This window comes from Eurosta solidaginis, chromosome 4, assembly GCF_040869045.1.
Source record: "Eurosta solidaginis isolate ZX-2024a chromosome 4, ASM4086904v1, whole genome shotgun sequence".
Lineage (NCBI taxonomy): Eukaryota > Metazoa > Arthropoda > Insecta > Diptera > Tephritidae > Eurosta > Eurosta solidaginis.
The window spans coordinates 94,754,740-94,826,828 of record NC_090322.1 but is presented as its reverse complement, the minus strand read 5'-3'; the positions used below and the strand labels follow the sequence as shown (position 1 = coordinate 94,826,828).

At 35.3% G+C, this 72,089-nt stretch overlaps 2 protein-coding genes and 2 pseudogenes across 2 annotated transcripts; 2 read left to right on the top strand and 2 right to left on the bottom strand.

The window, feature by feature from the left end:
- Nucleotides 1-10,444: 10,444 nt before the first annotated feature.
- On the bottom strand, nt 10,445-14,111 carry LOC137248617 (T-complex protein 1 subunit eta-like; annotated as a pseudogene).
- Nucleotides 14,112-34,184: 20,073 nt separating this feature from the next.
- LOC137250062 (uncharacterized) lies at nt 34,185-37,207 on the top strand. Its single transcript, XM_067782289.1, has 2 exons — nt 34,185-34,407; nt 34,487-37,207. The coding sequence occupies exon 2, from the start codon at nt 35,465-35,467 to the stop codon at nt 36,668-36,670; it is 1,206 nt and encodes a 401-aa protein (XP_067638390.1). The 5' UTR covers nt 34,185-34,407; nt 34,487-35,464; the 3' UTR covers nt 36,671-37,207.
- Nucleotides 37,208-45,600: 8,393 nt separating this feature from the next.
- LOC137250060 (uncharacterized) lies at nt 45,601-48,624 on the top strand. The gene is made up of 2 exons (XM_067782284.1): nt 45,601-45,823; nt 45,903-48,624. Exon 2 carries the CDS (start codon nt 46,881-46,883, stop codon nt 48,084-48,086), a length of 1,206 nt encoding a protein of 401 aa, XP_067638385.1. The 5' UTR covers nt 45,601-45,823; nt 45,903-46,880; the 3' UTR covers nt 48,087-48,624.
- A 2,079-nt stretch (nt 48,625-50,703) lies between these two features.
- LOC137248616 (T-complex protein 1 subunit eta-like) lies at nt 50,704-68,287 on the bottom strand (annotated as a pseudogene).
- Nucleotides 68,288-72,089: the final 3,802 nt, after the last annotated feature.

The window sequence follows — 72,089 nt, the reverse complement described above, 5'->3', positions numbered from 1 at the left end:
AAGGAAGTAGTAGACAAGTACCATAAAGAGTGGGATACCCGCATAAAATTATTATTGATGGCTTACCGATCAGCAGTGCATGAGACAACGGGCCAAACCCCTGCAAAAGTAATTTTTGGCAATGACCTTAGACTGCCAGCTGATTTCAAGTTTGGGATAGATGCCAATGCGGAGAGAAATGTCAAGAAATCCACTAGTGATTTGGAAGAAGAGCTAAGAGAAATACATGATCTGATAAGGCAACGAACAAAGATTATGAGTGACAAGATGAAAGCCAGATACGATAAAGCAATTAATTCAGAAGGTTTTCAGGAAGGAGATTTGGTGCTGTTATACAACCCACAACGTAAAAAAGGTTTGTCCCCGAAATTGCAGTGTAACTGGGAAGGCCCATACAAAGTTGTAAAACGGATCAACGATGTAGTGTACCGCATACAAACCATCGGTATACCACGAACCAAAATGAAAGTGGTCCATTTGGAAAGGCTGGCAACGTTTAGATCGGGAGATTTGTCTAATCGGGACGATCAGACTTAGGTGGAGGGCAGTGTTACGAACATTAGCAAAACTAAGGAGTGCTGCCATCTCTAAGCCGATGCTAAGCAGTGACGTGAATTCACATCCATAGATCAATCATTATGTATCTACATAAACGAAACAATAATTGCGTCTACTCATATGTACCATGTACGTATACGAGCAGCGGAGAGTCAATGCACAAACACATACATATATCTGAGATACTCCTATAAGTATGCAATGAGAAAAACTATAAAATTGTGCAATTGTAGTTACAGCTGAGAAGTTTGAGAGCTGCTGGACTAGTCGATTCTGGAAGCGCCTAGAAGATGCGAAGGTTGAAATCAAAGAGTATAAAACGCGGCAATTGTAGAGGCACTGGAATTCAGTTTGATTTGAGTTTCGATTAAGACGCAATCTGGCGGACAATAGTAGAGTTTCATTTAAACTACCAATCAGTTTGGTTGTTAAGCAAGCTATTCGTTGCAAAGTATAAGTATTATTGTGAAGTGCTTTAATAAAGGCCATTTTTCCATTATTCAATATTGGAGTTATTTATTCAACAATTTAGCGATACGAACGTTGGCAGAAGGTTGCAAATAAGGGGAATTGCAGCAAATTCGTTACAATAGCATATCGGATGCCCTTCTTGTGACAAAACAGCACCGATTGCATAGTTCGACGCATCAGTAGTTAGAGTAAATAGTTTATCAAAATTAGGATATCTCAAAATTAATGAGAACTAATTAGTATTTTCAATTTTTCGAATGCTTCTATATAGGTTGGATCCTTAGCATTGATCTTTACGTTTTTTTTTTAATGGTTTTGTTATAGGATGTGCTACTCATGCGTAGTCTTTTATAAATTTCCAGTAGTAACCTGTCACTCCTAGGAAACTTTTTATTTGTTTCTCCGTTTTAGGTAACTGTAACGCTTCTATTACCTTTATTTTATCCGGATTTGGTTTTAAGCCATTTTCTGTTAAAATGTGCCCCAAAAATTCAGTTTCTTTTTTCATGAAATTGCATTTGTCCATTTGAGACTTTAAATTTGCTCTTTCTAGCACCTTAAAAATTTCTGTTATTGTCCTTACATGCTTCTGAAGGGATGTACTAAATATCAAAATGTCATCTAAGTACACCACACATGTTTTATTGATGAAGTCTCTTAGAGTTTCATTCATTAGACGTTGAAATGTTGCCGGGGCATTTTTCAATCCAAATGGCATTCTAATAAATTCATACAACCCGTGAGGTGTTGTAAACGCCGTTTTCTCTCTATCTTGTTCCCTTATTAAGATTTGGTGATAACCTTTGGCTAGATCTAATGTTGTAAAGTATTGTGCTTTACCCAGTTTGTCCAAAATTGAATTAATATTAGGAAGGGGAAATTTGTCATCTATTGTTACTTCGTTCAGTTTTCTGTAATCTATCACAATTCTATATTTCCTTTCTCCAGAATTATCCTTTTTTTTGGGTACAACAATTAATGGGCTAGAATACCGTGAGCTACTTTTTCTTATAATTCCTTGTTCTTCCATTTCTTTTATTTGTTTCCTCACCTCTGCCTCATGTTGTGGGGGATATCGATATAATTTGCTGTTAATCTGTCCGTCTGTCGTCCTAATTTCATGTACGACCTTCGTCGTGCTTGTTAGTTGGTCACCTTCTTTAAAAAATAAGTTTTTAAACCTTTTTATTATTTTTTCAACCTCCTCTCTTTCTTCCTTGTTTAAGTGGTCAAATCTTATTCTGCTCCAGTCAAACTTGTTTGCTTCTAACGTATGAATTTCAAGATTTTTATACGGGTTACTTTCAAAATAAGTTGTTTTTTCATTAAGTGTTATACATCCATCCACTAAATTGATTGTTGTGTTGAAACAATTGCGTAGATCGATGCCTATTATAAAAATATATTTTCTGCCTTTTAATGGAGTTACTTTCCACTTAATTCTTGCATAATTCGGAAGATTAAATTCCGTTGGGGCTTCCGTCAATACTTCATATTTAATTATATCATTTTTAGTTATTGTACTAAATGCGATTGGATTCTTCAGCAAAATTTTTTTGAAATCGTTTATATGACTATTGATTAAACTTATACTTGCTCCAGTATCAATCAGAGCAAAATATTTCTTGTTCCGCAATGTAAGCGTTATGGTGGGAAGGCAGTCCGAGCTGGTTCCTCGAAAAAATTTTGCTCCTTTTCATCTGGATTTTCATTAAATTGGGTCCTATAATATTCACAATTATATAATTCTTCTTCTCTTTCTTCTTGGTTTGGCGGAATTTCAATCAATCCCATCGGTTCCGCTCAGTTTTGCCTAGTTTGATTACCGCGATTTTGACCGGAATTTGGCCTAGGGTTTCCTACCTTTGGTTACCTCTGAAGTTGATCGGAACTACTTCTGTAGTTATTATTTTGGTAATAATTTTGAGGACTCTGCCTCCTTTGTAATGACACATTTTCCCTATTTTGGTATGACCCTTGCTGATTTTCTCTTACTTGTGCTGAGTTTCCAGGCATGCTTAACCAACGAACCGATATCATTTCGTTGCGATAATTAACGTTAATAAACGAAACAAAGTCAAATTAACGTTAAATTGGCGTTCTTAACGTTAATAAACGAAACGAAATGACTTTTTTTCGTTTATTAACGTTGGTTATCGTAATGATATCGGTTCGTTGGTAAAGCATGCCTGTGAGTTTCCTTGATTATTTCTAAAATTACCAGAGCTTCTCTCGCCTTGGCCTGTGTTTTTAATTGGAACTTGTGGCGCTTGGTTATAGTTTTTCTTCGGCCAATCTCTATACCTTTCTTCCCTTATATATATGTTTCTATATTCGGGTCGGATACACGTATCCTCGTATCTTCTTTGATTCATTATGGATATAATTTGGCCTAATTCCCTACATTCATATATTTTGTTTAGCAACGTGCCCTGTGTCATCTCCTTCGTTGTGTTTACTAAGAGACTATCTATGTTAGTGAGATATATTCCCTGTCCTCCTCTATAGTATACCATAAGCTCATCAGCTTTATACTTGATATTTTGAATTTAAACAGCCAATCCACTTACCGAGTTCACCTTAGGGGCTGTGATCCGTTTGTAGATCTCGTGAGGCTCCGTGTCGGGCTTGTATCTCATCTTTAACACTTCTTTTATCAGTTGCCAGTCGTCTGGGCGAGGGATATTTATTAATACTACGTTTTTCGCTTCGCCCTGTATGGTCCGGTAGAAGATCATCCTCGTCGCCTCCTTCTTCTCGTTTTAGTTGTCTATTGTTGACAGCAGGTATTCTGTGCTCGAGAAGAAAGAGTTTACCGATACATCGCCTCGCCCGGTGAAAATTGGTATCTGGGCGATGTTCTTCGACAGCCGGTCCGTCCTCGTATGGTCCGCTCTGTGTTGTAGCTCCAGGTATGCTGCCCTCAGCGCCTCCAACTGTTGTTCACGTCTTGCCAGTTCCTCGCCAGATCTACTGGTGCCATTTGAGATGGATCCTGAGCCATGGCCCTTCTTAAGTCGTATTCTCTTTGCCTTGCTGTGCCTATTTTTTTTTTTTTTGCACTATCACTTTTTATTTATGTCCGCTATTTGTGGGTGGTGCACTACAATCCTGTTGCGTTCACTTCACTGCCACTTATTTCAATATTTTGTGGGTGGTGTTCTACAAGTTTATTGTGATCACTTCACTGCCACTTATTTCAATATTTTGTGGGTGGTGTTCTACAAGTTTATTGTGATCACTGCACTGCCGCTTTTTCTTGCTGATAACAAGTTTTATTTTGTTTTTATTTATTTTATATGCTAGAGGGTCCGGCCAACTCCTGAGTTGACTACGGAATCGCAGGATTGTATACGGGTGTTAATTAGCATTATATATTTTAAGGGGAATGTTTTCCGTAACCGATCCTTTTTTTTTTTAAAGGACTTTCGACTGCGCCAGATTCGTTGCTTAAGTCGCGGCGGGACTTTTTAAAAAGGAAGATATAAACCAAAGGCAGAATACGCTTAAGTAAATCAGCACGACTGACTAGGGTGTAACTCTGAATCAAACTGAACTTTCACTTTATTACAGTCAATAATGAAACTTACAATTTGCTGATAATAATATTAATACTTATTGCTAAATGAATGATATTATTGCTTACTAAGTAGAATTAACTAGCTGTGTACTTAATGTTTTGTTAAATAGCAGAATTCCCAATAAATTGTTTACGCTACATTTGCTCAACTGGCTTATTAGGGGTTTTGGGCAGTTTTTTGATATTTCGATAACTTCAATTGTCCGTTTTAATATTATATCGAAGCGTATTAAATAATTAAAAAATACTTTTCCTTAAAATTTTAGGTAGCCTAGTGAATTTTAGGTGAAAAAGCCCCAACATCGGAAAATTTTGCATTTACGATATTTTTTTTTCCAAGAGTGGACTGGGCTGACCTTGGGCAAACGAACCACATTGAAAAAAACAATCATTTCTCAACTTTTTTATTTTGGAGAGTTTTCAACTTGAAAATTTTGTTTTCACGATAATTTTTTTAAGGGTGTTCTAACGAAAAGAAAGGTTGGGCTATCCTGGGCTAACCTTGGGCAAACTAACCACATAGTTTTTATTTAAAAATTCGCATTTCGGGGTGCCAACTTCACCCAACTTGAAATTTTTTTTCCGGATAATTTTTTTTCTAGGGGTGGGCTAACGAAAAAAAGGTTGGACTATCCTTGGCTAACCTTGGGCAAACGAACCACATTGAAAACACAATCATTTTTCAACTTTTTTATTTTGGAGAGTTTTCAACTTGAAAATTTTTCTTTTTAAGGGTAGGCTAACGAAATGTATTTTCCAATAATTCCTCCATTACGATATCTGCAATCACTGCTGAAGTCGGCGATCCCATCGGTAATCCTTTTAGTTGTGTGTATATTGTCTCTTTAAACTTAAAATATCTATTTTCTTCTATACAGAATTTTAATCCTTCCATTAATAGTTTCTTTGGCATTTTCGTATGTTTTTCTATTATCGTCCATTTTCTTATTATAATGTCAATTGCTAGCTGTGTGGGTATACTGCAAAATTGACTAGAACACCAAGATGCATTACCAAATATGTGGACGACCTATTCGCTATTATAAATGAAAATGACGTAAAAAGTACCCTTGACGCATTAAATTCATTTGACAAAATATAAAATTCACAACAGGACTCGAAGACGACGGAAAATTACCTTATCTCGACACAATTATTATTCGACGAGGAAACCAATTACAAATCAAGTGGTATAAGAAATCAAAATCTACCGGACGAATCATCAATTTTTATTCAAAACATTCAAAAAAGATGATAATGAATACAGCAATGGGCTGTATACGACGTATGTTACAAATATCAGACGAAACTTACCACAAGGAAATAAAAGAAGAAATTAAATTAATATTAAAAAGTAATCATTCAAGGTTCGAATCGAGCTCAAAGCCAGAACAATAATTTTTGTCTAATGATAATTATTGTTATTTTTTAATTTTTCTAAATTTGAAAAATTGTATTTTGTTTTTGGAATAGTAAGTAGAAAATTTTTCAGACAACCTGCCATAGCTGCGCAGATAGATCTATTTCGAAGGGTGCTAAGCCTTCATCATCAGTACGCTTTAGGCATGCTGCGCTAACCATTTAGCTATACAGCGGTGGTTTGTTTGACTGGCAAATTTGCTACTTCTATTCCTTTTTACCAACTATATTTATTCAGTCTTGCGCCATCTGGTGCAAATCACTGATAATGCTGGATTTTTGTTTATTGTCAATTACTTTGTTTGACATTCCCAAGTGCTCATGGTTTATTAACAATTGTTTTTGTTTTTATCGGCCTATTGATAAATCATTCAAGGTTCGAATCGAGCTCAAGGCCAGAACAATAATTTTTTTCTAATGATAATTATTGTTATTTTTTAATTTTTCTAAATTTGAAAAATTGTATTTTGTTTTTGGAATAGTAAGTAGAAAATTTTTCAGACAACCTGCCATAGCTGCGCAGATAGATTCATTTCGAAGGGTGCTAAGCCTTCATCATCAGTACGCTTTAGGCATGCTGCGCTAACCATTTAGCTATACAGCGGTGGTTTGTTTGACTGGCAAATTTGCTACTTCTATTCCTTTTTACCAACTATATTTATTCAGTCTTGCGCCATCTGGTGCAAATCACTGATAATGCTGGATTTTTGTTTATTGTCAATTACTTTGTTTGACATTCCCAAGTGCTCATGGTTTATTAACAATTGTTTTTGTTTTTATCGGCCTATTGATAAATCATTCAAGGTTCGAATCGAGCTCAAGGCCAGAACAATAATTTTTTTCTAATGATAATTATTGTTATTTTTTAATTTTTCTAAATTTGAAAAATTGTATTTTGTTTTTGGAATAGTAAGTAGAAAATTTTTCAGACAACCTGCCATAGCTGCGCAGATAGATCCATTTCGAAGGGTGCTAAGCCTTCATCATCAGTACGCTTTAGGCATGCTGCGCTAACCATTTAGCTATACAGCGGTGGTTTGTTTGACTGGCAAATTTGCTACTTCTATTCCTTTTTACCAACTATATTTATTCAGTCTTGCGCCATCTGGTGCAAATCACTGATAATGCTGGATTTTTGTTTATTGTCAATTACTTTGTTTGACATTCCCAAGTGCTCATGGTTTATTAACAATTGTTTTTGTTTTTATCGGCCTATTGATAAACCATTCAAGGTTCGAATCGAGCTCAAGGCCAGAACAATAATTTTTTTCTAATGATAATTATTGTTATTTTTTAATTTTTCTAAATTTGAAAAATTGTATTTTGTTTTTGGAATAGTAAGTAGAAAATTTTTCAGACAACCTGCCATAGCTGCGCAGATAGATCCATTTCGAAGGGTGCTAAGCCTTCATCATCAGTACGCTTTAGGCATGCTGCGCTAACCATTTAGCTATACAGCGGTGGTTTGTTTGACTGGCAAATTTGCTACTTCTATTCCTTTTTACCAACTATATTTATTCAGTCTTGCGCCATCTGGTGCAAATCACTGATAATGCTGGATTTTTGTTTATTGTCAATTACTTTGTTTGATATTCCCAAGTGCTCATGGTTTATTAACAATTGTTTTTGTTTTTATCGGCCTATTGATAAACCATTCAAGGTTCGAATCGAGCTCAAGGCCAGAACAATAATTTTTTTCTAATGATAATTATTGTTATTTTTTAATTTTTCTAAATTTGAAAAATTGTATTTTGTTTTTGGAATAGTAAGTAGAAAATTTTTCAGACAACCTGCCATAGCTGCGCAGATAGATCCATTTCGAAGGGTGCTAAGCCTTCATCATCAGTACGCTTTAGGCATGCTGCGCTAACCATTTAGCTATACAGCGGTGGTTTGTTTGACTGGCAAATTTGCTACTTCTATTCCTTCTTACCAACTATATTTATTCAGTCTTGCGCCATCTGGTGCAAATCACTGATAATGCTGGATTTTTGTTTATTGTCAATTACTTTGTTTGACATTCCCAAGTGCTCATGGTTTATTAACAATTGTTTTTGTTTTTATCGGCCTATTGATAAATCATTCAAGGTTCGAATCGAGCTCAAGGCCAGAACAATAATTTTTTTCTAATGATAATTGTTATTTTTTAATTTTTCTAAATTTGAAAAATTGTATTTTGTTTTTGGAATATTAAGTAGAAAATTTTTCAGACAACCTGCCATAGCTGCGCAGATAGATCCATTTCGAAGGGTGCTAAGCCTTCATCATCAGTACGCTTTAGGCATGCTGCGCTAACCATTTAGCTATACAGCGGTGGTTTGTTTGACTGGCAAATTTGCTACTTCTATTCCTTTTTACCAACTATATTTATTCAGTCTTGCGCCATCTGGTGCAAATCACTGATAATGCTGGATTTTTGTTTATTGTCAATTACTTTGATTGACATTCCCAAGTCCTCATGGTTTATTAACAATTGTTTTTGTTTTTATCGGCCTATTGATAAATCATTCAAGGTTCGAATCGAGCTCAAGGCCAGAACAATAATTTTTTTCTAATGATAATTATTGTTATTTTTTAATTTTTCTAAATTTGAAAAATTGTATTTTGTTTTTGGAATAGTAAGTAGAAAATTTTTCAGACAACCTGCCATAGCTGCGCAGATAGATCCATTTCGAAGGGTGCTAAGCCTTCATCATCAAATTTAGAAAAATTAAAAAAATAACAATAAATTAAAAAATAACAATAATTATCATTAGAAAAAAATTATTGTTCTGGCCTTGAGCTCGATTCGAACCTTGAATGATTTATCAATAGGCCGATAAAAACAAAAACAATTGTTAATAAACCATGAGCACTTGGGAATGTCAAACAAAGTAATTGACAATAAACAAAAATCCAGCATTATCAGTGATTTGCACCAGATGGCGCAAGACTGAATAAATATAGTTGGTAAAAAGGAATAGAAGTAGCAAATTTGCCAGTCAAACAAACCACCGCTGTATAGCTAAATGGTTAGCGCAGCATGTCTAAAGCGTACTGATGATGAAGGCTTAGCACCCTTCGAAATGGATCTATCTGCGCAGCTATGGCAGGTTGTCTGAAAAATTTTCTACTTACTATTCCAAAAACAAAATACAATTTTTCAAATTTAGAAAAATTAAAAAATAACAATAATTATCATTAGAAAAAAATTATTGTTCTGGTCTTGAGCTCGATTCGAACCTTGAATGATTTATCAATAGGCCGATAAAAACAAAAACAATTGTTAATAAACCATGAGCACTTGGGAATGTCAAACAAAGTAATTGACAATAAACAAAAATCCAGCATTATCAGTGATTTGCACCAGATGGCGCAAGAATGAATAAATATAGTTGGTAAAAAGGAATAGAAGTAGCAAATTTGCCAGTCAAACAAACCACCGCTGTATAGCTAAATGGTTAGCGCAGCATGCCTAAAGCGTACTGATGATGAAGGCTTAGCACCCTTCGAAATGGATCTATCTGCGCAGCTATGGCAGGTTGTCTGAAAAATTTTCTACTTACTATTCCAAAAACAAAATACAATTTTTCAAATTTAGAAAAATTAAAAAATAACAATAATTATCATTAGAAAAAAATTATTGTTCTGGCCTTGAGCTCGATTCGAACCTTGAATGATTTATCAATAGGCCGATAAAAACAAAAACAATTATTAAAAAATAATGATTTTCCTGACAATGTTATCAAAACCTTAATAAAAAGAAGTTTATCACAGACGAGTCAACGTGAATCCGAAAAAACTAAAATATTAAAATCGCTAGCATAGGTACCAAAATTGTCAGAGCGTCTAGCAAAATCAGATTGCTATAATAGAGAAAAGGTGAAGATAGCTCACAAACCAATAAAAACATTGAAAAATCTTTTTAACAAAACGTAATCCGAAATTCCTAAAACAGAAAAAAGTAATATTGTCTATAAAATCCCTTGTAATGTAAACAAAACCGAATCATGCAATAACATATATGTGGGAACAACGAAAGCAAAATTAAAATCTCAAAAACAGCATTAATGACACACTGTGCAACGAAGAACCATTTTCCAGGATTTAAGAAACCAATTATAACAAAAAATTTACACTGGAAATGCTGCATATAATTAACACACCGATCAGCATAAGAATGAACTACAAGGCGGACATCGATAATTGCGCGAGCTCCTACAGACATTTGATAACAAACAGACGGACTGTACAAAACTCCGCGTTGAGCAGTGAAGACGCGTAAAATAATGTATGTAAATAATGTTTTTTATGAATGTTTGTTTTGATGTCAATTGTTATTTTTTATTTTGTTTATGTTTCATTATATTGTTATAGTTAGTCCTGAAGACGGTTACAGTAGGTAACCGAAATATATTGAAAAAACTCAACAATTTTTGAAAATTTTATTTACAAAATTGGACCTCAAGCCGGCAAGAAAATTATTATTTAAAAAGGAAAGGTCGCTTAAAACTTAATTTTTATAATATATTAGATTATTTATAATAGTTGTAAATTATTAACTATAAGTCATAAGGAAGGAATAGTTTTTCAGTCTTGTTGGTAAGCCATAAATACAAATTTTATTGTGTGCATACAAAGTTAAGGGAAACTTAAATAAATAAATTAATGATATAGAAAACAAAAGAGAAGAACTGACAGAACTTTGCAGTAAACCATCAAATCGCGAGTAGGCAATTCACAATTTGAGTAAGTTGACTTGTAATTCGCCAATTTTAATACTATACCTTTTTTATTTTAGTTCAGAAAGCTGCAGTTGAGGTTCGAAAGTTACAATTGAAGTTCAAAAATTTCAATCCAAATTCCGAAAATTTAAAAAAAGCTGCAATTGAGGTTCGAAAGTTACAACTGAAGTTCAAAAATTTCAATTCAAGTTCGGAAAATTTAAATTCAAGCTCAGAATTTCTATTTGTAGTTCAGAAAATCAAAATTGAAGTTCAGAATTTCTGTTTGTAGTTCAGAAAATTATAATTAAACTTAAATTGTTATTTTCTGAACTTCTATTGAAAATTGCGAACTTCAATTGTAATTTTTTGAACTTCAATTGAAATTCCCGAGCTTTCAGAACTTCAATTGCAACTTTCAAAATTTTGTTACATAAAATGAACAATTTAACATTTTTTCTGACAGCTAAAGTGGTGAATTGCCTACCAGAGGTTTGAAACCACTTGCATTCATGTTGGCGCTTCTCTATATCACTAATATAACAATATCTTTTCAATAATTTCATTAATAGACAAATATAAATTTTTTTCTTTACATTTTAGAACTGTGTACAAAAATATGCAATTTTACATATCGCAACCTCAACCAAAAAGTATTGCAACTCATAATCAGAGAAGCTTTGTGTTGAATGTTGATTTATACCACAAAAATAACAAAATTCTTAACGAAACCAGGCTAAACGATAACGTTAACTACCAAAAAAACATAAGTTATTTTACGATGCTTTCATGGATCGATTTACACTTAAATACCGATTTACATTTTTTTTTAAGTTTTGACATTTTTTAGTTTAGAATGCCATATATACATTCAGTGGAATAATTTTACATTGAGCGTACTTTATGCTATTTTCTTTTTTTCGTAATTTTGCAATAATAAACGTAGGTGCTCTTAGTAATATTTTGTTTAAATTATGTGATTACAATATTTATAAGGACCATTGAGAAATATGCCAACTGTGCAATGCAGAAAGCACAAGAAGATCTCGACTCTCTATACCACTGGTTGTGCCTTAAAAAATTGAAGTTAAATATAGATAAGACTAAGTTCATGGTATTTTGCAAAAACCAGAACATCATACGTAATAACGATTTAAACAATATAACCCTGAAGATAAAAAACAACTTAATTCAAAGAGTAAATGAAATGAAGTACTTAGGAGTTTTAATTGATGAAAACCTGAACTTTGGAGAACATATAAATTATCTTGAAAGAAAAATTGCGCAGAAAATAGGATTCATGTACAGAACAAGTAAATATATTAGTCAGCGTCATAAAATAATGGTGTATCGTTCAATTATTGAGCCGCACTTTATATACTGTCCTACAATTCTGCTGATAGCGAGTGATATGCAAATTAAAAGACTACAAATACAACAAAGCAAGGCAATGCGATTTATATTAAAATGTCCCCCAAGAACATCAAAAACTATAACTGAATCGGTTAAACTGGCTTAGTATAAAATAGTCAATAAGTTACTTCACTTTGAAATTTATACATCATGTAAGATTAGGAATGCTACCGAGTTGCCTGAGCAATAAAATATTATATAATCACGAGATCCATAGTTATGGAACTAGATACTGCAATAACATAAGACTGCCTAGAGTAAGAACAGAGTTCGCAAAGAAGACTTTAGAATACACAGGGTACAAAATGTACAATGAACTACCTACTGAGATAAAAGATTGTGAAAATGTTAATAAGTTTAAAGTAAAATTATTATTTTTATATTGTAAAACACTTGATGTTTAATGAAGCAAATGTTTACTTAACATCAACTAGGTCTTGAAGACCGTAATAAATAAATATAATAATAATAAAAAAATAATAATTTAGTTGATGGTATTGGTACTGTCAGTTAAATTCATCAGGAAATATTTATATTCAAAATATTGTTTTGTTATACATCTAGTTTATAAAGTTTGGTTAAAAATTATTGACAAATTCGTTGCAATTGAATTGCTTTAAAAATCTTTGCAAACTTTATGCGATTGTTGAATATTGTAACGAAGCTCAGTTTCTTCCAAAAATTGTTCGGCACTGCCACGTAAAATCACTGTACATGTTCTAGCATTAACGCAACCTTTAAATAATTATAAACTATAAAAATAAAATTAATGTCAAACCCACTATCAAACCTTGGAAAATTTTGAAACGTTCACCACCAACTTGACGTTCTTCAAAGTAATCACATTGACCCAAACACTTGAATTAATATCATTAGCTGTAGTCATAACAGCACCACCACAAGCTTTCATTGTACGTTTCAAATCTTCTTCAGAACATATCACAATCTGCAAAATACTGTGTACCAACATCACCAATTGGTAGTTTAGATAACACAACATTGGTGCCTTACTTAGCTAGTTTATTGTACAGAATACGCCATTCAGCATCAACAATTTTCTGATACTCTTGAACATTATCAATACGTACTTCAGCATTATCACGCTCAGCCTTGAATTCCAATTCTATATTTAACAATGCGATTTTATATTTTTTGTATGACGTTGGGTCCATCAAAGAAAAGTACAGCGTCCACAACCATTTTAGAAAAGAAATCTTTTTGTTGATGAATAAGTTTGGAGGACATTTATGTGGCAGCGCATTTTTCCAATAAAGCACGTTGTTGTTCCTTTGATTGGCGCCTCGACATGTACAGCCATGTCATATTTTGGTCATGCATAATTGTAATGCTTTACGTATAGCTTTAATGATGATACGTGCATGCACGCCTTCCTCAACATATGGCTTAACTTGTTTTAAGATTGCCCTCCTTAAAATACTACTGAAGTGGTGCCATCGCCGACCTGATAAGAGACAAATTTTTATTCTACACATTCTAATATAACAAAAAACTTACCTCAGCATCTTGAGATTTGGCGATGTCGACTAGAGCTTTACGGCTGGATGCATAATATCCAATAGTTTGATAATGGTTGCACCATCATTTGAAATTGTGGCCCTACCACTGGAATCAACAGTATGCTTGTCCATGCTGCGTGAACCCAATGTAGTGCGTACAGCGTCCAAAATGGAATGCGAGGCCTTGATGTTGGCTGTGAGTTGTGGTTTACCTTGAGAGCTATCGGTACCCAAACATTTTTTACACAAAAAACATGTACCTAATACAAGTTCAGGACGTTCATATTTATCGACACGCTGTCCGGTGTGGCCCAAATATTAGAAATATTCAGTTGGCACTGTTGAGAAAAAATATGGATCAATGAACACAAGTAAAAGATTTTTTTTACCATCTGTTGTTACTTTATACATTGGACATTGGAAACGACGACCAGCATCTACAAATTGCATTTTAGCCTTGCAAACGATTACATCTAATTGAATTTACCAAAATTTACAATGGGTGGCTCATATTCACCCTCAACCGTGCGTGCCATTTGTGAGATGGTAAGTGTAAAGGACAAAGCTGTTGTTTTTAATAAATCAGCTGTTGCAGGTATGCAATACAAAAAGGCCTGCAAACGAGAAAGATCAATGTAATTGCCAAACAAAAAATTTATTTCGAATATCAATACCTAACGTAACGGGGAGAGGAGTTACCCTGATCTTGTACCACATATTTTGTGGTCACCAATGGTGGCAATAAACCTTGTTGATTAGTAATAAAAGCACTACCAGCGCTGATTTTCAATGATAACGCTTATCGGATTTGGCATCTGATCGGGATCTAAACGGCGTTGGGCTTGATCATACTGTTGCGCGTGTTGATATATACCAGTACCAGGTGCAGGTGGTTGCTAAAGAAAATAATACAAAAATAATCATCAGCAATATTTGAAATATATTAGTTGTATTAGCATACATTATAACCAGGACATGCGGGTATTGGGGGTTGACCCGGCATGGGTGGCAGACTGGGCATTGGCGCCTGTCCAGGCTGTGTTGGTGGCATCATTTGACCCATGTTACCACCTGGTGCACCTGGTTGTTGTAGAGGAAAACCTGGCTATTGAGGTTATGGAGGACAACCAGGTGGACCAGGTTGTGGTGGATAGCCCGACTGGTTTGGCATTGGCAGATAGTTGAGAGGTCTACGGCTAATACCCGTCCAAACGACGCGTCTTGATATAACTATTAATAATCCGAAGGCGGAAAATAAAAATTTTAACTCGTTCAAAAGATATTAACGAAAAACCGAAAAATGTCCCGCGGATACCTCCGTAACGGGGGGGGTGGAATCCATAGTATTTTTGCGCGAAATACCTTTCTGCGCTTATAAAAAATTACTCTTGGTGGGTCCAACACCGGTTTGGAGACCAAAACTATATCCGCGCAAAACACTTATGCTTTTTGTGGGTACAACAACATTAAAACAACCACATTAAAATCGCCAACTTCAACTGCAAATATCTCCGGACAGAGATAAAATTTTTCTTTTCCGCCTTCGGATTATCGAGGTCAATACGCCTTTTCACACCTCTCTCTATATTTTTTGACGCGTATTAGCAGTCAACCCCTCAAATAGACTTTTACCATTGACGTTGATGGTCCTTTTTACAAGCTCGACCATGCCGGGAACGATTTAATATGACCACATTGAACCTTCTATGCCATACTGCCCCCGCATCTAGTTCCTTGAAATTTGGAGTCGCCAGAGCCTCGGCTGCCAAATAAACATTTACATCATAAATAGTTTCGATAAAATTGGCAAAGTTTATTTTACCATGGATACCTAACGAAAGTTGTTGTTTTAGTAAGTTGGAGTAAGTTCTTCTTAATAAGCACAAAACGAAGGAGCTACTTGTATTTTAAATTAATATGCCACTTTAGCCATTATAAGCTATTGAAAAATGATGTGGTTACAATAACAACAACAACATTGAAAAATGTAAATTTTACGTTTTGGTGCGACGAGTTTGTAAATGTGTTGTTTTGATATGAATCTCCATACATTGAGGAAGACTGTTGCAAATACTAGTCAGAAATAATCTTATATGATGGTTTTAAGTCAACGTAATGAAGACTTGGTTGCGTTCTTAAATTCGCTATTCGAAATTTCGATAGAAATCAACAAGTGGAAGGGAGCTGCATTAAAAGAAACATTTTTTGCTTATTGGTATGGACCTCCACAATTGCGCAGGAGCAAGCTTACGCTACACAATCCATTGAATCATTTAGGTATTTTAGTCGCCTCAGACGGGCATACATGCCGCGGGTATATTCTAAGCCCTCTAAATGTGCGGATACTAGTGGCTTTACCCTACCCAGCTCTACTCACACTTAACTCTAATATGCAATTGCACTGTGTATCAACAAAAATACCTTGCATTAACATCATGATCGTTGAGTAACTTTAGAACGCTTCGCGCATTTAAAACAGTATCCAACGTTATTGACTTGTAGGTTTCTGCAAATCGTTTTAGAAAATCTAAAATTATTGCAATACGTTGAAAGTCTGCATAGAAAAATTTATGAATTTCAAGCAATTGCTGAGGACTTTCATCCACAATATTGTTACGAATTTACTGGCAAATCCTCTTATTTGCAATTTTCTGCTAAGTTCGGATCAATAAACTATTGAATAAATAACTCCAATATTGAGTAATGGAAAAATGGCCTTTATTAAAGTACTTCCCAATAACACTTATACTTTGCAACTTACTTACTTAATTGGCGCTTAACCGTCTAAACGGTTATGACCGTCCAACAAGGCGCGCTAGTCGCTCCTTCGCTCCGCCAACCGGCGCCAATTGGTCACACCAAGGGAGTTTAAATCGTGTTCCACCTGGTCCTTCCAACGGAGTGGGGGCCGCCCTCTACCCCTGATTCCATAGGCGGGTTCCGATAGAATCACTTTCTTGGCCGGAGCATCATCTTTCATTCGCATAACATGGCCTAGCCAGCGCAGCCGCTGCGTTTTAATTCGCTGGACTATGTTGATGTTGATGTTGATGTCTGCGTACAGCTCATCATTAAATCTTCTTCGGTACTCGCCATCGCCAACGCGTAGAGGTCCATAAATCTTTCGAAGAACTTTTCTCTCGAACACTCCCAAAGCCGCTTCATCTGCTGTTGTCATGGTCCATGCTTCTGCCCCATATAGCAGGACGGGTACGATAAGTGACTTGTAGAGTATGATTTTCGTTCGCCGAGAGAGGACTTTACTTTTCAATTGCCTACCTAGTCCAAAGTAGCATTTATTGGCAAGATTGATTCTTCGCTGGATTTCTGCTGGACTTTGCAACTAGCTTGCTTAATAACCAAACTGACTGATAGCTTAAATGAAACTCTTATATTGCCCGCAAGATAGCGTGCTTAACTGGAACTGCCCATAGCGCCTCTACCGCTGATGCTTTTATACTCTGTGATTTCCTCGTGGCATCTTCTAGGCGCTTCCAGAATTTTACTTAGTTATAAGTTTCTCAGCTACAACTACAGATGTATAATTTTTATAGCTTCTCTCATACCCAATGCGCTTGTATGTGTGAGCGACACTTCCACAATCACAATTGCATACCTTTAGGAGCATTTCAGATAAGATATCTGCATGTGCTTGTGCGTTGCCCTCAGCTGCGTGTACCTACTACATATGTGTAGACATAATGATTGATTCGTTTATGTAGATACATAATGATTGATCTATGGATGTGCATGCAAGGCGCTGCTTAGCATCGGCTTAGAGATGGCAGCACCCCTTAGTTTTGCTAATATTCGTAACACTGCCCTCCACCTAAGTCTGATCGTCCCGATCAGACAAATCTCTCGATCTAAACGCTGCTAGCATCGCCAAATGTACCACTCTTCTATTTCGTGATTGCTTGTATGCGGTAGATGACATCACTGATCGTCTTCACAACTCTGTACGGGCCTTCCCAACTGCACCGATATTTGGATGGAACACCTTTCCGCCGGTGAGGGTTGTATAGCAGTACCAAATCTCCCTCCCGGAAACTTTCCGAATTATTTTCCTTGTCGTACCTATGTTTCATCTTACTACTCATTATCCTGGATCGTTCCCTCGCACTCTGTTGCTTGGCCAATGAAGGACTACTTCGCAGAGCTTGATCTTGACGGATTGACTTTGCAACATCACTATCGTCTTGACGTTTCACAACAGTAGTGCGCGCTGGCTTGAAACCACCCTTGCATTCTTTCTGGAAAATTCGTTCAGTCTGTTTGTCAATGCCAGTGTTTTTCTCGCAGGTACCTTTGATTTCGCTTTATTTGGCCCATTCGATCCATCAACCTTTGCTCGATCTACTTTCCTTGACTTTGGTGGTCTCTGTCGAATCTCCTCCACCAGCACTCGCTTACTGCTGAACTCTTTTTCCAAACTGAAGTTAGGTTGTGAGGACCCAAATCCACCGGCTTTGGGGCCCACATATTCGAACCTAGATAATCTAAAATTACAAATTATATATCATTTTTCGAAACACCCTAATGTATATGACAATAAGTTTTTATCAGTGCATATAGCATGTAAAACATATAAACCTGATTTATATAAATTCAATTTACACACATAAAATAATCTTTTTTCTGAAACACCCTAATATACACTTATATATTTATTATTTCGCAAAAATAAAATTTTCCCGCATATGGCAAATATTTTGGTTAGATATTATATTTTGCATAGAGATCAAACGGGAAAAACTTTGGCTTTTCATTGAGATCAACGAACCGGCTGGAATTCTAAATAACGATGGGAATACAGCAATGCAATAAGCAACACACATAAGCTCCCATTGCAAGAGCACCAAAAACGTACAAACATACGTATACCAAGAAATTACGACCAAGCACAGCAAGCATTGAAGCGAACCGCCAAGGCGGACATCGCACAAAGAGGAAACAAAAAATGCAATGTACTAGAAAGACGTCACCTCAGCATACCAACAACACAGCGTGGGTACTAGGCAGCCATAAACATTACACTTGCAAGTTACTTACGAAGGGCAACCAACTCGTTGACAACAACAAGACACAATTAGCAGGCAACAGAGGGAAATTGAAAATAACTATGCCAACTAACTGGAGATGCGTACCAATGAACTCGCATGCTAGGGGGGCAGTCCATTCCCCATAAGTAATTTAGAAATAAATACCTATATGCAAGTAGATAATTGGATATATGGGTAGAATAATACCGTTAAACGTAGGATACCTTATGTAAATACATATAATAAGTAAAATTTATTGTTGCAGGATAACTGTCCACCTACGCGTGGACAAGTATAAAAGGGCGAAAAATTTTGCGAATTTGAGTAGTAGCCAGCTAGGTATAGTAGCCTGCTAACGCCTTGTGAATGGAACTCCTGGGATTTTTCCATCTCTCGAATTCTTTATTTTAGTAACTTTGGGGGTTTTTCCAACCCCAACGTTAGAGGGATTGTGGTGGTTTTTCCACCTGCGCAACCTTCAGGAAGAGCAGGGTATCTTTAAGTTATATACTCGGTGGGGGTTTTACCAACTCCACCGACTGGGAGGAAGTGGTGGTTCTCCACCTCCGCTTTCTTTACGAGTAGTCTGAGATGTTAGCTTAAGCGAAGTCGCGGTGGGGGTTTTCCCAACCCCATCGGCGTAGAACCGACATTGGGTTCCCACCTCCGTCGCCGTAGCTTTAAGGGTAGTTTTGGTATTTTGAATAAAGAATTTATAACGTTTTAGCAACAAACAGGGGCTTTCTCTTTAAAAGGAGACGATAGGGATTCTTCTCTATTCCCACAGGGATCTTGGACGGACTGAGCATACCCCGGTGTAAGGAAAAGTCCGTCACAAATGGCGCCCGAGCAGGGACACTGAATATAGAGTCACATGGTAAACAAGTAACAATACGAGGACAATCACGAGAGGAGTACAATCAACAAGAGGATAACAGGTGGTTAAATCTCAGGAAGATCACACAAGGGAATTCAGAGTAGACGCGCACGATGTCGCATGCCAACGTAATGGACCGATTACTTAAGTGGGGTTTGAAGTACGACGGCGGTAAGGAGCCACTTAGTTTCATTGAGCGGGTGGAGGAGCTGGCCGACAGTTACGAAGTTGGTCGCGATTACATCCCACGAGCGTTGCCTGAGTTGCTGAAGGACAAGGCCTTGGTGTGGTACCGGAACAACAACTGGCAGTGGCAAGAGTGGGAAGCATTCAAGAAGGATTTTCTAAAATTTTTCCTGAGCTCGAGGTATTTCGAGCAGCTAGATGATGAGATCCGGCAGCGTACGCAACGAGCAGGTGAGCAGTTTAAAGATTACGTTTTATCGTTACAGGCACTCATGCGTCACGCTGACTACAAGGCGAGCAGAAGCTGTACCGGATTTACAGAAATTGTCGACGAGAGTACCAGCTTTACATCAAACTGAGCGAGTTCACCAGCCTAGAGGAACTGGTAAGCATGGCCGAGGACTACGAGAACATCATACCGGAGAAAGAACCTCTGAGGAAAGCGGCGAAACCTTTTGTGCCGCGACGGCCAGCCGAGCATTATCACTGTATGCACGAAGATTAGAGACAAGGAGATCGGAGACCGGAGGCACAACGACAAGCGAGCACGCCAGAGCATGCGACTATACCGCACCAAATGCCCATCGATCCACGGAACGCATGCAGGCGATGCAGAGAAAGCGGACACTACGCACATGGGTGTTGCAACGAACGAAGAGATTTCTGCTAGCAGTGTGGCCGAGTAGGTATACTAACGCGTGGTTGCTGTCGTGGGCAGCAGGGAAACGGGCAGAGACCCCATTGGTACCGAGGGGTGGTGCTTAAGGAGATTCACGACACACAAGCGCAGGGCACATGGGGATACGGAAATCCATCGCGCGTGCAATGATGCGGTATTACTGGCCTGGGATGTTCAGGGACGTACGGAAGTACGTGCAACAGTGCCACGCATGCCAAGTCTACAAACCCAGCCAGCAACAAGATGCAGGTAAGATGCTCACGCAGATTTCATATAAACCTTTTGCTACCGTTTGTGCAGATTTCGTTGGACCACTCCCTCGTTCGAAGCATGGTAATACGATGGCATTAGTTTTCGTGGATAAATTCTCGAAATGGGTAGAGATCATAGCATTACGGAAGGCGACGACGGAGAATGTGATCAGAGGTATGAGGGAGAGGATTTTGGCCCGATTTGGCGCGCCAAAAACCCTAATCACAGACAATGGAGCACAGTTAACGAGCAGGCATTTTAAGAAATTTTTACAAGAGGCTGGCATAAAGCACCAGCTAGCGGCACCGTATACACCGCAAGAGAACCCGACGGAGAGAACGAATCGTAACATCAAGAGGATGATAGCGCAATTCACTGGAAAGGAGCATAAGACATGGGATGAGTTGTTGCCAGAGATGACACTAGCACTGAATACGAGCGTATGCGAGTCAACAGGCTACAGTCCAGCATTCGTGGTATAGGGCAGGGAACCGAGGATTCCAAACGCCCTCTACGATGAGCAAACATTTGGCACAGGCGAGGAGAAGGTGGCTCTCAGTGAAAAGATGGCGAAAATGAAAGAGGTATATCAGATGGCACGTCGTAGATAACAGCGAGCATCAGCGGAGCAGGCAAAGCATTATAATTTACGTAGGAGACAGTGGCAACCGGCGGTGGGCGACTTGGTACTAGTAAAAAGCATCATCTGTCCAAGGCAGTGGACAATTTCGCAGCAAAGTTAGCACCAAGATACAGTGGGCCTCATCGTGTAACGAACTGCGTATCGCCCGTAATCGTCGAGCTAGATAAGGTGCATAACGGCAAAAGGAGAACGGCACACATAAGCGAGCTAAAAGCGTATCATCAGGTGACAGTCGAAGAAGCAGCAAGCCCGGCAGCAGAAAGAAGCATACGTTCACCCCGTGAGCGTGGTAAGTCGAAGGCGTCTCGCCAAGCTCCGAATGGGGGCTTCATCGAAGTTCCCATCGGGGAACAAACGAGACGACGATAGCAACAACACAACCCGCACCATCATCGGCATCGTGTAGTAGAATCCCGAACCAACATTTCACTGAAATATCCACCGAGGAACACATAAAGCAATTGGCCGTAGTAAGAGCAACGCCACGCGCGTCAACATCGCAAGCAGTCCAGGTCACGGAAGAAGATCAGACGGATGTTAGCACGGTAGCGATATGTGGTTCACTAGTACTCGCCAATTTAAGTGCAAATGGTTCCGGAATCGAACGCGCAGACATAATCAACAACCAACAGGTGGTAGATCGAGACAGGAGTGGGTGGCACACAGCACAAGCGCAAGCCCCAAACCTGGATAACGGGATCCAGACGGCGTTGAACTACGCCAACCACATAGCCAGCCAATGCTGCAACCTGATGACCGAATTCTGTATAACATTTCATTTTAGAACAAGGCCCAGATCGCGATAGTTACCCCATAAAGAACACAAGCATTGACCGCTACGAGAAATTGAATTTTACAATGGTCGCATTTATCGGGTGAGAATCACGACGACAAGCCTAGTCACAGTAACTCTGATTACGGCAGGTGAGGGGAGAGTGTGAGGACCCAAATCCACCGGCTTTGGGGCCCACACATTCGAACCTAGGCGGCCACCGTGGTGTGATGGTAGCGTGCTCCGCCTACCACACTGTATGCCCTGAGTACGCACCCCGGGCAAAGCAGCATCAAAATTTTAGAAATAAGGTTTTTAAATTAGAAGAAAATTTTTCTAAGCGGGGTCGCCCCTCGGCAGTGTTTGGCAAGCGCTCCGGGTGTATTTCTGCCATGAAAAGATCTCAGTGAAAACTCATCTGCCTTGCAGATGCCGTTCGAAGTCGGCATAAAACATGTAGGTCCCGTCCGGCCAATTTGTAGGGAAAATCAAGAGGAGCACGACGCAAATTGGAAGAGAAGCTCGGCCTTAGATCTCTTCGGAAGTTATCGCGCCTTAAATTTTTTTTTTGTTTTTTTTTATTAAATTTTGCATAGAGATCAAACGGAAAAAAAACTTTGGCTTTGCATTGAGCTCAACGGACCTGCTGGAATTCTAAACAACGACGGGAATACAGCAACGCAACAAGCAACACACATAAGCTCCCATTGCAGGAACACCAAAAATGTACAAACATACGTATACAAAGAAATTGCGACCAAGCACAGCAGGCATTGAAACAAACCGTCAAGGCGGACATCGCACAAAGAGGAAAGAAAAAAATGCAATGTACTCACCTCAGCATACCAATAACACAGCGTGGGTACTAGGCACTTGCAAGTTACTAACGAAGGGCAACCAACTCGTTGACAACAACAAGGCACAATAAGCACGCAGCAGAGGGAAATTGAAAGTAACTATGCTAACTAACTGGAGATGCGTACCAATGAACTCGCATGCTAGGGAGCAATCCAGGTGAAATTGAATTACTACATATGTTATTTAGAAATAAATACTTATATGCAAGTAATTAAATGAATATATGGGTAGAATAATACCGTTAAACGTAGGATACCTTATGTAAATACATATAATATGCAAGATTTATTGTTGCAGGATAACTGTCCACCTGCGCGTGGACAAGTATAAAAGGGCGACAAATTTTGCGAATTTGAGCAGTAGCCAGCTAGGTATAGTAGCCTGCTAACGCCTTGTTTAGCGGTGAATGGGATTCCTGGGATTTTTCCATCTCACGAGTTCTTTATTTTAGTAACTTTGGAGGTTTTCCAACCCCATCGTTAGAGGGATTGTGGTGGTTTTTCCACCTCCGCAACCTTCAGGAAGAGCAGGGTATCTTTAAGTTATATACTCGGTGGGGGTTTTACCAACTCCACCGACTGGGAGGAAGTGGTGGTTCTCCACCTCCGCTTTCTTTACGAGTAGTCTGACGTGTTAGCTTAAGCGTAGTCGCGGTGGGGGTTTTCCCAACCCCATCGGCGTAGAACCGACGGTGGTTTCCCACCTCCGTCGCCGTAGTTTTAAGGGTAGTTTTGATAATTTGAATAAAGAGTTTATAACGTTTTTTAACAACAAACAGGATTTTTCTCTTTAAAAGGAGACGATAGGGATTCTTCTCTAATTCCACAGGGATCCTGGACGGACTGAGCATACCCCGGCGTAAGGAAAAGTCCGTCACAAAGTGGCACATCTTGGTTCTCATAACGCATCACCCTTCCCTGCATATCGATCTTGATGTCATGGTCAACCAAGAAATCCACTCCCAATATAACTTCATCAACAATCTCCGCCACAACGAATTTGTGTAAAACCATGACCTTCCCAATTAAGACTTCACAGATCACTTCTCCCCGGACTTGGTTATACTCGCCAGTGACCGTACGCAACCTCGCTCCAGGTAATGACTTTACTCTCCTGTAGACCAAATCAGATCGAATCAAGGAATGATATGCGCCCGTATCTACAGTCAGTACATGTTCTTTACCATCCACATTCCCTCTGACGGTAAGGCTGCTCGATTTTCTACCAATTTGCAACACAGATATCACAGGACATTCAATAGCTGGATCTAGCTCTCGATCTCTAACTCTTACTCGCTCTTGCTTATCTCCTCCAGCTTTGCGTTTACGGCCATCCACATTGTTGGAATTATTAGGACCAAGATCGCAATGACGTGCAATGTGGGCTTCCTGCATTTGAAGAATTTGATAACTTTTTCACTCCGCTTTTGCGATCCTTTCAGCGCCTCCAATATTGCGTCTACCCACTCTGGCCTTTCTATTTCCACACGGCGTGCTTTGAAAACTGGCTTACACAGAAGCGACGCTGTTTCCTGAATCAGAGCCTGTGATACCGTTTCTGCGAATGTTGGCTTTGGGTTTGCGTATGTAGCTCACTTTGGTTCCACGTCTCGTATGCCATTTACAAAGCTCTTAATCTTTACCCTTTCAGTGTATTCCACGGGTGCGTCCGCATTCGCTGCATGTGCTAGCCTTTCAATATCCGACGCAAACTCTTGCAATGTTTCACCAGGCCTCTGGAAGCGGTTCAGCAACTCCATTTGGTATATATGTCTCCTATGCTCAGCTCCGTATCGTCTCTCTAGAGCGCCCATCAATGCTTCATAACAGTTCCGTTCGCCCTCTGGAATGGTTTGTAAAATCTCAGCTGCAGGCCCTTTCAACGCCATGAACAGTGCAGCAACTTTATCTTCAGCACTCCAGTTGTTCACTGATGCGGTCTTATCAAACTGAATCTTAAACACCTGGAAAGGAACAGAGCCGTCAAAAGATGGAGTTTTTACCTTCGTATTGCTTGCTGAAACAACTGGGCGAATTAGTTGCAATTCCTGTATACGACCTCTCAAAGCACCCACCTCTGCCTCGAATTTTTCTTCAAACTTGCTCTTTCAGTTGTGTTTCCATCTTTGGTGTAATCTGTGTCGACATTTCTGAAATACGTGTCTCATTTGATTCCAGCTGGGATGCCATATATGTCTTCTGCTCTTTCAGTTGAGTTGACATTTCTGAAATACGTGCCTCCTGTGCTTCCATCTTGGATGTTAATTGCAACGACATTGATGCTACTCTCGATGTTTGTGCAGATATTGCAGCCAATATCATTTTCAAGTCTGTGCTGGTAACCGTCTGCGATATTTCGTTTTTCTCTTCAATTTTTGTTGTCTCCTCGCCATCAAGATGAAAGACATACTCTTCCACATCAATTCCTTCTGCTTCCATTGCCTCTCGTAGCCGTGCCTGAAGTTCGAGTTTAACGCCGGTTGTATTCAATCCACGGCTCTCCAACTCCTTCTTCAGTTGCTGGATCTTCAATTCACTGAACTTTGCCATGTCCTTGTTGTCCTCTGGAATTTATTCAACAATTCCTCTTCTGACACCAATTGTAACGAATTTACTTGCAAATCCTCTTATTTGCCCTTCTGCTAAGTTCGAATCACTAAACTGTTGAATAAATAACTCCAATATTGAATAATGGAAAAATGGCCTTTATTAAAGTACTTCACAATAACACTTATACCTTGCAACTAGCTTGCTTAATAACCAAACTGACTGATAGCTTAAATGAAATTGATCTATTGCCCGACAGATAGCGTGCTTAACTGAAACTGCCCATAGCGCCTCTACCGCTGATGCTTTTATACTCTGTGATTTCCTCGTGGCATCTTCTAGGCCCTTCCAGAATTTTACTTAGTTAGTTATAAATTTTTCAGCTGCAACTACAGATGTATAATTTTTATAGCTTCTCCCATACCCCATGCGCTTGTATGTGTGAGCGACACTTCCACAATCACAATTGCATACCTTTAGGAGCGTTTCAGATAAGATATCTGCATGTGCTTGTGCGTTGCTCTCAGCTGCGTGTACCTACTACATATGTGTAGACATAATGATTGATTCGTTTATGTAGATACATAATGATTGATCTATGGATGTGCATGCAAGGCTTAGAGATGGCATCACCCCTTAGTTTTGCTAATATTCGTAACAATATATTCCGTTAACCATTTATGTATATTGCCCACTTCAGCTAATGTTTGTATGGTATTAGAAAATTCATTAGCAAATTTTAAAATTAACAAATTTTTACGCAATCATTTGTCTACAATATTATGCGCGCTTTTCAAGCTCGTAACAACTAAGGATGTAAAATGCTGTCTATTTCGTAGAGCTTGATGTACAATAAATTCTTTACTGGGCACTCCATTTGTACACATCTGCCATTGTCCCTGTGCCTGTTCCAGCACTTCTAGTAACAAATTGGATTCATTGCGTGCTAGTAAAGCTAAACATGTATCATCCGATTGCATTATATCCGTCGTTAGCTCTTTTATTAATTTTACACGCAAAGATGGCGCTTCAAGTATATTCAATGGAAAGTTCACAATAAAATTAATGAACTTTGTTCTAGATTCGCAGTTAGCTGTTGGTGATAATAGCAAATGTAGTACTTCAGCGATTACGCGAGCGGTAGAAATCTTAGACTTTTCTCGACTTAAAGTCAATATCTGGGTAATTGTTTACTTTAGCTCACAACTGCTAAAACCCGACCAAAAATATCGGGAGAAGTGTCAAAAGACGCGTTTTGATCCCAGGACCACGAATCCGAGAGCGGAAATTCAAAATTTTTTTTCTGTCAAAAGTTATTTCCAAAAAACCGAAAAATGGCCCGGAGCGCTCCGAAACCGGGGTGGTATCCATAGTATATTTGCGCAGAACACCTTTCTGCATTGGCGGCCTTCGACCGCGCTTATAAAGAATTACCCTGGATGGGTCCAACATCGGTTTGGAGACCAAAACTATATCCGCGAAAAATACTTTTACCCACAGTTTTTCTTGTGGGTACTACAAACTCATCAAAACAACAACAACCACATGAAAATTTTCGATTTTGTTTGCAAATATCTCCGAAACGAAATAAAATTTTGAATTTTCGCCTTGGGATTCGTGATCCTGGGTGCAAAGCTCGTCTTTTGACACCCCTCCTGATATTTTTGAACGAGTTTTAGCAGTTGTGAGCTAAAGTAAACAATTACCATATATACATATGTACAAACATGCGTGCGTACGTACTAATAACAATAATCCCTTCATATATTATGTATATTTCATACTATTGCACTCACTTGTATTTAAATTAGTCAACGATGGTATACTTCCAAATTCGAAGTCGACGTCGCTGCCAATGCCAATTGCGAATTCCTTCTTCTTTCTTTACTTTAATTAAATGTAGACAATTCTCAGTCGGCTCTAATACACTGATATTTTCTATTATTTTTTGCACAAAAATATCACAAGTTTCGATTCGAGCTCAAGGCCAGAACAATAATTTTTTTCTAAAGATAATTATTGTTATTTTTAATTTTTTTTTAATTTGAAAAATTGTATTTTGTTTTTTGAATAGTAAGTAGAAAATTTTTCAGACAACCTGCCATAGCTGCGCAGATAGATCCATTTCGAAGGGTGCTAAGCCGTCATCATCAGTACGCTTTAGGCACGCTGGAACAGCCAACTGTTGTTCGCGTAAAATACGATCGATTTCGTAGATTTTTGTGATTACATCTTTCAACTCATTAAAACATTGTGAATGATAACTAAGTGTGATATCTTATCTGTCAAATGCCAGACAGGGTGTTCAATATGGCTACTTTTTAACGTTTTGACAGGGTGTTCAATATGGCGGCGCCCATCTTCAGCGGGTGATAGAAAGAGATACAGAATGAGACAGCGATAGTCAAATACAAATCAGGTGATCCAATCACTTTGGAATTTTGACGTCTATGCAGAAGATATCACACTTAGTTATCATTCACAATGCATTAAAATTGATTTCCCACACGAGATCGAATTTGCGTTTATTATTTGCACGAAATTGGTGCGCCTTCATTTCTAGCTCACTTTTGCTCTCGTGCAACTTTTGTAAATCGGCCACAGAGCGTTGCAACTTGGTTTGATGTTGTTTATTGACGGTAGAAATGTTTAGTTTTAACGCTGTAATGCTCTCATTAAGCCTGGCTATACGACGTTTTTGTTGATTACTTATCACAATATTCTCTTCGTTACGCTTTTGTAGTGCAACTTTTCCGAGTTCATTAACACCGTATTATGTACCTTACGTACCTCCAATTCGAGCATTTCTGCTTCGTTCTCAAGACGTATACGCGTGCTGCAAGTGAGCTCTTGCTGCACAGCCGTTATACGTGCGATCTCTGCAGCATAAAATTCTTCCTTTTGTTTGACCATATCAAATTTTTCCATTTATAAGCTCTGTGAGCGCAATTGTCCGACGTTCTTCGTTAATGGTATTCTCCAATATATCCAAATGATCGTGCAATTGACTCTATGGATTCCTTTTCTAAATCTTTCTGGTATAAATGTCCGCATTCGCGTTCATGCTCAATGCGGCAGCTTCCATGTTTGTTGTTAAGAGCTAGTGAAAGTGGTTAATGTATTAAAAATAAAACAATTACCAAATAAAGTTGTGTCCCCAGTAAAATTAACTAATTTTTAAATCTTTGAAATATTTCTTTGCCAATCTGAATTATTTATTTATTTAATCAAACAATTTGAATTATTGTTTCAATGACACTTTAGTGAATGCCTACGTCAACAAAAAAACATTGGTTGCCATGTGCATGGTAGTTATTTCACCATGGCCATGTGGGCGCATCATTCAGAAAAGGAAGCCGCAGGATGTGCAATATCAAATTTGTAGTTGCAATAGATTTAGATAGCAACGGACTACTGGATATCAAGTTTATCAGCATTATCTAAAAAATCTGTTGAGATATTTCCGTCCGTGTGTCCGTTAGGTCATCCTTTTCAGGCCATTCATATATCACCTTCGGTCTCACCTTAAGGAAGGTGGAGAACAGCAACGCCTTTAGAACCCATATAACAACGGAGTGGACAAAATTTCAGAAATTATGGATATAATAGATTCAAAACCAATCACAGCAGAAAAGTTGGGGGAATTGAACAACATCATGACGAAAAACATTGATAAGTGCGTGCAACAAACCCTATCCATTATAAAAGTCCACGGGCGAAGGAAATCTTCCATGGTAGCGCGAAGAGCTATATTTCGGAAGTGGGTAAAGAATAGTTTGAAGCTCACGAAATTCGGAGAACGCGAGGAGTGCTAAAAGGAATGTAGGCATCTACTAAGGACTTAAAAAGTAATACTTGGCGCGTTTTATTTAGTTGTAAATCAAAATTATTATAATTATAATAACAATATTTATCAATTATATTTATATCTTTTTTATCCATAACAAAGTATTTGAAACTATATTGAATTTAAACAATTATAGTCTTATTTTGGATAATCTCATGAAAAAAGTACTTTGTCTATGCAAGTGTTGTATAAATACATTCATTTTTACCGATTGTAATATAGTACCATATACTGGTTTCAAGTTAATATTTATAAAAATTTTTATACTCAACGGAGATGCGATATCGGTTATTATCAACACATTTATAAATAGTAATTTAGATTTAAATTCTTTATCTATAACAATAATAATAGTAGTAATAATGCTTTACAATGTATTTACATATCTTGAATTATTTGTATTATAATTTAACAATAAATATAAATACATTGCTTGTTTTAATCTATCTGTTTCATTGTGTTTAATAGCGAGTAGAGCACATGATAAAGACTAATAATTGTTCAATTGATATTTCATTATGTCGATGGCATTTTTAACAATATCATCTTTAATATCATCGAAATATTCATACCAATTCTTTACATCATCTATATCCACATTTGAGCTTAACAAAAATGTTTCCAAGTATTCGGGGTTGAATAAAGTATGTCCATCAATTCCAACTTTACCGAGATTATTAAAAACTGATGATTTACGCTTTTCTAAAACTTTGTTCACAATAGCTGATAAACTATTGGTATAGTCATTTTGAAAAAAATTCTCAAATTCATTATCTATACAATATTCTTCGTTCTCGTTAATGTTACTTGTTATAGTACTAGCAGCTGCTGCTGTTGCATTGCCGGCAATACGTAATCTTTTCACATTATCTGTGAGGCCGCTAGAACTTATCCATGATGATTTTTTTCACATTTAAGTTTAGAAAATCGTTCGGTTATACCAGTTTCACTTCGAGGTGGCATTACAAACTCTGCGCTCATCGATGATTTTGTAATACTAGATGCGGTTCTTTTCCCAATATAATCTCTGTTAGACTCACTATTTGACGAAGACGCTAATGAGTGTGGTTTTTTTTATTTTATTGACATTTTTATCCAAATCCAAATTGATGGGCTTTTCAAGAGGACTAATATCAGATGCAACATTCTCTACAACAATAGTATTATTAGCAACAGGAACAACAGCAGCATCTTGTATGCCAGATTCATCCGAAGTGCTACTGTACCCATCATTAGCATCATCATCCGAATCATTATCCAGATTTTCTTCTTCTCGTTGTTTTGCAGCAGTGATACTCGATTTAGAAACTAAAATATCAGTTGCATTCACGTAATTTATATTTGTATCACAAAGTGTTTCATCTGATATTTGAAATTAGTTGTTCTGACATTGTACTTGTTCAACTTGTGATAGTGTCGAGCATAATGACGTCACACTAAGAAATTGTTTAACATAATATTGCGTAATATTTAGTGAGATTAAAAAGTCAAAACGTAGCATTTTCAGTTGCAACAAGGCGGCATTATACATTAATTTATTTCGTTGACTTGGTGTTTCATTTCGAACCTTCAGTAGTACCGTGTCTTCGGATAAGCCGAGCAATCGAAATTGACGAATAATAGTTTGGTTACCGAATGATAATTGAAATAGATGTTTATATTTGGGTATAGAATTATTGTAGAGAGTGTATGCTTCGTCAAAGATTTCCTGTTGGCATGATATGGAATATAGAATTTTCATTTGTTCGGATGTAATTCCACTGCTGTAAAAAATACAACATCCTGATAATTGTTGACAATACGAAACGCTACCACAAATCTTGAAGAACAATGGTGACTTTTCACAACTCTTTTCCACCAGAATATCCTTTGATGTGGCCAAAGAAGAATTATCTACCTTTTTGTTTTCGTTGTGTATAAAACTAGCTCGAAGTCCCTGAATGTTAAAGTATTTCGTACTGGTATTTTGTGATAGAAATATTGCGTCGTCATGACTACGTTCCAATGGTGTTTTTTGCAATAATTGATATTGTGGTTGCAGAAGCTGCTGCTGAATCATCATCACAGTTTCTATATAAATAAGTTTTAATTACAACAAATATGAATGCGTCCACTTTATTTATACCAACAATCAACGTCCTACAAGAAAAGTCGTTGGACAAAAAATTTCACTTTGAAATAGATTTTCAGAACAATGACTTATATATTCTTCAAGAGATCACACGGTGTGCATCATTATTAAATTTTATTAGCTCAAAATGTAAACTGCCACATAATAATAACATCAATTCAACCTTCGACACATTTACCAAGATTAATGATCCAATGGCAATTTTTATAGAAAACTTTGAACAAGTTTTTGCAATGTATATACACAGTAAATATGGTAAAAACAACTTTCAGCTATATATGAAGGAATGTGAAAATTCTCCAGTTGCCTATCCTATCAGTGTTTCTGAGAATGGAATGTGTATATTTATGCAATATAATAAAAATGAATTGCGCAACTATAAATATAACATAATGACTATGTTTTATTATTATACTGGGCAAAATTATTACAAAATGATAAAATCAAACAATATACTTAAAATTCCGCGTCCAAACTATATCGATGAGTTTATAGACATTAACATGAATAATGATGATTATGGTGTAAAAAATGACAATGGGGCCAAAAGTACAGAAGAGAAATTATGTTTTCTAAATCGTCGAAATTATAACGTCAACACACCGTACGTGCAGCGTAACAATCAAATGCAATTGGATATACTCAGTACAAATGCACACTTTGAAAAATGCATCTTGACCAACAAATTCAACGGCCGAAGACCGTATGATGAGATTCTAATTGGAAACAATAAAAAACCGATTGTAACATTAATGCAAGATGATCTAACAAGCGAAACAATCAAAATGTCTTCGTGCAAAAAAAATGGTAATAATCCAAATGCCAAGATCTTCAAACTGTCTGAACATCTGAATAGATCGTGTAACTTTAAGATGGACACAACATCAGACCAAAGTCCATATGAAGATAGACAACGATACAACAGAGTTGCACAAGTACAAACAAATTTTTCTAATATTTGGGCGTGTGAAAATCGACGCCAACTAGTCGCGCTAAGTATTGTTTATAGTATCATATATGTATGTATTCAAAAAATAACATATACATCAATTGAGAGGAAAAACATAACGCAAACAAAAAACGAATGCAACAGTGAAAGTGAACTCTATACATGTGTACAGAATATAAACACACTTGATAATGAGGTCGATTATTGTGCAAACAGTTTGGTGGAAGGGGTGACAAAAAGTAAAAATAAATCAACAAGCCAATTTATAAATACGAAAAAACCGACTATTGAGGTGTCATTCAATCGCACACACTCCAGGGGTGCTCAACAACAACAAGCAGCAAACAACATACATCAATTAAAGTTTTCTACTTAAAATGTCACTACTTCACATTCGAGGTGCTCAACCATCAAAACGATTTGGTAATAAAAATCAACGCACACAAAACTCAACACAGCGACTATCAATTTTACACAAAAATATACAAAAAGTTATAACCACAAGAAAGAAGACAAATATCTCAAGTCCATCCTTTGGCATTAATAGCATAATGGATCAGAAATGCTTTCGTTTTTTTTATCGAACATGGTACTGATGGGCGGACAAAACACAGTATACATATAAATACGCAAGAATGCAGAAACTTTTTGAAAAAACATGACGTCGAATTTATAAATGAACGCACACAGGAATTAAATACCTCCAGAGTTCTTATAACGACAAAAACAAATAAAAAAAGAAACAACGCCACGTTTGTGATACAACTACCAGTGGATTTTTGTGAAATGCTTGTATATTTAATTTTAAATAAAATCGATTTTGGGGGTATACAAATTGAATTTGCTGGGTATTGGAAAAAAAATGGAAAATTTTATGCTCAAAACAAAAGAATGTGGGTTTAAGTTTTACTATGATTTTATTCGTACTAATATTGTCAATAAAAGATTTATTATTGTTCGTTCTTAATTTTTAATTGCATATATTCTTTTCTATATTTGTTTCTAAAAATATCTTCAACAAGATGATGACTAAATGAATACTCCTTTGTTGCTGTTGTATCTCCATTGGAAACGTCGTGATTATCATTTATATGTGTATGTAGAGCTAATAGTGTGTTTGCACATTGTAGTCGTCTGTAACGATGTAATAAGATTATTTATGTGTTCTAGGTAATGTTTTTTACAATTGAGACACGTTATTAGCTCGGCAATGAATCCCAGGAATGCCTTTTTATCCATAAATCCAGAATTAATATCAACATCAATTGATATAATATGAATCGCCATATGTATACAGCATCTGTCATGGGCCAACCTGCTATGTTTCCATCATTTTCAATTTTTTGTCCAACCGTTTCGAGTTCTTTGGCTGTATATATTTTGTATAACGGAAAATATTCATCTAATATTTGTTGTGCCTTTCTCAGATTTAGTAACAAAAATTCGGCGTACGTATTTATATGCACGCTTTTATATTTTCCTTCTACCTGTTGTAAGTCATTTGTAAACCGTTCCAATGTTACACATTTGACACCCAATACATAGCACGATTTTTTCTAAACGGTATAACATATATTAATATTGTATAGACCGTTAGCTAGACACACCATTGAACTCGTTATAAAGTTTTGTATATATATGTCGATTTGTCATATTGCATTGTTGTATGTATTGATTGGCTTATTAATCGACAACGTTATTCTTATCTAGTATGTTAAGTATAGATGCAGTAATTCTTTTACTGGCATACAGAGCAGTCGAAATATTCTTTTCAATTATATTATAGAATACTAAATCAAATGTTGACAGACACATATTGTTGTCATCCACGAGACATAGTTGCATTATTTTACTCCTATTAGCAATCATAAAATTTACCATGGAGGATATATCCTGCTCCTCACAAACATCATCTTCCCAATACACAGATGAATCATGTGGTACAAATTCGACAACTACAAATGGTACGATTTTTTTCTAAATCAAAAATAGATACATATCTATATAAATATATACTCACTATGGTATTTTTCAAAAACATAGCATATATGGTCTTCCAACACAAACCGCGATTAGGAATAGCAAAAATAAATCAAATTTTACAAATTTCACTTCAGCAACAGCTAAGATCGACTGGAAATATTTCGGACACTATGATAGAGTATATAGATGAAAATAAATATTTATTGTTCGATAATAGAACGACTTTCATACAGCATGATACTAGAGACACTGTTTTCAATATTGTCGATTCTCAACTGCCGTACAACAATTGGATTAGTATATTCTATAAAACACTCTCACGATCAAATAATATTTACACTCATTTTCTGATAATAGAAAAAAACACAACATATTTACACTATTGCAAAAAAACCAAATACTCGACAGGAAATAACGTGTAGCTGTTTTAAAAACATTAAAGTCAAACATGATTGTTGAGTATATTGAAGAACTGGCAAGAAAATTCACAAATGAAGATGGAGAAATGCTCTTGCATAATTTAAGTGAAGAGCAACAATCCTGTTTAAATGCCATTCTAAAATATGCATATCCGAATGATTTTCAGAACCAAAAATTTTACAACAACGACAACAAATACATGGAAAACTATGTTGACCCTTTTTATAAAAAAATCCTTTTTAATAAGAAAATCTTCCAATATCGAAAGTCTCAGCTATTACCATTCTCGAGTCTATAATAGAATTGTCGAATAAGGTGCGCATACCTATACACCTGTTATATTCACTATCACCGGTACAAATAGCATATAGATTGATTTTCTACAATAGCCTTCGTAACGGAATTTTTCTAATACTAGATTGTACAGATCAAAAACAATTCTTCTATCAGTCGAACAATCGTGAAAACACTTTACAAATTATAAAAAAATATGCACTCCGCAAAATTTGAAAATTTTTCAAAATATGCAAATACCTCAATGTAATATCAACAACAGCAGCAACACAAACAATATGTATATATTTCAAAACATGATAAAAAAAATACATATCCATACATATGACGGGAAATTTAGTAGAAAACTACTTTACTTTCTTTTGTCCGAGTACAAATCACTTTCCATTAATATCATCTATAGTGGACGACGAGTCCGAATTGCTGACGTATAAAAATGCTGTCATCTGGTCACGTAATCGTTTCTATCATGACGTAAGCATAGTGTCTTATGATTTTTCATTGTACCACAGTTCAATAATGGCTCTATTCGGAATAGACTTTCATAACTGTGCAATTCTGTATGGTTTTGAGCTAAAGTCTCTATTCTACAATATACTACCCACAGGTCAAATATTTGATGAACATAAATTAGAGCTCCTTCAGTTGCCTCACCTATTTATCATGGACAATGATACACTCAAAATTCACAATATTATATCTTATCAAGAAATATCCTATTTAAATGATCATTCGTGCTATGTTGTTATAATGCGTTTTATAACCACACATATATTGCAAAAGTATGCCAACAACTATGAGACACTTTCTTGTTTATTTTATAAAAATATAACAGATTTAAATAAATACAAAAACAGATTGCCCTTGCACAAGAATATACTCAACTCAATATGTGGTATGTTGAGTGCATACAAAATAAACACAACAATTTTGAATATAGTCAACGCCTTGTCGCGCAAAATTATGCTATGGGTCGTCGACAACTGTATCTATAGTAATAATTGTAATGATGAGGTTACAATATCATTTCTTGATCATGAATATGATATGAATAGTGTACCACCTACAAATTTAATCTCAATCGATAATGATTCATTTACATACATATACGAGCATATGCGTCTCGATTATGGTAAAATGACAGAACATCGAGCCAAGACTGAGTCAATGCGATTAGCTATAATCAATAAACTATGCAACGAACTACGTCCATGTACAATATTTTCCAAGAATGAAATACGTCACGTAATTAATTTAAAGACAAACTTTATAACAAGCAATTTGTATTATTTAGCTTCAAACACGTATTTCTATTTACTTTGTGAAAATGATACGGGTACATGTAAAATTGTATCCAATCAAAAACTTGCCAGAGATATACAAAAAGCACTTGTGTATTTAAATATGGATGGTAGCATTCTAAAATCATTGAAAAAATGTAGCTCTATTAAGATTACACATTTAAGGAGAACTCATAATTTTACAGAAACTCGTCATCTGTTGATATGGTATTTACTACAACTAAGTTGAAGTCGTAACAACAGCAATATTAACAACAATACAAATGTAAATAATGCATCAGATGATAAAAAAATTATCCTCAATCACTTGTATGCACTTAGTACTTTTATTGAAAAATATACATTTGACAAAAGTGAAATTGGTCAATACTTAAATAATCTATTTTATATTGTTGATATAACACACATTGAGGTGTTTTTTTTTTGAAAATTCTCCGTAATTCATCTCTAAATTTACATTTTTATAATAAAACAATTCCCGAAAAAAAGGCGTATGAAATAATTAAATTACCCAATGATAAAAAGACGTTAATCCATAACTGCATAGATATATTTTTTAAATTATATGCTAAGGCTTTTAAGAACATTAAATAACACTTGATCCCTAATTAAAACTCAAGTTTTTTTACTATGTTAAATTTGATTGTTATCATAATTATATTTTTAATACTTGTATCACATTATTGTAAATACATTCCATTATTCGTAGCAACAAAAAATGAACGAGATTATATGAAATACAAAATAAAGCATCCACACATATTTATAATAGAATGAATATAATATTTTTTTATTTAATATTTCCGTATGGGTATTATATGTAAACAGGTGGAGTATATATATTTATCTGTACAATGCGTAGCAAATGAGAACATAAACAAAACTACAAACAAGAAAAACACTATTACCAGAAAAACATAGTATCCTTTTTTTGGCACTGGTGATTAGACATATAAATATAATCATTATGCAAATGGTTTCCGCAAACATACCCATTATGACCTGGCAATTATTTGCCATTATATTAAAATGCCTGTCCGCTTGAAAGTTCATATACAGCTCCCAATATGTACAATAATTGCATTTCTCTTTAATCTCTATAATACTGTGTCGACTGTTATTATCACTCGTGGTCTCCACTTGAAAAATGTTCATGTCGTCACCATTGCCAGGATGCCATATTTTTTCGTCAATTGTCATATAATAGTGACTAGGAAATGTGAATTTTTTATATAAAGGGTATTTTCTATAAATTATCATATTTGTACGTGTTATTGACGAATTGTTATTCAGACGGCTTTCGATAGAGCACTCATTCGGTTCGGTTTTTGAGTCGTCTTCCCATTGTGATAGAGCTTATTTGATTTTTTCATCTGTATACTTGTGACTCAACACATTAAATAAATACATATTTCTTATTCTTCAACATGATTAAACAACTACTACAACATTCATGGTCAGATGATGATGATAACAATGATGATATTGATCATGATGATAACGATGAAGTAAATAACATGTTACTAAATTGCTATACGCTTAAGTAAATCAGCACGACTGACTAGGGTGTAACTCTGAATCAAACTGAACTTTCACTTTATTACAGTCAATAATGAAACTTACAATTTGCTGATAATAATATTAATACTTATTGCTAAATGAATGATATTGCTTACTAAGTAGAATTAACTAGCTGTGTACTTAATGTTTTGTTAAATAGCAGAATTCCCAGAATTGCCAGTTTGCAACTTTAATTTAGACCGGATATTAATACTTTTGTTTATTTGTTTTTTTCTGTCAAAAGTTATTTCCAAAAAACCGAAAAATGGCCCGGAGCGCTCCGAAACCGGGGTGGTATCCATAGTATATTTGCGCAGAACACCTTTCTGCATTGGCGGCCTTCGACCGCGCTTATAAAGAATTACCCTGGATGGGTCCAACATCGGTTTGGAGACCAAAACTATATCCGCGAAAAATACTTTTACCCACAGTTTTTCTTGTGGGTACTACAAACTCATCAAAACAACAACAACCACATGAAAATTTTCGATTTTGTTTGCAAATATCTCCGAAACGAAATAAAATTTTGAATTTTCGCCTTGGGATTCGTGATCCTGGGTGCAAAGCTCGTCTTTTGACACCCCTCCTGATATTTTTGAACGAGTTTTAGCAGTTGTGAGCTAAAGTAAACAATTACCATATATACATATGTACAAACATGCGTGCGTACGTACTAATAACAATAATCCCTTCATATATTATGTATATTTCATACTATTGCACTCACTTGTATTTAAATTAGTCAACGATGGTATACTTCCAAATTCGAAGTCGACGTCGCTGCCAATGCCAATTGCGAATTCCTTCTTCTTTCTTTACTTTAATTAAATGTAGACAATTCTCAGTCGGCTCTAATACACTGATATTTTCTATTATTTTTTGCACAAAAATATCACAAGTTTCGATTCGAGCTCAAGGCCAGAACAATAATTTTTTTCTAAAGATAATTATTGTTATTTTTAATTTTTTTTTAATTTGAAAAATTGTATTTTGTTTTTTGAATAGTAAGTAGAAAATTTTTCAGACAACCTGCCATAGCTGCGCAGATAGATCCATTTCGAAGGGTGCTAAGCCGTCATCATCAGTACGCTTTAGGCACGCTGGAACAGCCAACTGTTGTTCGCGTAAAATACGATCGATTTCGTAGATTTTTGTGATTACATCTTTCAACTCATTAAAACATTGTGAATGATAACTAAGTGTGATATCTTATCTGTCAAATGCCAGACAGGGTGTTCAATATGGCTACTTTTTAACGTTTTGACAGGGTGTTCAATATGGCGGCGCCCATCTTCAGCGGGTGATAGAAAGAGATACAGAATGAGACAGCGATAGTCAAATACAAATCAGGTGATCCAATCACTTTGGAATTTTGACGTCTATGCAGAAGATATCACACTTAGTTATCATTCACAATGCATTAAAATTGATTTCCCACACGAGATCGAATTTGCGTTTATTATTTGCACGAAATTGGTGCGCCTTCATTTCTAGCTCACTTTTGCTCTCGTGCAACTTTTGTAAATCGGCCACAGAGCGTTGCAACTTGGTTTGATGTTGTTTATTGACGGTAGAAATGTTTAGTTTTAACGCTGTAATGCTCTCATTAAGCCTGGCTATACGACGTTTTTGTTGATTACTTATCACAATATTCTCTTCGTTACGCTTTTGTAGTGCAACTTTTCCGAGTTCATTAACACCGTATTATGTACCTTACGTACCTCCAATTCGAGCATTTCTGCTTCGTTCTCAAGACGTATACGCGTGCTGCAAGTGAGCTCTTGCTGCACAGCCGTTATACGTGCGATCTCTGCAGCATAAAATTCTTCCTTTTGTTTGACCATATCAAATTTTTCCATTTATAAGCTCTGTGAGCGCAATTGTCCGACGTTCTTCGTTAATGGTATTCTCCAATATATCCAAATGATCGTGCAATTGACTCTATGGATTCCTTTTCTAAATCTTTCTGGTATAAATGTCCGCATTCGCGTTCATGCTCAATGCGGCAGCTTCCATGTTTGTTGTTAAGAGCTAGTGAAAGTGGTTAATGTATTAAAAATAAAACAATTACCAAATAAAGTTGTGTCCCCAGTAAAATTAACTAATTTTTAAATCTTTGAAATATTTCTTTGCCAATCTGAATTATTTATTTATTTAATCAAACAATTTGAATTATTGTTTCAATGACACTTTAGTGAATGCCTACGTCAACAAAAAAACATTGGTTGCCATGTGCATGGTAGTTATTTCACAATGGCCATGTGGGCGCATCATTCAGAAAAGGAAGCCGCAGGATGTGCAATATCAAATTTGTAGTTGCAATAGATTTAGATAGCAACGGACTACTGGATATCAAGTTTATCAGCATTATCTAAAAAATCTGTTGAGATATTTCCGTCCGTGTGTCCGTTAGGTCATCCTTTTCAGGCCATTCATATATCACCTTCGGTCTCACCTTAAGGAAGGTGGAGAACAGCAACGCCTTTAGAACCCATATAACAACGGAGTGGACAAAATTTCAGAAATTATGGATATAATAGATTCAAAACCAATCACAGCAGAAAAGTTGGGGGAATTGAACAACATCATGACGAAAAACATTGATAAGTGCGTGCAACAAACCCTATCCATTATAAAAGTCCACGGGCGAAGGAAATCTTCCATGGTAGCGCGAAGAGCTATATTTCGGAAGTGGGTAAAGAATAGTTTGAAGCTCACGAAATTCGGAGAACGCGAGGAGTGCTAAAAGGAATGTAGGCATCTACTAAGGACTTAAAAAGTAATACTTGGCGCGTTTTATTTAGTTGTAAATCAAAATTATTATAATTATAATAACAATATTTATCAATTATATTTATATCTTTTTTATCCATAACAAAGTATTTGAAACTATATTGAATTTAAACAATTATAGTCTTATTTTGGATAATCTCATGAAAAAAGTACTTTGTCTATGCAAGTGTTGTATAAATACATTCATTTTTACCGATTGTAATATAGTACCATATACTGGTTTCAAGTTAATATTTATAAAAATTTTTATACTCAACGGAGATGCGATATCGGTTATTATCAACACATTTATAAATAGTAATTTAGATTTAAATTCTTTATCTATAACAATAATAATAGTAGTAATAATGCTTTACAATGTATTTACATATCTTGAATTATTTGTATTATAATTTAACAATAAATATAAATACATTGCTTGTTTTAATCTATCTGTTTCATTGTGTTTAATAGCGAGTAGAGCACATGATAAAGACTAATAATTGTTCAATTGATATTTCATTATGTCGATGGCATTTTTAACAATATCATCTTTAATATCATCGAAATATTCATACCAATTCTTTACATCATCTATATCCACATTTGAGCTTAACAAAAATGTTTCCAAGTATTCGGGGTTGAATAAAGTATGTCCATCAATTCCAACTTTACCGAGATTATTAAAAACTGATGATTTACGCTTTTCTAAAACTTTGTTCACAATAGCTGATAAACTATTGGTATAGTCATTTTGAAAAAAATTCTCAAATTCATTATCTATACAATATTCTTCGTTCTCGTCAATGTTACTTGTTATAGTACTAGCAGCTGCTGCTGTTGCATTGCCGGCAATACGTAATCTTTTCACATTATCTGTGAGGCCGCTAGAACTTATCCATGATGATTTTTTTCACATTTAAGTTTAGAAAATCGTTCGGTTATACCAGTTTCACTTCGAGGTGGCATTACAAACTCTGCGCTCATCGATGATTTTGTAATACTAGATGCGGTTCTTTTCCCAATATAATCTCTGTTAGACTCACTATTTGACGAAGACGCTAATGAGTGTGGTTTTTTTTATTTTATTGACATTTTTATCCAAATCCAAATTGATGGGCTTTTCAAGAGGACTAATATCAGATGCAACATTCTCTACAACAATAGTATTATTAGCAACAGGAACAACAGCAGCATCTTGTATGCCAGATTCATCCGAAGTGCTACTGTACCCATCATTAGCATCATCATCCGAATCATTATCCAGATTTTCTTCTTCTCGTTGTTTTGCAGCAGTGATACTCGATTTAGAAACTAAAATATCAGTTGCATTCACGTAATTTATATTTGTATCACAAAGTGTTTCATCTGATATTTGAAATTAGTTGTTCTGACATTGTACTTGTTCAACTTGTGATGGTGTCGAGCATAATGACGTCACACTAAGAAATTGTTTAACATAATATTGCGTAATATTTAGTGAGATTAAAAAGTCAAAACGTAGCATTTTCAGTTGCAACAAGGCGGCATTATACATTAATTTATTTCGTTGACTTGGTGTTTCATTTCGAACCTTCAGTAGTACCGTGTCTTCGGATAAGCCGAGCAATCGAAATTGACGAATAATAGTTTGGTTACCGAATGATAATTGAAATAGATGTTTATATTTGGGTATAGAATTATTGTAGAGAGTGTATGCTTCGTCAAAGATTTCCTGTTGGCATGATATGGAATATAGAATTTTCATTTGTTCGGATGTAATTCCACTGCTGTAAAAAATACAACATCCTGATAATTGTTGACAATACGAAACGCTACCACAAATCTTGAAGAACAATGGTGACTTTTCACAACTCTTTTCCACCAGAATATCCTTTGATGTGGCCAAAGAAGAATTATCTACCTTTTTGTTTTCGTTGTGTATAAAACTAGCTCGAAGTCCCTGAATGTTAAAGTATTTCGTACTGGTATTTTGTGATAGAAATATTGCGTCGTCATGACTACGTTCCAATGGTGTTTTTTGCAATAATTGATATTGTGGTTGCAGAAGCTGCTGCTGAATCATCATCACAGTTTCTATATAAATAAGTTTTAATTACAACAAATATGAATGCGTCCACTTTATTTATACCAACAATCAACGTCCTACAAGAAAAGTCGTTGGACAAAAAATTTCACTTTGAAATAGATTTTCAGAACAATGACTTATATATTCTTCAAGAGATCACACGGTGTGCATCATTATTAAATTTTATTAGCTCAAAATGTAAACTGCCACATAATAATAACATCAATTCAACCTTCGACACATTTACCAAGATTAATGATCCAATGGCAATTTTTATAGAAAACTTTGAACAAGTTTTTGCAATGTATATACACAGTAAATATGGTAAAAACAACTTTCAGCTATATATGAAGGAATGTGAAAATTCTCCAGTTGCCTATCCTATCAGTGTTTCTGAGAATGGAATGTGTATATTTATGCAATATAATAAAAATGAATTGCGCAACTATAAATATAACATAATGACTATGTTTTATTATTATACTGGGCAAAATTATTACAAAATGATAAAATCAAACAATATACTTAAAATTCCGCGTCCAAACTATATCGATGAGTTTATAGACATTAACATGAATAATGATGATTATGGTGTAAAAAATGACAATGGGGCCAAAAGTACAGAAGAGAAATTATGTTTTCTAAATCGTCGAAATTATAACGTCAACACACCGTACGTGCAGCGTAACAATCAAATGCAATTGGATATACTCAGTACAAATGCACACTTTGAAAAATGCATCTTGACCAACAAATTCAACGGCCGAAGACCGTATGATGAGATTCTAATTGGAAACAATAAAAAACCGATTGTAACATTAATGCAAGATGATCTAACAAGCGAAACAATCAAAATGTCTTCGTGCAAAAAAAATGGTAATAATCCAAATGCCAAGATCTTCAAACTGTCTGAACATCTGAATAGATCGTGTAACTTTAAGATGGACACAACATCAGACCAAAGTCCATATGAAGATAGACAACGATACAACAGAGTTGCACAAGTACAAACAAATTTTTCTAATATTTGGGCGTGTGAAAATCGACGCCAACTAGTCGCGCTAAGTATTGTTTATAGTATCATATATGTATGTATTCAAAAAATAACATATACATCAATTGAGAGGAAAAACATAACGCAAACAAAAAACGAATGCAACAGTGAAAGTGAACTCTATACATGTGTACAGAATATAAACACACTTGATAATGAGGTCGATTATTGTGCAAACAGTTTGGTGGAAGGGGTGACAAAAAGTAAAAATAAATCAACAAGCCAATTTATAAATACGAAAAAACCGACTATTGAGGTGTCATTCAATCGCACACACTCCAGGGGTGCTCAACAACAACAAGCAGCAAACAACATACATCAATTAAAGTTTTCTACTTAAAATGTCACTACTTCACATTCGAGGTGCTCAACCATCAAAACGATTTGGTAATAAAAATCAACGCACACAAAACTCAACACAGCGACTATCAATTTTACACAAAAATATACAAAAAGTTATAACCACAAGAAAGAAGACAAATATCTCAAGTCCATCCTTTGGCATTAATAGCATAATGGATCAGAAATGCTTTCGTTTTTTTTATCGAACATGGTACTGATGGGCGGACAAAACACAGTATACATATAAATACGCAAGAATGCAGAAACTTTTTGAAAAAACATGACGTCGAATTTATAAATGAACGCACACAGGAATTAAATACCTCCAGAGTTCTTATAACGACAAAAACAAATAAAAAAAGAAACAACGCCACGTTTGTGATACAACTACCAGTGGATTTTTGTGAAATGCTTGTATATTTAATTTTAAATAAAATCGATTTTGGGGGTATACAAATTGAATTTGCTGGGTATTGGAAAAAAAATGGAAAATTTTATGCTCAAAACAAAAGAATGTGGGTTTAAGTTTTACTATGATTTTATTCGTACTAATATTGTCAATAAAAGATTTATTATTGTTCGTTCTTAATTTTTAATTGCATATATTCTTTTCTATATTTGTTTCTAAAAATATCTTCAACAAGATGATGACTAAATGAATACTCCTTTGTTGCTGTTGTATCTCCATTGGAAACGTCGTGATTATCATTTATATGTGTATGTAGAGCTAATAGTGTGTTTGCACATTGTAGTCGTCTGTAACGATGTAATAAGATTATTTATGTGTTCTAGGTAATGTTTTTTACAATTGAGACACGTTATTAGCTCGGCAATGAATCCCAGGAATGCCTTTTTATCCATAAATCCAGAATTAATATCAACATCAATTGATATAATATGAATCGCCATATGTATACAGCATCTGTCATGGGCCAACCTGCTATGTTTCCATCATTTTCAATTTTTTGTCCAACCGTTTCGAGTTCTTTGGCTGTATATATTTTGTATAACGGAAAATATTCATCTAATATTTGTTGTGCCTTTCTCAGATTTAGTAACAAAAATTCGGCGTACGTATTTATATGCACGCTTTTATATTTTCCTTCTACCTGTTGTAAGTCATTTGTAAACCGTTCCAATGTTACACATTTGACACCCAATACATAGCACGATTTTTTCTAAACGGTATAACATATATTAATATTGTATAGACCGTTAGCTAGACACACCATTGAACTCGTTATAAAGTTTTGTATATATATGTCGATTTGTCATATTGCATTGTTGTATGTATTGATTGGCTTATTAATCGACAACGTTATTCTTATCTAGTATGTTAAGTATAGATGCAGTAATTCTTTTACTGGCATACAGAGCAGTCGAAATATTCTTTTCAATTATATTATAGAATACTAAATCAAATGTTGACAGACACATATTGTTGTCATCCACGAGACATAGTTGCATTATTTTACTCCTATTAGCAATCATAAAATTTACCATGGAGGATATATCCTGCTCCTCACAAACATCATCTTCCCAATACACAGATGAATCATGTGGTACAAATTCGACAACTACAAATGGTACGATTTTTTTCTAAATCAAAAATAGATACATATCTATATAAATATATACTCACTATGGTATTTTTCAAAAACATAGCATATATGGTCTTCCAACACAAACCGCGATTAGGAATAGCAAAAATAAATCAAATTTTACAAATTTCACTTCAGCAACAGCTAAGATCGACTGGAAATATTTCGGACACTATGATAGAGTATATAGATGAAAATAAATATTTATTGTTCGATAATAGAACGACTTTCATACAGCATGATACTAGAGACACTGTTTTCAATATTGTCGATTCTCAACTGCCGTACAACAATTGGATTAGTATATTCTATAAAACACTCTCACGATCAAATAATATTTACACTCATTTTCTGATAATAGAAAAAAACACAACATATTTACACTATTGCAAAAAAACCAAATACTCGACAGGAAATAACGTGTAGCTGTTTTAAAAACATTAAAGTCAAACATGATTGTTGAGTATATTGAAGAACTGGCAAGAAAATTCACAAATGAAGATGGAGAAATGCTCTTGCATAATTTAAGTGAAGAGCAACAATCCTGTTTAAATGCCATTCTAAAATATGCATATCCGAATGATTTTCAGAACCAAAAATTTTACAACAACGACAACAAATACATGGAAAACTATGTTGACCCTTTTTATAAAAAAATCCTTTTTAATAAGAAAATCTTCCAATATCGAAAGTCTCAGCTATTACCATTCTCGAGTCTATAATAGAATTGTCGAATAAGGTGCGCATACCTATACACCTGTTATATTCACTATCACCGGTACAAATAGCATATAGATTGATTTTCTACAATAGCCTTCGTAACGGAATTTTTCTAATACTAGATTGTACAGATCAAAAACAATTCTTCTATCAGTCGAACAATCGTGAAAACACTTTACAAATTATAAAAAAATATGCACTCCGCAAAATTTGAAAATTTTTCAAAATATGCAAATACCTCAATGTAATATCAACAACAGCAGCAACACAAACAATATGTATATATTTCAAAACATGATAAAAAAAATACATATCCATACATATGACGGGAAATTTAGTAGAAAACTACTTTACTTTCTTTTGTCCGAGTACAAATCACTTTCCATTAATATCATCTATAGTGGACGACGAGTCCGAATTGCTGACGTATAAAAATGCTGTCATCTGGTCACGTAATCGTTTCTATCATGACGTAAGCATAGTGTCTTATGATTTTTCATTGTACCACAGTTCAATAATGGCTCTATTCGGAATAGACTTTCATAACTGTGCAATTCTGTATGGTTTTGAGCTAAAGTCTCTATTCTACAATATACTACCCACAGGTCAAATATTTGATGAACATAAATTAGAGCTCCTTCAGTTGCCTCACCTATTTATCATGGACAATGATACACTCAAAATTCACAATATTATATCTTATCAAGAAATATCCTATTTAAATGATCATTCGTGCTATGTTGTTATAATGCGTTTTATAACCACACATATATTGCAAAAGTATGCCAACAACTATGAGACACTTTCTTGTTTATTTTATAAAAATATAACAGATTTAAATAAATACAAAAACAGATTGCCCTTGCACAAGAATATACTCAACTCAATATGTGGTATGTTGAGTGCATACAAAATAAACACAACAATTTTGAATATAGTCAACGCCTTGTCGCGCAAAATTATGCTATGGGTCGTCGACAACTGTATCTATAGTAATAATTGTAATGATGAGGTTACAATATCATTTCTTGATCATGAATATGATATGAATAGTGTACCACCTACAAATTTAATCTCAATCGATAATGATTCATTTACATACATATACGAGCATATGCGTCTCGATTATGGTAAAATGACAGAACATCGAGCCAAGACTGAGTCAATGCGATTAGCTATAATCAATAAACTATGCAACGAACTACGTCCATGTACAATATTTTCCAAGAATGAAATACGTCACGTAATTAATTTAAAGACAAACTTTATAACAAGCAATTTGTATTATTTAGCTTCAAACACGTATTTCTATTTACTTTGTGAAAATGATACGGGTACATGTAAAATTGTATCCAATCAAAAACTTGCCAGAGATATACAAAAAGCACTTGTGTATTTAAATATGGATGGTAGCATTCTAAAATCATTGAAAAAATGTAGCTCTATTAAGATTACACATTTAAGGAGAACTCATAATTTTACAGAAACTCGTCATCTGTTGATATGGTATTTACTACAACTAAGTTGAAGTCGTAACAACAGCAATATTAACAACAATACAAATGTAAATAATGCATCAGATGATAAAAAAATTATCCTCAATCACTTGTATGCACTTAGTACTTTTATTGAAAAATATACATTTGACAAAAGTGAAATTGGTCAATACTTAAATAATCTATTTTATATTGTTGATATAACACACATTGAGGTGTTTTTTTTTTTGAAAATTCTCCGTAATTCATCTCTAAATTTACATTTTTATAATAAAACAATTCCCGAAAAAAAGGCGTATGAAATAATTAAATTACCCAATGATAAAAAGACGTTAATCCATAACTGCATAGATATATTTTTTAAATTATATGCTAAGGCTTTTAAGAACATTAAATAACACTTGATCCCTAATTAAAACTCAAGTTTTTTTACTATGTTAAATTTGATTGTTATCATAATTATATTTTTAATACTTGTATCACATTATTGTAAATACATTCCATTATTCGTAGCAACAAAAAATGAACGAGATTATATGAAATACAAAATAAAGCATCCACACATATTTATAATAGAATGAATATAATATTTTTTTATTTAATATTTCCGTATGGGTATTATATGTAAACAGGTGGAGTATATATATTTATCTGTACAATGCGTAGCAAATGAGAACATAAACAAAACTACAAACAAGAAAAACACTATTACCAGAAAAACATAGTATCCTTTTTTTGGCACTGGTGATTAGACATATAAATATAATCATTATGCAAATGGTTTCCGCAAACATACCCATTATGACCTGGCAATTATTTGCCATTATATTAAAATGCCTGTCCGCTTGAAAGTTCATATACAGCTCCCAATATGTACAATAATTGCATTTCTCTTTAATCTCTATAATACTGTGTCGACTGTTATTATCACTCGTGGTCTCCACTTGAAAAATGTTCATGTCGTCACCATTGCCAGGATGCCATATTTTTTCGTCAATTGTCATATAATAGTGACTAGGAAATGTGAATTTTTTATATAAAGGGTATTTTCTATAAATTATCATATTTGTACGTGTTATTGACGAATTGTTATTCAGACGGCTTTCGATAGAGCACTCATTCGGTTCGGTTTTTGAGTCGTCTTCCCATTGTGATAGAGCTTATTTGATTTTTTCATCTGTATACTTGTGACTCAACACATTAAATAAATACATATTTCTTATTCTTCAACATGATTAAACAACTACTACAACATTCATGGTCAGATGATGATGATAACAATGATGATATTGATCATGATGATAACGATGAAGTAAATAACATGTTACTAAATTGCTATACGCTTAAGTAAATCAGCACGACTGACTAGGGTGTAACTCTGAATCAAACTGAACTTTCACTTTATTACAGTCAATAATGAAACTTACAATTTGCTGATAATAATATTAATACTTATTGCTAAATGAATGATATTGCTTACTAAGTAGAATTAACTAGCTGTGTACTTAATGTTTTGTTAAATAGCAGAATTCCCAGAATTGCCAGTTTGCAACTTTAATTTAGACCGGATATTAATACTTTTGTTTATTTGTGATTTTTAAAATGAATTGGTCAATATCGTCTGCTGCTGACTCTGCACTTATATAACTTGGCAAGCTATTGACCTTATCTGGTATAGTAGCGGAATTATACGTAACTCGCGTATAAACATATGTAGCAATAAATTGTTTACGCTACATTTGCTCAACTGGCTTATTAGGGTTTTTGGGCAGTTCTTTGATATTTCGATAACTTCAATTGTTCGTTTTAATATTATATCGAAGCGTATTAATGAATTAAAAAATACTTTTCTTTAAAATTTTAGGTAGCCCAGTGAATTTTAGGTGAAATAGCCCCAACATCGGAAAATTTTGCATTTACGATATTTTTTTTTTCCAAGAGTGGACTAACGAAAAAAAAGGTTGGGCTATCCTTGGATAACTTTGGGAAACGAACCACATTGAAAAAACAATCATTTTTCAACTTTTTTATTTTGGAGAGTTTTCAACTTGAAAATTTTTCTTTTTAAGGGTAGGCTAACGAAAAAAAAAGGTTGGGCTATCCTGGGCTAACCTTGGGCAAACGAGCCACATAGTTTTTATTTTAAAATTCGCATTTCGGGGTGCCAGCTGTAGAGTTATCTACTTTATTTAAATATCCTTGATTTTTGTATTTTATTTTTTGAATTACTTTATTTTTGAATATGATTTCAGAAAAGAAAATTTTAGTGTCAGTGTATTTATAAATTTTAAATATCAATATTAATATAAAAATTTAAACAAATAATAAATAAAATTTTATAAATATATAGTTTAATTTAAACTATATCTGGCGATCCTACCAGCGATACTTCTGACCTATACATATACATATTTCTTGATGTACGCGATAAAAAAATTACGAAAATCCCGGATGAAATTTCGCTGTTAAAAAATCTAATAAAACTTGATTGTACAAATAATTCATTAACTAATCTACCATTGCCATTGACCTCCTTGGCACATTTAGTTAACTTGCAACTCGACGGCAATCCGATTAAACCCATACTACGCGTATTTTATGAACATTACGTGAACGTGCGTGTGCCTCTATCGAAAAACAACATCTTTATCAAAGTGATACAAATTCTTTATCATCGAAATCATCGGCAATTTCATTTATACCATGGCGGAACGATACAAAATAGTTTGAATAACCCACGTCGTCCAACTGACGACTGTAATGAGAATGCAATATTTCCCGATAAATACAATATGAGAAATACACACACACTTAATGTGACAATACAACATCTTTCAACAATGCTTGATGAGAAACATTGCCTGAATCGCTTCAATTTCTCAAAGGCTATACTAAACTTAGTGTTGTGAATACTTTACAGGAGTTGAACATATGCAATAATCGTTTTGATCACATACAAAGCTGTCTTTATAAAATAAAAATCTTCAAATCCTATTAACCAGTGATAATCATATCAATCATATAGATGCTTAACATTTCGAATTTTGGTCTGTGCTAACATTTATTTTTTAATTGCCACTAATTATCTATCAAACTAGTCATATAACGTACAATAATTTATTAAAATATTATTAAATTATTTAAATAAATGTAACACATAAAACGAATAGTACCAGTATAACGACTTGACTATTTGGCGAACTGTATTGTTCAAAGTTTTATATTTTTCGACAACTAATATTTATATTTTATTTTAAAAAATTTGTTTCTTCGATCTCTTGTTATATTATGAAACGAAAATTTAATCTAAATAAAATAATTCCATTTATAATATTAATGTTACATTACTTAAAAATTTATTTTAATTGGTTTAAAACAATAGTCAATTTATTATTTATATTAATTATGTGTACTTCTTCTCCAATTTATATTCAAGAATATTTATCATCTACACATATAAGATATTTTACAACAACAGACATACCTACAAACTCCGCAATACAAATAAATTCATATTCAATTCGAAAATAACACAATACACTACAAAACAAAGAAATTACTTTAATTTTTAAAAATCAAACAAATTTCTACAATTTTGAAAAATCTCTAAAGATTTTTTAAAATAAATTTTAACGAAATATTTTCCTAAAATCGATATCTCACATTGAAATGAAAATCATATTAAAAACTCAATTTATACTCATTAACATAACATGAATCAATGACAATTTCACCCTCAAACAATTAAAGGAATCAACTTTTCATTCCTTATCGACAACTTGGACATACATTATGCAGAGTACAATTATATATTGAACATATATTCTGAATAATACAAGTTTTTAATTTTTGAGTAATTATGCAAACAAAGTTACCATCTACTATTACTCAACCTTATCTAGGTTCTTCAATCACATCATGATAAATAACAATATTTCGCAAAAAACAAAGCTATAACACAACCAAATATTAATATACATAAAATATTAATACAATAAGTAAACAATAACAACAACTAAAAATAAGCTATCAAGTACATCAAATCATCAAAAGATTGGTTACTTACATCAATACTAACATAAACTTTTAACGCAATTAACACATAATTCAAATGTTTTTCAAACTATAACACAAAATTCTTACAGTACTTGTTATACACTGTAAATTAAAATTAAAAAATAAATTTTTCGTTTCACTGGAGGGGGACTAAATGTAGAGTTATCTACTATTTAAATATACTTTATTTTTTTGAATTACTTTATGTTGATTATTATTTTAAAAAGAAAATTTTATGTTGTTAGTGTATTTATAAATTTTAAATATCAATATTAATATAAAAATTTAAACAAATAATAAATAAAATTTTAAAAATATATAGTTTAATTTAAACTATACCAGCTTCAAGGGCTAACGAAAAAAGGTTGGAGGTTAGCCCAACCTAACTTTGGGCAAATAAACCCTGAATTTTTTTTTAATATTCGCACTTTGAGGTGCCAGCTTCACGCAGCCCAATATTCTTGTATTTGCAAAGTCAGCTGTGTGGTTGTTTGTTACCGCGTGTTGGGTTAAAGCTGTACTTTGTTTTTGTTTGCGTATGTCGGCTTCGTGTTCAGCTAATCGCGTACCTAGTGTTCATTTAGTGGTGCCGATATTCACTTTGTTGCAGTTTTCGCTGTCGTTGCCTTTGCGCTGTATTTCATAGACCTCATTACTGTGTTGTTGGATATCTATAAGGCTTTTTGTTTTTGTAAAACACGTCGCTAGAGTGCAATTCGATTTAAATGACAATGTTGTGTGGGATGTTTTCTTATTATTATGATCATGTGCGAGATTTTCTGTGAGCCTGGGAATGTATGTGACACTGAAGTATCGCTTTGTTTGGTTGTCTACATGGTGGAATAACCAGGTGAAGTAAGCCGTCAATTGTCTCGCTCTAAATTCTTCTTTGGTCTGTCATTCGGCTATTTGAAAATTTTTCTCCAATGTTGTCCCCGAAAAAGTGTTGCTTTTTGCATTTTTCAGGAGTAAAATATGGCAGTTTTAGTACTTTTTTCACATAAACTATTAGGTGAATGGACCTTTACTGGATTTAATTACAGAAATTCATCATTTACGCCCCGATTTTGAGCGTTACCGGTAAAATAGTACCCAGAACATTATGTAACCGAATATCGTTACCAGTTCTTTTATCCGCGATTCTGGCCCAAGTGGTAACGCTGTCATCACCGACCAAAAATGGTCTTTGTCCGCTGGTCCCTTTTCTTCAATTTTGGCCATTTTTAGGCAGTAACCACGATTGGTACTTTTCTTTCTTTTTCACTCAGATATAAATTGACAATATTGCCAAAATTCGCCACACTTTCGTTAGCCCCCATATAATTTTGAATTTACTTCAATGGAACTCTCACCATAAAAAATTGCTCAGTCAATAAAATGTACCAGAACAATAACATTTCACCTAGGGTATAATTTATGCCAGGCATTACCAAGAAAAGTGTTGGTAAACAAATTGCCGTTAATTGTTGATGAAATAACCGACTAATCAAAAAAAAACTCTTGTTTTATAATAATATTAATAACGGCTAGATATTTCGATCAGCTATACAACACTATGTAAAATATATCAAAATAAAAATTGCTTTTCGCCTAGCATAGCTTATAGCGAGCACTAACACTTTCAAAACTTATACAAAAAAATTCTATGCATTACTTCTCGTTTGGCACGTTGATATTTAAATCTTTCTCACCCAGCTCAATGAGTTCAAGGCATTCCAGGACTTTTGTGGTGTTATGCCACGTAAGGTAATTGAAAACTACCCTACAAAAAATTTGGTCACAAAACTTACCCACGCCCATGCAAATGTGACTATGAATATAACCTGTGGCTGTAAAATGACTAGTCAAATGACGTGGATTGACGCGAGCGTTTTTGCAGGGTAAGTATATTGGCATAAGAAATATTTTAACTCGAAGACGGAAGGAAGCAAGTGCAAAAGATATTTGATTTTGGAAGAAATGTTTTGTATAAAATTATTCCCGTAGGTGCTAGCAGAGCCCCTGAGACCTAGGATCAAAACTCACACTTACTGAATCTAGGCTCTGATATGAAGTTTAAACGTTAAGAGAAAAAGTAAGCATCTATAAAAATAGCACTAACAAAATTGCTTAGTTTCATTATGATTTACTGAGTTTTCCACATACATAGTTCGGCAACACGAGAACGCAAATTTTGAACCGTTTCTTACTAAAACCTAACTGCACTATACACCCAGCAAAAACTGTACCCGGAAATTAGTTAGTAAAATGACTAAAATCTGTGTCGATGGAACATATAAATCGTTAAGTAGCATTTGTACAGGGCGGCGGTAACTTTTGTGACTAGTCCATTCACACATATACGGTATTAGATTATCGAAATGTAAACAAACTATAGTGTTGTACTGTGCTTACATTCATTTTAACTGTCAAATGGCAGTCGTTTTTTAAGTTATATACCTGTAACTTTACGTGTATTTTTACGTTAATATGACCGCCTTTTGACTAGTATTATGACCGTTTTTTTACTTGGGTTATATCTGAAATTGCTAAATAAATAAAACATTTCTTTAATACAAATCCATTAACATTTCTTTTATTCAACATTCTTATAATAAATAATTTTCTTGCCGGCTTGAGGTCCAATTTTGTAAATAAAAATTTCAAAAATTGTTGAGTTTTTTCAATATATTTTGGTTACCTACTGTAACAGGCTTCAGGATTAACTATAACAATATAAAGAAACATAAACAAAATAAAAAATAACAATTGACATCGAAACAAACATTCATAAAAACATTATTTACATACATTATTTTACGCGTCTTCACTGCTCAACGCGGAGTTTTGTACTGTCCGTCTGTTTGTTATCAAATGTCTGTAGGAGCTCGCGCAATTATCGATGTCCGTCTTGTAGTTCATTCTTATGCTGGTCGGTGTGTTAATTATATGCAGCATTTGCAGTGTAAATCTTTTGTTATAATTGGTTTCTTGTCAGAGTATCATCGTGTTCTCAAAGTCTGGAAAATGGTTCTTCGTTGCACAGTGTGTCATTAATGCTGTTTTTTGGTTAATAGTTTCATGGCAATATTTAAAATCGGATTTATGTTGCGCTAGTCGAGATTTTAATTTTGCTTTCGTTGTTCCCACATATATGTTATTGCATGATTCGGTTTTGTTTCCATTACAAGGGATTTTATAGACAATATTACTTTTTTCTGTTTTAGGAATTTCGGATTACGTTTTGTTAAAAATATTTTTCAATGTGTTTATTGGTTTGTGAGCTATCTTCACTTTTTCTCTATTATAGCAATCTGATTTTGCTAGACGCTCTGACAATTTTGGTACATATGCTAGCTATTTGAATATTTTTGTTTTTTCGGATTCACGTTGACTCGTCTATGATAAACTTCTTTTTATTAAGGTTTTGATAACATTGTCAGGAAAGTCATTACTTTTTAATATTAATTTAATTTCTTCTTTTATTTCCTTGTGGTAAGTGTCGTCTGATATTTCTAACATACGTCGTATACAGCCCATTGCTGTATTCATTATCATCTTTTTTGGATGTTTTGAATAAAAATTGATGATTCGTCCGGTAGATTTTGATTTCTTATACCACTTGAGCTTTAATTGGTTTCCTCGTCGAATAATAATTGTGTCGAGATAAGGTAATTTTCCGTCGTCTCGAGTTCTGTTGTGAATTTTATATTTTTTTCAAATGAATTTAATGCGTCAAGTGCTCTTTTTACGTCATTTTCATTTATAATAGCGAATAGGTCGTCCACATATTTGGTAATGCATCTTGGTGTTCTAGTAAATTTTGCAGTTGTATTTTCCAATAATTCCTCCATTACGATATCTGCAATCACTGCTGAAGTCGGCGATCCCATCGGTAATCCTTTTAGTTGTGTGTATATTGTCTCTTTAAACTTAAAATATCTGTTTTCTTCTATACAGAATTTTAATCCTTCCATTAATAGTTTCTTTGGCATTTTCGTATGTTTTTCTATTATCGTCCTTTTTCTTATTATAATGTCAAGTGCTAGCTGTGTGGGTATAAAGCAAAATTGACTAGAACACCAAGATGCATTACCAAATATGTGGACGACCTATTCGCTATTATAAATGAAAATGACGTAAAAAGTACCCTTGACGCATTAAATTCATTTGACAAAAATATAAAATTCACAACAGAACTCGAGACGACGGAAAATTACCTTATCTCGACACAATTATTATTCGACGAGGAAACCAATTAAAGCTCAAGTGGTATAAGAAATAAAAATCTACCGGACGAATCATCAATTTTTATTCAAAACATCCAAAAAAGATGATAATGAATACAGCAATGGGCTGTATACGACGTATGTTACAAATATCAGACGAAACTTACCACAAGGAAATAAAAGAAGAAATTAAATTAATATTAAAAAATAATGATTTTCCTGACAATGTTATCAAAACCTTAATAAAACAAGTTAGGAAGGCTAAGTTCGGGTGTAACCGAACATTACATACTCAGTTGAGAGCTGTGGAGACAAAGTAAGGGAAATCACCATGTTGTAAAAGGAACCTAGGGTAACCCTGGAATGTGTTTGTATGACATGTGTATCAAACGGAAGGTATTAAAGTGTATTTTAAGAGGAAGTGGGCCATAGATCTATAGATGGACGCCATTTAGGGATATCGCCATAAAGGTGGACCAGGCCTGACTCGAGAATTTGTTTGTACGATATGGGTATCAAATGAAATGTGTTAATGATAATTTTAAAAGGGAGTGGGCATAAGTTCTATAGGTGGACGTCTTTTCGAGATATCGCCATAAAGGTGGACCAGGGGTGACTCTAGAATTTATTTTGTACGATATGGGTATCAAATAAAAGGTATTAATGAGTATTTTAAAAAAGCGTGGGCCTAAGTTCTATAGATGTACGCCTTTTCGAGATATCGCCATAAAGATGGACCAGGGGTGACTCTAGAATTTGTTTGTACGATATGAGTATCGAATGAAAGGTGTTAATGAGTATTTTAAGAGGGCGTGGGCCTTAGTTCTATATGTGGACGCCTTTTCGAGATATCGCCATAAACGTGGACTAGGGGTGACTATAGAATTTGTTTGTACTATATGGGTATCAAATGAAAGGTGCTAATGAGTATTTTAAAAGGGAGTGGGCCTAAGTTCTATAGGTGGACGTATTTCGGAATATCGTTATAAAAGTGAACCTGGGTTGACTCTAGAATGCGTTTGTACAATATGGGCGTCAAACGAAAAGTGTAATAAGTGTTTTAAAAGGGAGTGGGCCTTTGTTCTATGGGTGGACGCCTTTTCGGGATATCGCCATAAACGTGGACCAGGGGTGACTCTAGAATGCGTTTGTACAATATGGGTATCAAATGAAAGGTGCTAATGAGTATTTTAAAAGGGTGTGGGCCTTAGTTCTATAGGTTGACGCCTTTTCGAGATATCGCCATAAAGGTGGACCAGGGGTTACTCTAGAATTTGTTTGTACGATATGGGTATCAAATGAAAGGTGCTAATGAGTATTTTAAAAGGGCGTGGGTCTTAGTTCTATAGGTGGACGCCTTTTCGAGATATCTCCATAAAGGTAGACCAGGGTGACTTTAGAATTTGTTTGTACGATATGGGTATCAAATGAAAGGTGTTAATGAGTATTTTAAAAGGGAGTGGGCCTTAGATCTATAGGTGGATGCCCTTTCGAGATATCGCCATAAAGGTGGGCCAGGGGTGACTCTAGAATTTTTGTGTACGATATGGGTATCAAATGAAAGGTGTTAATGAGTATTTTAAAAGGGTGTGGGCCTTAGTTCTATAGGTGGACGCCTTTTCGAGATATCGCCATAAAGGTGGACCAGGTGTGACTCTAGAATTTGTTTGTACGATATGGGTATCAAATGAAAGGTGTTAATGAGTATTTTAAAAGGGCGTGGGCCTTAGTTCTATAGGTGGACGACTTTTCGAGATATCGACATAAAGGTGGACCAGGGGTGACTCTAGAATTTGTTTATACGATATGGGTATCAAATGAAAGGTGTTAATGAGTATTTTAAAAGGGAGTGGGCCTTAGTTCTATAGGTGGATGCCTTTTCGAGATATCGCCATAAAGGTGGGCCAGGGGTGACTCTAGAATGTTTTTGTACGATATGTGTATCAAATAAAAGGTGTTAATGAGTATTTTAAAAAGGCGTGGGCCTTAGTTCTATAGGTGGACGCCTTTTCGAGATATCGACATGAAGGTGGACCAGGGGTGACTCTAGAATTTGTTTGTACGATATGGGTATCAAATGAAAGGTGTTAATGAGTATTTAAAAAGGAGTGGGCCTTAGTTCTATATGTGGATGCCTTTTCGAGATATCGCCATAAACGTGGACCGGGGGTGAATCTAGAATGTGTTTGTACGATATGGGTATCAAATTAAAGGTATTAATGAGGGTTTTAAAAGGGAGTGGCCCTTAGTTGTATATGTGAAGGCGTTTTTGAGATATCTACCAAAATGTAGACCAGGGTGATCCAGAACATCATCTGTCGGGTACCGTTAATTTATTTTTATATGTAATACCACGTACAGTATTCCTTCCAAGATTCCAAGGGCTTTTGATTTCGCCCTGCAAAACTTTTTCATTTTCTTCTACTTAATATGGTAGGTGTCACACCCATTTTACCAAGTTTTTTTCTAAAGTTATATTTTGCGTCAATAGACCAATAAAATTACCATGTTTCATTCCTTTTTTTTTGTATTTGGTATATAGTTATGTCATTTTTTTTATTTTTCGTAATTTTCGATACCGAAAAAGTGGGCGTGGTCATAGTCGGATTTCGGCCATTTTTTACACAAATACAAAGTGAGTTCAGATAAGTACGTGAACTGAGTTTAGTAAAGATATATCGATTTTTGCTCAAGTTATCGTGTTAACGGCCGAGCGGAAGGACAGACGATAGACTGTGTATAAAAAATGGGCGTGGCCTCAACCGATTTCGCCCTTTTTCACAGAAAGCAGTTATCGTCCTAGGAGCTAAGCCTCTACCAAATTTCAAAAGGATTGGTTAATTTTTGTTCGACTTATGGCATTAAAAGCATCCTCGACAAATTAAATGAAAAAGGGCGGAGCCACGCCCATTTTGAAATTTTCTTTTATTTTTGTATTTTGTAGCACCATATCATTACTGGAGTTGAATGTTGGCATAATTTACTTATATGCTGTAAAGATATTAACTTTTTTTTTTTTAATTTGAATTAAAAAAAAATTTTTTTTAAAAAGTGGGCGTGTTCGTTCTTCGATTTTGCTAATTTTTATTAAGCAGACATAAAGTAATAAGAGTAACGTTCCTGCCAAATTTCATCATGATATCTTCAACGACTGCCAAATTACAGCTTGCAAAACCTCTAAATTACCTTCATTTAAAAGTGGGCGGTGCAACGCCCATTGTCCACAATTTTACTAGTTTTCTATTCTGCGTCATAGGTTCAACTCACTCAAGTTTCATCGCTTAATGCGTATTTGGTAATGAATTATAGCACTTTTTCGATTTTTCGAAATTTTCGATATCGAAAAAGTGGGCGTGGTTATTGTCCGATATCGTTCATTTTAAATAGCGATCTGAGATGAGTGCCCAGGAACCTACATACCAAATTTCATCAAGATACCTCAAAATTTACTCAAGTTATCGTGTTAACGGACAGACGGACGGACGGACATGCCTCAATCGAATTTTTTTTCGATACTGATGATTTTGATATATGGAAGTCTATATCTATCTCGATTCCTTTATACCTGTACAACCAACCGTTATGCAATCAAAGTTAATATACTCTGTTAGCTCTGCTCAACTGAGTATAAAGAAGTTTATCACAGACGAGTCAACGTGAATCCGAAAAAACTAAAATATTCAAATCGCTAGCATAGGTACCAAAATTGTCAGAGCGTCTAGAAAAATCAGATTGCTATAATAGAGAAAAAGTGAAGGTAGCTCACAAACCAATAAACACATTGAAAAATATTTTTAACAAAACGTAATCCGAAATTCCTAAAACAGAAAAAAGTAATATTGTCTATAAAATCCCTTGTAATGGAAACAAAACCGAATCATGCAATAACATATATGTGGGAACAACGAAAGCACAATTAAAATCTCGACTAGCGCAACATAAATCCGATTTTAAATATTGCCATGAAACTGTTAACCAAAAAACAGCATTAATGACACACTGTGCAACGAAGAACCATTTTCCAGACTTTAAGAAACCAATTACAACAAAAGATTTACACTGGAAATGCTGCATATAATTAACACACCGATCAGCATAAGAATGAACTACAAGACGGACATCGATAATTGCGCGAGCTCCTACAGACATTTGATAACAAACACACGGACTGTACAAAACTCCGCGTTGAGCAGTGAAGGCGCGTAAGATAATGTATGTAAATAAAGTTTTTTATGAATGCTTGTTTTGATGTCAATTGTTATTTTTTATTTTGTTTATGTTTCTTTATATTGTTATAGTTAGTCCCATGGTACAATTACCAGGTAGAAGCATTAGCGCAAATGCGACCCTCCCGTGTATTTTGTTGTTGCCGATTGTACATAAACTGTCAATCGTTCTTTCAGTTTCTTCTGTCAAAAGTGATGGAAGAAGTAAAATGTCACATGTAATTTTCGTCAACAAAGCCAAAACAAAAAAAGAAAAAAAGTTGGTTTGCTGATGAAGCTGGAGGAAAAAGGCATTTTTAATGGAAAATAAAGGTAATTAACTGATTTTTAAATGATATATTTTTAATTTATTGTTATTATTTATTTACATATAGCAGCTGAATCACTTCTTCAACGTTTCCAGCGCATCAACTCTTGGTAATTCTATACGACAGCATGCCACTGATAATATGCGTCCATAAATATCGAGAGAGGTGTTAAAAGACGTGCATTGACCTCGACAACAATAATCAGAAGGCGGAGGTAAATTATTTTGTGTTGGACAAGGAATATTTGCAAAAGAAGTTGAAAATTTTCATGTGCGCGTTGTAATGTTGATGATATTTGTACCCACAAAAAAAATTGTGGACATAAGTGTTTTGCGCAGATATAGTTTTGGTCTCCAAACCGGTGTTGGACCTACCCAGATTAATTTGTTATAAGCGCGGCCGAAGGCCGCCAGCGCAAATATACTATGGATCCCACCCCGGTCTCGAAGCACTCCGGGGTCATTTTTCGGTTTTTTGGAAATATCTTTTGAACGAGCTAAAATTTTTCTTTTCCGCCTTCGGATTATTGTTATTGGATTTGGTGCTGCATGTTATCTTGCACTCAAAGAAATGGAATATGATAAGAAATTTATAGATTTTCTATCGAAACGTTTATATGATCGCATCACTTCAAGATTATCACATGGTATATGTAATGGTGATACAGAGCAAAGGTATAGTGGTTTATTAAATTTATCATTACTTATGGCCTTAAAAGATGTGGCGTTGTCTAGTGCCTCAGCATGTACTTCTGCATCACTGGAACCTACGTGCGATTGGAACTGATGAGGATTTGGCACATAGTTCAATAAGGTATACGAGTTTACCGTACTGAATTGTTTAGTTAATTTGAAAGTAATTTATTGTTAAATTTTTATAGATTCGGTATTGGTTGTTTACTACCATTGAAGAGGTTGATTATATTACCGATACCTGCATCAAACATGTCGAACGTTTACGTGAAATGTCTCCATTATGGGAGATGGTTCTAGAACCAATTGATTTGAAAAATATCCAATGGTCGCAACATTAATTTTGTTTATGATATATAAATAAGGGGCCGTTTTGTATTGTATGCATCTTTTAGTGTATGTATTTATATTCCAAAGCAGTTTAATGTAAAGTGAGATACAACTTTTTAGAATTATATTGTTCCTACTTTATCTGCCTAATACTGTTTTCACACAGACGGCTTATTGAATAATAAAGGCAGTTTTCTACATTAAGACGCTTATTGAGCTCAATCTTCCCTACAAAATTCGAATCTATTATTATTTCATTAGTAGCTAATCGAATGCCTAATGAAGTCAAAAGCACAATGCAATTCTGTTGGCAGCGTTCCGCTTCCGTTTCCGCTTCTTAGTTTTAAAAGCAAATGTCATTGTCTGCATGGCGGAACGATACAAGGTGGCTGCATCGAACAGCTGATTATAACTTTTTTATTTGATTTGATACATCAACCAACGTCGCAGTACGATTTTGATATTTGTCCATCGAATTTACAAGTACATGGAATTTTTTTTGTTTGTAGGTATGTCACCATGCTCCCACCTTGTATCGTTCCGCCATGATTGTCTGTCTCATCCTTCATACTAATCGAGCAGTTACTTCTGTGTGAAAGCAAAAAATTTACGATTTAATTAGCAGGTGAAATGGGATCATTAAGTTTCTGTGTGAAAACAGTATAAGGTCGTTATTTTGTAGTATCAAAATTATATTGGGAAATGCTATTGCTAAATGTTTTTTGTAGTGGACCTTATTTTTAATACATGTATGTATGAATACTAACGTTACTGTCTCCAAGACATGTTGAAAATTTGGGATGAGATTGTATATAAAATGCTGAGTTAATAGTATGTTCATGAATAAGTACTGATTTATTATAAAATTTCATGTATTTTGTAAAGTAAAAATTAAGTAATTTAGTAACCTAATAAATAACGAAAATACATATATACATAATAACGTTTAACGTTGGAAACTCGTCGTGTCGGTATTTGAGGTGCAGATTTCTTTGAAGGATATGTACTCCATGTCTTTAGATGTAATCTTTTTTAATTAAAAAAAGCACGGGTGTGTTGAAAATTTCAAATGAGTCGCTATTCCACAGAACTTTCGGGTTCAGCGCCATTGCATGGTTGTTTTGATCCAATTTTTCTTTTGGCTGCTCTGTTCGGAACCGATTTTGCTTTCGGTTTAATTTTTGGATACTAGTTCGGTTGTAGTACTGACTTCAATTACGGTTCCGGGTTTTCCTTCTGGCTCTAGCCAGGAGGCTCTTGTAGCAATTTCGGCTTTAGGTTGGATCTGGTATCGGTACCTGCTACGGTAAAATTTCGGCTTGGAATATTTCCGTTCCAAGTATCCAATATAGGTTATACTCCAGTTTTTTTCTTGTCATCATATGGATGATATAAATAATCCAAAAGTAAATCTATAGCGTGTAAAACATAATTGTCTAGCAATATTTTCTCTTCGCAAACTGTTTGTGGCCCTGATAAGGGTCGCTTTTCGTAGGTATAATTGTTTAGCATTTTTTTTCTCTTTGTTGACTAGTGGTGGCCCTGATAGGGGCCGTTTTGCGTATACTTGTATAGTATATTTTCGCTCTTTGTAAACTGATGGTGGCCCTGAAACTAGGGGAGGTTACTGCGTCTGGGTTTCGCGACTTATTCGTGGTACATCATGCATATCCGTTTGTGTGTTGCAGCTGTTCCGTGCGAAGTATTGACCTTTCGCTCCAACGGTGTCACTTAAAAAAAAAAACTGAACATGTAGAAGGGAATTTATTATTTATCCTTCGTCCTTCCTTCACGTTGTAGCGGCGAAAGTATTGTCCGATATTTTGGTAGATAACTGTAGGAATGACCGTTGGGGACGATGAGACAACTTCCGTTTTTACAAACTCTTGATTAGCACTGCTCAGTCATACATAAAATTATATTATATTTTTTATCTTACAACATTCGGGAAACAATATTTACATCAAAGACGGTAAATATAGCGATGGAGTGGAGTTGGGCATCAAATTTACTCTCTGAGCTTCACAATAAGGTCACAGGCCTGAAAATGGAGCGAAAAAATTAAGCCATTTTAGGGAAGCTAACGCCACAAGCTTTTTCCCAATTTTTCCTCTTCCTTGATCTTGCGGGGTAATTCTTTACTTTAGCTCACAACTGCAAAAACTCGTGCAAAAATATCGGGAGAGGTGTCAAAAAATGCGTTTTTGACTCAGGACGACGAATCCGAAAGCGAAAATTAAAAATTTTATTTCTGTCAAAAAATATTCCCAAAAAACTGAAAAATGGCACCGGAGCGCTCCGAAACCGGGGGTGGAATCCATAGTATTTTTGCGCAGGTAATAGTCTAGTTGAGGGGTCGACTGCTAATACGATACCAAAAATATCGAGAGAGATGTCAAACGACGCGTCTTGACATCAATATTAATAATCCGAAGGGGAAAATAAAAATTTTAATTCGTTCAAAAGATATTAACGAAAAACCGAAAAAAGACCCGCGGGTACCTCCGAAACCGGGGGTGGGATCAATGGTAATTTTGCGCAGAACACCTTCCTGCGTTGGCGGCCTTCGGCTGCGCTTATAAAAAATTACCATGGGAGACCAAATCTATGTCCGCGCAAAACACTTTGACCCACAGTGTTTTTTTGTGGGTACCCAACACCATCAAAATTACAACAGCCACATGAACATTTTCAACTTTGTAAATATATCTGGAAAGAAATAAAATTTTCAATTTCCGTTTTAGGATTCGTGGTCCTGGGTCCAAAGCGCGTCTTTTGACACCTCTCCCGATATTTTTGGACGAGTTTTAGTAGTTGTGAGCTAAAGTAAAGGATTACCTAATAAATCTTCACATCAAAAGTATATAAACAAAAAATTTAAACATAAACAAAGTTTGAAATTTTATGACCACCTTCGAATGAAAATGTAAAATGCAACTCTGATGATTTTACCTGGTTATTGTATCATGAGTTAGTCCTGAAGACGGTTACAGTAGGTAACCGAAATATATTGAAAAAACTCAACAATTTTTGAAAATTTTATTTACAAAATTGGACCTCAAGCCGGCAAGAAAATTATTATTTAAAAAGGAAAGGTCGCTTAAAACTTAATTTTTATAATATATTAGATTATTTATAATAGTTGTAAATTATTAACTATAAGTCATAAGGAAGGAATAGTTTTTCAGTCTTGTTGGTAAGCCATAAATACAAATTTTATTGTGTGCATACAAAGTTAAGGGAAACTTAAATAAATAAATTAATGATATAAAAAACAAAAGAGAAGAACTGACAGAACTTTGCAGTAAACCATCAAATCGCGAGTAGGCAATTCACAATTTGATTAAGTTGACTTGTAATTCGCCAATTTTAATACTATACCTTTTTTATTTTAGTTCAGAAAGCTGCAATTGAGGTTCGAAATTTACAATTGAAGTTCAAAAATTTCAATTCAAGTTCGGAAAATTTAAATTCAAGCTCAGAATTTCTATTTGTAGTTCAGAAAATCAAAATTAAAGTTCAGAATTTCTGTTTGTAGTTCAGAAAATTATAATTAAACTTAAATTGTTATTTTCTGAACTTCTATTGAAAATTGCGAACTTCAATTGTAATTTTTTGAACTTCAATTGAAATTCCCGAGCTTTCAGAACTTCAATTGCAACTTTCAAAATTTTGTTACATAAAATGAACAATTTAACATTTTTTCTGACAGTTAAAGTGGTGAATTGCCTACCAGAGGTTTGAAACCACTTGCATTCGTGTTGGCGCTTCTCTATATCACTAATATAACAATATCTTTTCAATAATTTCATTAATAGACAAATATAAATTTTTTTCCTTTACATTTTAGAACTGTGTACAAAAATATGCAGTTTTACATATCGCAACCTCAACCAAAAAGTATTGCAACTCATAATCAGAGAAGCTTTGTGTTGAATGTTGATTTATACCACAAAAATAACAAAATTCTTAACAAAACCAGGCTAAACGATAACGTTAACTACCAAAAAACATAAGTTATTTTATGATGCTTTCATGGATCGATTTAGACTTAAATACCGATTTACATTTTTTTTTAAGTTTTGACATTTTTTAGTTTAGAATGCCATATATACATTCAGTGGAATAATTTTACATTGAGGGTACTTTATGCTATTTTCTTTTTTTCGTAATTTTGCAATAATAAACGTAGGTGCTCATAGTAATATTTTGTTTAAATTATGTGATTACAATATTTATAAGGACCATTGAGAAATATGCCAACTGTGCAATGCAGAAAGCACAAGAAGATCTCTACTCTCTATACAACTGGTTGTGCCTTAAAAAATTGAAGTTAAATATAGATAAGACTAAGTTCATAGTATTTTGCAAAAACCAGAACATCATACGAAATAACGATTTAAACAATATAACCCTGAAGATAAAAAAAAACTTAATTCAAAGAGTAAATGAAATGAAGTACTTAGGAGTTTTAATTGATGAAAACCTGAACTTTGAGAACATATAAATTATCTTGAAAGAAAAATTGCGCAGAAAATAGGATTCATGTACAGAACAAGTAAAGATATTAGTCAGCGTCATAAAATAATGGTGTATCGTTCAATTATTGAGCCGCACTTTATATACTGTCCTACAATTCTGCTGATAGCGAGTGATATGCAAATTAAAAGACTACAAATACAACAAAACAAAGCAAAGCGATTTATATTAAAATGTCCCCCAAGAACATCAAAAACTATAATGCTGAATCGGTTAATCTGGCTTAGTATAAAACAGTCAATAAGTTACTTCACTTTGAAATTTATACATCATGTAAGATTAGGAATGCTACCGAGTTACCTGAGCAATAAAATATTATATAATCACGAGATCCATAGTTATGGAACTAGATAATGCAACAATATAAGACTGCCTAGAGTAAGAACAGAGTTCGCAAAGAAGACTTTAGAATACACAGGGTACAAAATGTACAATGACTACCTACTGAGATAAAAGATTGTGAAAATATTAATAAGTTTAAAGTAAAATTATTTTTATATTGTAAAACACTTGATGTTTAATGAAGCAAATGTTTACTTAACATCAACTAGGTCTTGAAGACCGTAATAAATAAATATAATAATAATAAAAAAATAATAATTTAGTTGATGGTATTGGTACTGTCAGTTAAATTCATCAGGAAATATTTATATTCAAAATATTTTTTTGTTATACATCTAGTTTATAAAGTTTGGTTAAAAATTATTGACAAATTCGTTGCAATTGAATTGCTTTAAAAATCTTTGCAAACTTTATGCGATTGTTGAATATTGTAACGAAGCTCAGTTTCTTCCAAAAATTGTTCGGCACTGCCACGTAAAATCACTGTACATGTTCTGGCATTAACGCAACGTTTAAATAATTATAAACTATAAAAATAAAATTTATGTCAAACCCACTATCAAACCTTGGAAAATTTTGAAAAGTTTACCACCAACTTGACGTTCTTCAAAGTAATCGCATTGACCCAAACACTTGAATTAATATCATTAGCTGTAGTCATAACAGCACCACCACAAGCTTTCATCGTACGTTTCAAATCTTCTTCAGAACATATCACAATCTGTAAAATACTGTGTACCAACATCACCAATTGGTAGTTTAGATAACACAACATTGGTGCCTTACTTAGCTAGTTTATTGTACAGAATACGCCATTCAGCATCAACAATTTTCTAATACTCTTGAACATTATCAATACGTACTTCAGCATTATCACGCTTAGCCTTGAATTCTAATTCTATATTTAATAATGCGATTTTATATTTTTTGTATGACGTTGGGTCCATCAAAGAAAATTACAGCGTGCACAACCATTTTAGAAAAGAAATCTTTTTGTTGATGAATAAGCTTGGAGGACATTTCTGTGGCAGCGCATTTTTCCAATAAAGCACGTTGTTGTTCCTTTGATTGGCGTTTCGACATGTACAGCCATGTCATATTTTGGTCATGCATAATTGTAATGCTTTACGTATAGCTTTAATGATGGTACGTGCATGCACGCCTTCCTCAACATATGGCTTAACTTGTTTTAAGATTGCCCTCCTTAAAATACTACTGAAGTGGTGCCATCATCGACCTGATAAGAGAAAAATTTTTATTCTACACATTCTAATATAACAAAAAACTTACCTCAGCATCTTGAGATTTGGCGATGTCGACTAGAGTTTTACGGCTGGATGCATAATATCTAATAGTTTCATAATGGTTGCACCATCATTTGAAATTGTGGCCCTACCACTGGAATCAACAGTATGCTTGTCCATGCTGCGTGAACCCAATGTAGTGCGTACAGCGTCCACAATGGAATGCGAGGCCTTGATGTAGGCTGTGAGTTGTGCTTTACCTTGAGAGCTATCGGTACCCAAACATTTTTTACACAAAAACCATGTACCCAATACAAGTTCAGGACGTTCATATTTATCGAAATTTCAGATAAGATATCTCCATGTGCTTGTGCGTTGCTCTCAGCTGCGTGTACCTACTACATATGTGTAGACATAATGATTGATTCGTTTATGTAGATACATAATGACTGATCTATGGATGTGCATGCAACGCGCTGCTTAGCATCGGCTTAGAGATGGCAGCACCCCTTTCTTTGCTAATATTCGTAACACTGCCCTCCACCTAAGTCTGATCGTCCCGATCAGACAAATCTCTCGATCTAAACGCTGCTAGCATCGCCAAATGTACCACTCTTCTATTTTGTGATTGCTTGTATGCGGTAGATGACATCACTGATCGTCTTCACAAATCTGTACGGGCCTTCCCAACTGCACCGATATTTGGATGGAACACCTTTCCGCCGGTGAGGGTTGTATAGCAGTACCAAATCTCCCTCCAGGAAACTTTCCGAATTATTTTCCTTGTCGTACCTGTGTTTCATCTTACTACTCATTATCCTGGATCATTCTCTCGCACTCTGTTGCTTGGCCAATGAAGAACTACTTCGCAGAGCTTGATCTTGGCGGATTGACTTTGCATCATCAGTATCGTTTTGACGTTTCACAACAGTAGTGCGCGCTGGCTTGAAACCACCCTTGCATTCTTTCTGGAAAATTCGTTCAGTCGTTTTAGTGCGTCCATTAGGGTTTGTCAATGCCAATGTTTTTCTCGCAGGTACCTTTGATTTCGCTTTATTTGGCCCATTCGATCCATCAACCTTTGCTCGATCTACTTTCCTTGACTTTCGTGGTCTCTGTCGAATCTCCTCCACCAGCACTCGCTTACTGCTGAACCCTTTTTCCAAACTGAAGTTAAGTTGTGAGGACCCAAATCCACCGGCTTTGGGGCCCACATATTCGAACCTAGATAATCTAAAATTACAAATTATATATCATTTTTCGAAACACCCTAATGTATATGACAATGAGTTTATATTAGTGCATACAGCATGTAAAACATATAAACCTGAATTATATAAATTCAATTTACACACATAAAATAATCTTTTTTCTGAAACACCCTAATATACACTTATATATTTATTATTTCGCAAAAATAAAATTTTCCCGCATATGGCAAATATTTTGGTTAGATATTATATTTTGCATAGAGATCAAACGGGAAAAACTTTGGCTTTTCATTGAGATCAACGAACCGGCTGGAATTCTAAATAACGATGGGTGTTAAAGTCTGCATTATCAACTACAAACCTCACCTGAAGGGGTCGCTGGTAGAAGACTCGCTGCAAGCACTCGTTGCGTTTTTTTCCCTCTCTTGGACTTTGTTCCATCATACGGATCCGTTAAATGGCATCAGTTCCTTAGAGCCTATAAAAGGGACGAACAGCGATAGACTCGCCCTTATTCTTTTACCAGCGATCCATCAGGTGAGTGTTTGCCAATACATTTGTATTTCATTCTTCTATATTTTTAATAAAGGCCTGTGCGACAGGCTATCATATATATATAAATAATACGCGGTTAAGTGAAGTGGAAAAGTTATACCATATAAATCACAAAACTCGGGGGGAGGCCAGGGATATTGTGAAGAAAACCCCACTCACGAATGAGGGTTTTGCCATTGCGTGGCAGAACCTTTCCGACAGGTTCGAAAATAAGAGAATTATGATCAATTCTCAGCTGAAAATATTATTTAATCTGCCATCTGTGACAGGAGAGCGCGGAACTGAAATAAAAAATTTACAGCGATCTGTAAATAACTGCATCTCAATACTGCAGATGCATGGCATTGATACCGACAACTGGGATGCAATCTTTATTTATCTGGTATCCAGCAAGCTGCCGGACGCCACACTAGCCTTATGGGAGCAGGGAATTACCAACAAAAGCGAGATTCCGGCGTGGCAGGATCTGGACAATTTCCTGACGAGCAGGCTCCAAAGCTTGGAGACATTGTCGGACATCCAAGGAGTTCGAGTTTCCCGCGGAGCAATCAGTCGGCCCACGACATCCACCCACGAAAAAAGGAAGGTATCTGCCAATCACGGCAATGTTTCGCAGGCAGGCTGCAGGCTGTGCCCCAATGTTCCCCATACTCTGAAGTCGTGCCCCAAGTTTTTAGCAATGAAGGTAGAGGAGCGCTGTAGGGTAGTAAGGAAGTAAAATTTATGTATGAATTGCCTCGCGCATTCACACGTTGCACGTAATTGTACTAGCACCTTTAATTGCATGACTTGCCATCAGCGTCATCATTCACTCCTGCATCGCAACCCAAATGGAAACAGGCAAATTCCATCAAATGCCAGTCCCTCCCCCCAAACTAATACGACTCAATTATCTCAGGAACCAACGACCTCAGGGAATGTAAACGCGTTATACGCGGCGAGTTTTAAGAATATTATTTTAGGAACCGCCATGGTACACGTATGTCATAATGGAGTAGCATATGAAGCCAGAGCTCTTCTGGATTCGGGTTCAGAAGGGACCTTTATCACGGAGCGCCTCCAGAGACGCATCAAACTTCCAACACGCGCTGCAAACACCAAGGTAAGCGGCATCAATTCCACGTCCGCTGCAAACGTGCGTAAAGTAGCACTGTTCATTTTAGGATCACCTGTCGACCCCCAGCTGACAGGTAGTCTTCCCCAGTTTTCTGTCGACCAAGTCTATCTTGGTCAACTCCCCCCGATGCAGTTGGCCGAGGTCAACTTTCACAAAAGTCAGCAGGTCGACATGATTAGCTGTGCTGACTTGTACCCCGCGGTAATAAAAGGGTGTGTAAAGAAAGATGTCTTAGGCTCCTTGTTAGCTCAAGAAACAGTGTTTGGCTGGATCCTAACTGGCTCAGCCCCGCTCCCCCTCCAAACGAGTTCAGAGTCTTGCGTCTCCCTCTATACGGAATTTTCCAGCGCCCAATTAACGCGGTTTTGGGAATTAGAGCAAGTTCCGAACAAAAAGTCCGTTACCCCCGAGGAACAATTTTGCGAAAACCACTATGTAAGGACAACGATCAGGAATGATGAAGGACGGTACATGGTGGCATTACCATTTCGACGTGAGTTCCCTGACGACATTAATATTGGACAATCGCGAAGCAGCGCAGTTCATCCGGAACGAAAGCGCTATGTGTCGAAAACCGGAGTTAAGGGAAGAGTACCATAGGGTGCTGCGGGAGTACATCATGCTGGGGCATATGAGTCCAGTGAAGCCCACGGAGAGCAGGAACTCCTCAATTCCCTATTACCTACCTCACCATGCAGTCATCAAACCGGATAGTACAACCACGAAGGTGCGCGTGGTCTTCAACCCTTCCAGTCCCACGTCGAATGGAGTTAGTCTGAATGATGTTCTCTACCCTGGACCAGTTCTACAGGCCGACCTTACTGCCCTATTATTAAAATGGCGCTTTTTTAAGTATGCTTTCAATGCAGACATCGTGAAGATGTATAGGCAGATCCTGTTACACCCCAAAGACACCCAGTTTCACAGGATAATTTTTCGGGAGTCCCAGAACGATGAGCTGGTAGACTACGAACTCCGCACAGTGACTTTTGGAGTAAACTGTGCCCCGTACTTAGCTATCAGGACTCTCCTCCAGTTAGCTGACGATATCAGGGTTCGTTTCCCTTTGGTTTCCAGGATATTGAAGCAGCATATGTACGTCGACGACGTTCTCGCAGGTGCCCATGACCGCGAGACAGCACTACAAGCTCGTGACAAGCTCATAGAAGCGTTCAAAGGAGTTGGATTCCCCCTTCGGAAATGGACG

Coding starts and splice junctions, on each gene's coding strand:
- LOC137250060 (XM_067782284.1), top strand. CDS start 46,881: ATGACGGGAAATTTAGTAGAAAACTACTTTACTTTCTTTTGTCCGAGT.
- LOC137250062 (XM_067782289.1), top strand. CDS start 35,465: ATGACGGGAAATTTAGTAGAAAACTACTTTACTTTCTTTTGTCCGAGT.